Here is a 71,017-nt window from a genome sequence, read left to right as displayed (position 1 = left end):
AAGAAGAAGAAGAAGAAGAAGAAGAAGAAGAAGAAGAAGAAGAAGAAGAAGAAGAAGAAGAAGAAGAAGAAGACAAGAAGAAGACTAGAAGAATACTAGAAGAAGAACACTAGAAGAATACTAGAAGAAGAAGAAGAAGAAGAAGACTATAAGCTTATTATGTAAACTTGATCATTTTGTGCTAAAATAAGTAATTTTGGAGCTAACCTATAGGAAACTAAGCATATAAGCTCTAAGTTAGCATATTAGAGCCAACTTAGGTAAACTGAAGCTAACCTATGTCATTTTGGAAAAGAAGAAGAATAAGAAGAAGATTATAAGCTTATTATGTAAACTTGATCATTTTGTGCTAACATAAGTAATTTTGGAGCTAACCTATAGGAAACTGAGCATATAAGCTCTAAGTTAGCATACTAGAGCCAACTTAGGTAAAATGAAGCTAACATATGTCATTTTGGAAAAGAAGAAGAATAAGAAGAAGACTATAAGCTTATTATGTAAACTTGATCATTTTGTGCTAACATAAGTAATTTTGGAGCTAACCTATAGGAAACTAAGCATATTAGAGATAACATAGGTAACTAAGTATATATATATATCATTTTGGAGATCTGACATACCTGACATAGTTCAGTTCTCATTGTTCTTCTCCTTCTCCTTCCTCAGCCTGATGTGCCAAGAGCGGCGATGCGGTGGAGGCAGCTGTGGGATGTAGTCTTCTACCACAATTGGCGTGGTCATGTCGCCCAGCTGTGGGATCGCCGGCGCCACCACTGGTGCATGGTCATTGTCAGGCACCACCACCATCGCGAGGCCACCTTCAGGCAGGACGGGCACGACCATCGCTAGGTCATCCTCAGCCACCACCATCTCTTGCCCATGGTCAGCCACCACCATCTCTTGCCCATGGTCAGCCACCACCATCTCTTGCCCATGGTCAGCCACCACCATCTCTTTCCCTTGGTCAGCCACCACCAGTGCTAGGTCATCCTTAGCCTGATGCCCATCGTCATCCTGCAGCTCCTCATCCCCACTCTGCTCCTCTTCTCCCCCACTCCGGTCCGGATCATCCTTCTTGTTGTCAGAATCGCTACTGCTTTCACTAAAGCCAGAATCGCTGTTGCTTTTGCTACAGCCATAATCGCTGCTGCTTTGGCTGTAGCCAGTGTCGCTGCTGCTGCTCCCATTGCTTGTCCAAATGCAACAATGGCCGTTAACAATCAATGTGAGACAAAGCCAAATGTAGAGGAATAACAAGAGGTAGAACGCACTGGCATCTTCGTCGTCAGCGTAGCGCATGCGACACATAGTCGCGTTGAAAACCTTCACGATGAGCATTGTGGCGTCATCGTCGTACCTGAAGAGAAGAAAGTACCCGGTCCGCAGGTCGTAGGCACTGTAGAACTTCTCCCAGCCACGGCACAGGTACATGTGGCCCTCCTCGATCACCAACTCCACGTCCCATAGCCTGCGAACCCCACTGTCGGCCTGTCGGAGCTTCACATTATCTGGCGGATCTTCACCCAGCATGTTCATAAAAGTGTCAGGCAGCCTCTGCAATTTGGGACAAGGAGTGATGTAGCAAACAACAGAGTTATCATAATGAGATGGGTGAAGGGGAGATCTCTCGTTTTATATACCTGCCTCGTGGCTGATATTGAAGTCCCAAGTATGATACTGAAGAACTCGAAAGCATCCAACTCGTACTCCGGTGAGGCAGAGCGGCGGTGGCTGCTTCCCCCCATCTCTGATAAGCAGCAGAAGAGACCAATTAGTACCCTTACAACATTATCATACAACATTATAGCAGCATAAATTTTGAGCAGAAGATAATCAACTACACCAATGCACTTGTGGACATATGATGGCTCTAGTTGAATTTATTAGTACCACTAGTTGTCAGAAGATGCAAAGTAGGCAACTAGCTAGCAGTATAAAAACATTCATCTAAAGAAAAGAAAAAACTAGCTAGCAGTATGATGGCTTGGTCAGTATACATGGACTGAGACTTCAGAATGGGACATCAGTGCGACAAATTTTTTTGCTGAATAGTGTATCTAGCTTATGGTCTGGAAGTTTGCATTGTATACCCGAGACAAAGTTGCTCACCTATTATTCTAAACTTAGCAATTATAGATGGTTTTTCTTAGGCAAGGCCATGAGCTCCAGCACTCTTTATAAGTAGAAGAAACTTGTTTGGTTATTTATAAATAAAAGGACAAAACTAGTTTAGATAAACATTGGGGGAAAATACATGCAAGAGGTTGTAGACGGAGTTAGTCTAGGCAGAAAGCAAAATCAAGGGGCATTATCCGTAAGCGCAATTACAATTTTACAAATAGCATCAGTAAAACAAATAAACTCAAATTATGAGGCGAGATAAAGCTGCATAGGTATGAAAAGAAGTAGTCTACACTGTCAAAATTCAGAGACTAATTACCGTTAGACACATCAGCTATTTCGGTGTCACTAGGTTCAGCAACAATGTCATCTTTAATCACATCACTAGATTTAACAATTCTAGAAGACTTGTCTTCCTCTTGATATCTTGGAACTAGAAACTCACAAACATCTTTAAAGCCTGTATTTTTTCTGAATGAACTCTTCCGTTGCAGCCTCCATCATCATCAACCATCCTCCATCACCAATTTCATGATGCTCACCACCGTGCATGAGTAATTCCATCGTAGGCTTGCTGGACGGTGATGGGTTGGATGAGATTTATCATGTAATCGAGTTAGTTTCGTTAGGGTTTGATCCCTAGTATCCACTATGTTCTGAGATTGATGTTGCTATGACTTTGCTATGCTTAATGCTTGCCACTAGGGCCCGAGTGCCATGATTCCAGATCTGAACCTATTATGTTTTCATCAATATATGAGTTTTGTTGATCCTATCTTGCAAGTCTATAGTCACCTATTATGTGTTATGATCCGTTAACCCCGAAGTGACAATAATCGGGATACTTACCGGTGATGACCGTAGGTTGAGGAGTTCATGTATTCACTATGTGCTAATGCTTTGTTCCGGTTCTCTATTAAAAGGAGGCCTTAATATCCCTTAGTTTCCATTAGGACCCCGCTGCCACGGGAGGGTAGGACAAAAGATGTCATGCAAGTTCTTTTCCATAAGCACGTATGACTATATTCGGAATACATGCCTACATTACATTGATGAATTGGAGCCAGTTCTGTGTCACCCTATGTTATGACTGTTACATGATGAACCGCATCCGGCATACTTATCCATTACTGATCCGATGCCTACGAGCCTTCCATATACTGGTTTACGCTTATTTACTTTTCCGTTGCTATTGTTACAATCACTACAAAATACCAAAAACATTACTTTGCTTTCGTTACTCTTTTGTTACCGTTACCATCACTATCATATTACTTTGCTACTAAACACTTTGCTGCAGATACTAAGTTTCCAGGTGTGGTTGAATTGACAACCCAGCTGCTAATACTTGAGAATATTCTTTGGCTCCCCTTGTGTCGAATCAATAAATTTTGGTTGAATACTCTACCCTCAAAAGTTGTTGCGATCCCCTATACTTGTGGGTTATCAAGACTAATTTCTGGCGCCGTTACCGGGGAGCATAGCTCTATTCTTTGAGTCCCTTGGGATTTATATCTGCTGGACACTATGAAGAACTTGAAAGAAGCTAAGACAACAATTTATCCCTCAACTACGAGGGGAGGTAAGGAACTGCCATCTAGCTCTGCACTTGATTCACCTTCTGTTATGAGTAAGCTTGCAACACCTAAACCTGCTTCTGCTATTCGTTCTGATATGTCGCATGTTATTGATGATGCCACTTCTGCTATGCATGATACTTATGGTGAAACTACTTCTATGCTTGATACTACTGTGCCACTTGATGATTTTCTCGAGGAACGACTTGCTAGGGCTAGAGAGATTGAAAATATTGATTCTGATTATGAAGATGAAAGTGATGATGAAGAATCACTTGTTATTCCCGAGGGTTATTTATTTGATCAAGAAGCTTCTTTAGCTATTTTAGCTTGCAAAGATAGATATGAACTCAAAAGGTTATTAGATAAATGGAATAAGCAATCTCTAAATGCTAGGATGAAACCTGACCCTGCTTTTGCTACTTCACCTATATGTGTTACTGATAAGGATTATGAATTCTCTGTTGATCCTGATATAATTACTTTAGTTGAATCTGATCCTTTTCATGGCTATGAATCTGAAACTGTTGTGGCACATCTTACTAAATTAAATGATATAGCCACCTTGTTCACTAACGATGAGAGATCTCGCTACTTTTATATCCTTAAAATATTTCTGTTCTCATTAAAGGGTGATGCTAAGATATGGTTTAATTCTCTTGATCCTGGTTGTGTGCGTAGTCCCCAGGATATGACTTACTACTTCTCTGCTAAATATTTCCTTGCTCATAAGAAACAAGCTGATTTAAAGGAAATATACAACTTTGTGCAAATTAAAGAAGAGAGTCTCCCACAAGCTTGGGGGCTTCTCAAGTTACTTAATGCTTTGCCTAATCATCCTCTTAAGAAAAATGAAATACTTGATATATTTTATAATGTACTAACCGATGCTTCCAGAGATTACCTGGATAGTTGTGCTGGTTCTCTTTTCAGGGAAAGAACACCGGATGAAGCTGAAATCTTATTGAACAATATGTTGACAAATGAAAATAATTGGGCACCTCCTGAGCCAGCTCCTGAGCCAGCTCCTGCTCCAATTAATGAGCCTATTCCTAAACCAACTCCGAAGAAGAGAGGTATTCTATTTCTCAGTCCTGAATATATGCAAGAGGCAAAGAAATCTATGAAAGAAAAAGGTAATAAAGCTGAAGATGTTAAGAATTTACCTCCTATTGAAGAAATGCATGGTCTTAGTTTACCGCCTGTCGAAGAAACATATGATCTTAATCCTTTATTTATTGAAGAACCTCCAGACCTCGATAACCCGACATAGGTAGTAAAGGTAAATTCTCTCTATAGATATGATAAAGCTGAAATCCCTCCTGCTAAAATTGCTAGTCAATGCTTGGATGAGTTTGATAATTTTATGTTTAAGCAAGAAGACTTCAATGCTTATTTTGGTAGACAATTAAAAGAAGATGCTGATATGGTTAAATATTTGGGTGATTATATGGCTAATATTAGAGGTGAACTTAAACTTGTTAGCAAACATGCTTCTATGGTTACCACTCAAGTAGAACAAGTACTTAAAGCTCAAAAGGAATTGCTCAATGAGATGAATAGTAAGGAAAATAATTATGTTGTTAAAGTGGCTACTAGAATTGGTAGAATGACTGAGGAACCTTTGTATCCTGAAGGCCACCCTAAGAGAATTGAGAAAGATTCTCAGAGAAATAATATTGATGCACCTAGTTCTTCTAAAAGAAAGAAAAAGAAAAATGCTAGAACTGTGCAAACTTCTAGTGAACCTATTGCTGAACCACCTGATAATCCAAATGATATTTCTATTTCTGATGCTGAAACACAATCTGGCAATGAACATGAACCTAATGAAAATGTTAATGATAATGTTCATGATGATGCTCAACCTAGTAATGATAATGATATAGAAATTGAACCTGTTGTTGATCTTGATAACCCACAATCAAAGAATCAACGTTATGATAAGAGAGACTTTGTTGCTAGGAAACATGGTAAAGAAAGAGAACCTTGGGTTCAGAAACCCATGCCTTTTCCTCCCAAACCATCCAAGAAAAAGGATGATGAGGATTTTGAGCGCTTTGCTGAAATGATTAGACCTATCTTTTTGCGTATGCGATTGACTGATATGCTCAAAATGATTCCTTATGCTAAGTACATGAAAGATATTGTTACAAATAAAAGAAAGATACCAGAAGCTGAAATTTCCACCATGCTTGCTAATTATACCTTTAAGGGTGGAATACCAAAGAAACTTGGAGATCCCGGAGTACCTACTCTACCATGCTCCATTAAAGGAAACTATGTTAAAACTGCTTTATGTGATCTTGGAGCCGGTGTTAGTGTTATGCCTCTCTCTTTATATCATAGACTTGACTTGAATAAGTTGACACCTACTGAAATATCTTTGCAAATGGCTGATAAATCAACTGCTATACCTGTCGGTATTTGTGAGGATGTGCCCGTTGTGGTTGCAAACGTTACTATTTTAACGGACTTTGTTATTCTTGACATCCCCGAGGACGATAGTATGTCTATTATTCTTGGAAGACCTTTTCTTAATACTGCAGGGGCTGTTATTGATTGCAACAAAGGCAATGTCACTTTTCATGTTAATGGTAATGAGCATACGGTACACTTTCCGAGGAAACAACCTCAAGTTCATAGTATCAATTCTATCGGAAAAGTTCCATCGATTATATTTGGAGGTTTTGAATTTCCTCTTCCTACTGTCAAGAAGAAATATGATATACTTATTATTGGGGATGTGCATATCCCCGTTGAGGTAACCTAGTGTTATTCGAAATTTCCCCGGTTTTATGTTAATCGGAATGAGTTTGTTAACAAGACCTGATCAACCTTGTTAGTGGATTCCTTTTGATGAGCATGAGATGGATGAAACTAGAAGCACAACCTTCTGTACCCTCTCTATACTTTCTGTTATTTAGTTGAAATAAAGTAAAAATAGTATTTTTCTGTCTATTTCCTGATTTATCCGTGCAATATAAAAATGTCCCGAAAATAAAAGTCCTCAGAATGACATGCCAATTTAATATGATTTTTCCGGGAATATTTGAGGATTTATGGTGCAAAAATTACCGCGGGGGGACCTGCCACCTGGTCACGAGGGTGGAGGGCGCGCCCTACCCCCCTGGGCGTGCCCCCTGCCTCGTGGGCCCACGGTGGCCCTCATCCACTTATTCCTGCACCCATCCTCTTCTTCTTCCTTCCACAAACACGAAAAACCAACTCAAGCACGAGTTCCAGCCCTCTTTGCTGCTATTTTCGATCTCCTTGCTCGAAGCACCTCTCACAAAACTGCTTGGGGAGATTGTTCCTTGGTATGTGACTCCTCCATTGGTCCAATTAGTTTTTTTCTAGTGCTTTATTCATTGCAAATTTTTGCTGTTTAGGTGACCCTGTTCTTGAGCTTGCATGTCAAATTTATATGGTCAAAAGTAGTTTTGATGCATGATATAGGCTCTAGGCACTTGTAGGAGTGGTTGCTATCAATATTATTGAGTTTGGTTTACTTTTATTTTGAAGTTACTAAAAAATTCAGAATTTTTCAGAGGAAAAAAATGCTTAGGAAGATGTTCCAAGGTGGTTCTTCAAAGAAGCAAGGACCCAAGCTTGCAATGCGTGATGCTGACGAAGAGCCACCAAGAGACGCTCCAGTGCGTCCTTGTGAGTGGCCTTCTGAAAATTTTATGGATCGAGCGGGAATAAAAGAAGAATTCAACGCATATTTGCGTAATGCTGATCTTGTGAGCTTCGAGGAAGAGAAGTGCAGTCAGTATCATACCCTCACTAGTTCCTTTGTGAGGAGGTTTGAATTTTCCACTTCACATAATTCTCCAACTGTCCTGTTTGATCTTTATGATAAATGTTATACCATGGACTTAGAGGATTTTACCACTGCATGCAAACTTCCACAATGGGGTAGTATAAGGGATCCTCGCAAATCTGAATTTAGAGATTTTCTTACTAATATAACTGTGGGAGAATCTAGAGATATTACACAAGCTACCATAGGGAGCATCCACTTTCCTGCTATACATTATTTTGCTCTCTTCATAGGTAGATGCATAAATGGTAAAGATGAGGCATGCCACGTGTGTGTCCCTGACCTCAGTATTCTTAGGAGTGCTGTGTTAGGAGACAAATCATATAATTTGGGAGCCATTGTTGCACGTAGCTTGCATCTTAATAGACTTAATGGAGATTTCTTTGGTGGAATTTATGCAACTTGCGTAGCTAATTTTCTTGGTATAGATGTACGTGGAGATGATATTAAATTACCTCCTGCCTATTTAGATTTTAATGCTATGGTTCACCACCATTTTGTCGAGAGGAACGAATCACCTCTCCAGTACCGACTAATCTTTGACAGACGTCGTGCTGTCCGTATTACTCTTCCTGCTCCTGCTTTCTTCGATTATCAGGCAAGAGGAGGATATATTATTACCAGAGAGGAGGCAAATGAGTACAAGAGGATGGCGGAGGCCGCTCGTCGCCACACTGCAGCTCAGGAGGCGATAGCCGCTGCATCACAGTACGACCCCAACAACTATTATTATGGATATCAGCCAGGCCAGCCGTGGCCATAGACCAACTTAGGCCAAAAGCTTAAGCTTGGGGGAGTACGTATTTCTCACCGACATTACATTTATATTCACATACACTCATTGTTAGATATCGGTGTTCATACTTTTTCATTGTATCATCCATGCTAGTTTATTTCCTTTTATGCTTCCTTCTTGTGTGTTTGATAAACATTAAGAAAAACCAAAAAAAATAGTAGTAGTTTACTTTTCTTGTTGTAGTAATAATTAAAAAGAAAACCCAAAAATATTTCCCATTCTTCTTTTGCTTGTTGGGAGCTTTTCCGTGTAAATAGTTTTATTTCTTTATTTTTCTTTGGGGTCAGTAGGAGAAGACCATGATTAAATTGTTGAAGTGGCTCTTATATGCTTTATTGTCGATTTAACCAAGAGCCCATATTGCTTTGTCTTCTCCTATTTATTGAATGCTCGCAGATTCCAGCTTAGTCCAATGCACGTGCACTCTTATTATTATTCACATCGTTCGGTCGTGCAAGTGAAAGGCAATTATGATGATATATGATGGACTGACTGAGATGAGAAAAGCTGGTATGAACTCGACCTCTCTTATTTTTGTAAATATGATGAGTTCATCATTCTTGATTTAACTTGTTATGAATAAACATGTTTGCAATGACAATTAGAGATCATAGTTGCTTGTGCCATGCTTGATTAGCTATGAGTTATAATGGTTTACCTTGCGTGCCAACATGCTATTGAGATGGTTATGATGTGGTATGATGGGGTGGTATCCTCATTTGAATGATTTAAGTGACTTGACTTGGCGCATGTTCACGCATGTAGTTGAAACAAATCAACATAGCCTTCATGATATTTATGTTCATGGTGGATTATATCCTACTCATGCTTGCATCCAATGTTTATTAATTTTAATGCATGTACATGGCTGTTGTCGCTCTCTAGTTGGTCGCTTCCCAGTCTTTTGCTAGCCTTCACCTGTACTAAGCAAGAATACTGCTTGTGCATCCAATCCCTTAAACCCCAAAGTTATTCCAGATGAGTCCACTATACCTTCCTATATGCGGTATCTACATGCCGTTCCAAGTAAATTTGTATGTGCCAAACTCTAAACCTTCAAATAAATATCCTGTTTTGTATGCTCGAATAGCTCATGTATCAACTAGGGCTGCCTGTATCTTCCATGCTAGGCGGGTTATTCTCAAGAGGAGTAGACTCCGCTCCTCACTCACAAGAAAATGGTTGGTCACCGGGATGCCCAGTCCCATGCTTTATGCAAACTAAATCAAAATAATTGCAAAACAAAACTCCCCCTGGGACTGTTGATAGTTGGAGGCACTCGTTGTTTCGAGCAAGCCATGGATTGATGTTTGTTGGTGGAGGGGGAGTATAAACTTTACCATTCTGTTTGGAAACCGCCTATAATGTGTGTAGCATGGAAGATATCGCCATCTCTTGGTTGTTATGTTGACAATGAAAGTATACCGCTCAAAATATTAATTATCTCTATTTCAAAACCGAGCTCTGGCACCTCTACAAATCCCTGCTTCCCTCTGCGAATGGCCTATCTATTTACTTTTATGTTGAGTCATCACCCTCTTATTAAAAGCACTAGCTGGAGAGCGTAGCTGTCATTTGCATTCATCACTGTTAATTTATATTGGGTGTGACTATGGTTGGATCTCTTTTACCATGAATTACAATGTCTAGTCAGTCCTTGATCTTTAAAGGTGCTCTGCATTTATGTTTTGTAGTCTCAGAAAGGGCTAGTGAGATACCATCTTATTATATCATATTATGATTGTTTTGAGAAAGTGTTGTCATCCGAGATTTATTATTATGTCTTGCTAGTTGATTATGCTATTGATATGAGTAATCATGAGACCTGAGAATTATTGCAAATGTGGTTAGTTATAATCTTTGCTGAAAACTTGAATGCTAGCTTGACATATTTACAACAATAAGAGCAAACAGAGTTTGTAAAAGTTTTTCTTTATTTCATTTCAGTTTGTCAATTGAATTTCTTGAGGACAAGCAAGGGTTTAAGATTGGGGGAGTTGATACGTCTCCGTCGTATCTACTTTTCCAAACACTTTTGCCCTTGTTTTGGACTCTAACTTGTATGATTTGAATGAAACTAACCCGGACTGACGTTGTTTTCAGCAGAATTGCCATGATGTCGTTTTATGTGCAGAAAACAGAAGTTCTCGGAATGACCTGAAACTCCACGGAATACATTACAATAAATAATAAAAAAATCCTCGCCAAAGATGAAGACCAGGGGGCCCACACCCTGTCCATGAGGGTGGGGGCGCCCCCCCTAGGGCGCGCCCCCTACCTCGTGGGCCCCCTGGAGACCTCCCGACTCAAACTCCAACTCTATATATCTGCTTTCGGGGAGAAAAAACAAGAGAAAAGAATTCATCACGTTTTACGATACGGAGCCGCCGCCAAGCCCTAAAACCTCTCGGGAGGGCTGATCTAGAGTCTGTTTGGGGCTCCGGAGAGGGGGATTCGTCGCCGTCATCATCATCAACCATCCTCCATCACCAATTTCATGATGCTCACCGCCGTGCGTGAGTAATTCCATTGTAGGCTTGCTAGACGGTGATGGGTTGGATGAGATTTATCATGTAATCGAGTTAGTTTTGTTAGGGTTTGATCCCTGGTATCCACTATATTCCGAGATTGATGTTGCTATGACTTTGCTATGCTTAATGCTTGCCACTAGGGCCCGAGTGCCATGATTTCAGATCTGAACCTATTATGTTTTCATCAATATATGAGTGTTCTTGATCCTATCTTGCAAATCTATAGTCACCTATTATGTGTTATGATCCGTTAACCCCGAAGTGACAATAATTGGGATACTTACCGGTGATGACCGTAGGTTGAGGAGTTCATGTATTCACTATGTGCTAATGTTTTGTTCCGGTTCTCTATTAAAAGGAGGCCTTAATATCCCTTAGTTTCCATTAGGACCCCGCTGCCACGGGAGGGTAGGACAAAAGATGTCATGCAAGTTCTTTTCCATAAGCACGTATGACTATATTCGGAATACATGCCTACATTATATTGATGAATTGGAGTTAGTTCTGCGTTACCCTATGTTATGACTGTTACATGATGAATCGCATCCGGCATAATTATCCATTACTGATCCGATGCGTACGAGCTTTCCATATACTAGTTTACGCTTATTTACTTTCCCGTTGCTATTGTTACAATCACTACAAAATACCAAAAACATTACTTTGCTTTCGTTACTCTTTTGTTACCGTTACCATCACTATCATATTACTTTGCTACTAAACACTTTGCTGCAGATACTAAGTTTCCAGGTGTGGTCGAATTGACAACTCAGCTGCTAATACTTGAGAATATTCTTTGGCTCCCCTTGTGTCGAATCAATAAATTTGGGTTGAATACTCTACCCTCGAAAGCTGTTGCGATCCCCTATACTTGTGGGTTATCAGAGCCCTAGATTGGTTCCGCCAAGGTTCCGCCTCGTGGCGGCGGAGTTTCTTCCCGAAAGCTTGCTTCTTATTTTTTTCGGACGAAAGACCTCATATAGCAGAAGATGGGCATCGGAGGGCCACCAGGGGGCCCACGAGGAAGGGGGCGCGCCCAGGGGGTAGGGCGCGCCCCCACCCTCGTGGCCAGGGTGTGGCCCCCCTCTGGAACTTTCTTCGCTCAGTATTTTTATATATTCTGGAAATAACTTCTGTGAAGTTTCATGACTTTTGGAGCTGTGCAGAATATGTCTCTGATATTTGCTCCTTTTCCAGCCCAGAATCCCAGATGCCGGCATTCTCCCTCTTCATGTAAACCTTGTAAAATAAGAGAGAATAGGCATAATATTGTGACATAATGTGTAATAAGAGCCCATAATGCAATAAATATCGATATAAAAGCATGATGCAAAATGGACGTATCAACCACCACCGACCACCATACCGCCATGAAGGGGGCCTCCGGGGACACCGCTGACCTCGCAAAACTCGCCACCGACCCGGCACCGTCGCTACTGGTGGTTCCCGCATGGCGGTGGCAAGGCTGCGCAAGCGACTGCTACTATGGCCGCTCCTTATAGTCCTGGAAGCCCTCCCATGCCGCTAGCGTCACTGCCCATCTCTACCTCATCCTTCTCCTCCCCCATATTTGGATCGAACGGGGTGAATGGCCACAGAAGGCGCGTGCTGCACCTCGCCTCCTTCTTCAACTTCCGTGAGGACATCGTCTGTTGCTTGAGCTTGGCCAAGCAAAGGCAACAAAAGATGGAGCTCGTGCCAGGCAGAGGTCCGGCAAGGCGCGCACCAGCCGAAGTGCTTGTCGAGAGGAGCGTGATGTCACCACGCTTTAGTTTTGAGAGTTAAAAAATCAATTTAGACGGAGTCAACGATAGGTTCAGTATTGGATGTAGTGCCCTATTTTAAGGCAACTGTTGGAGATGACGCTTTCTCATGCCAAAAAAAATACTTTTTGTGCTTTAAAATTTACTCCAGCCGCCTTTTGGTGCCCTAAAATAGGGCAACTGTTGGAGATGCTCTAAGGGGTTATTTGGATAACAAGTATTTCGAAAAACTGATTTCCTTATCCTCAATTACGAGCATAAGAGCATCTTCAATAGTTGTCCTATTTTAGGCATCGTTTTGGGATCGAATTAAAATTTAAGGTACCCAAACATAGTGCATGACCAACACAACAAAAGATACATAGTCTCTCAACCCTCCTTTCTACTCGTGCTTTCTTTCTCCTCGTCATTGGCTTCATGCTCACCATTGGCCTCTTTTACTTCATTGACATGCTCTATGCCATTCATGTCATCACCCATCCTCCCCATGGCATGCATGGCACCATCCATACCTCCAAAGTCACTTACCATGGCATTCATCGTACCTCCAAAGCCGCCTCACATGAAACCCAAGCCACCTCGCATCATGCTCATCAAACACCCCATGTATCCTCCCATGCCGCTCATGCAACAACCCATGCCATGCGACCCATGTATAATAGCCCAGAGTAATGCTAATTATTATATTTGCCTATTATTATTATCATCATCATCATTGTTGTTGTTGTTGTTTATGCAGCATCCGCATTGCATCGACAACACGTTGCCTTTGTACTGGATTATTCGGGTGATCTCCTCCGGCGACAAGGAGGACCAGGCGCCGCCACGGCAGTAGTTGCTCTCTCAATAGCCGCGCCTCCTCTCAGAGGCCGCAGTGACAGATGAGGAGTTTGTCCATCAGATCGAGCTGCTAACGGAACGGTCTGTCCATGAGCAAGGTCTGGCGTCGCCCTCTCCGCCGTGCGCCGTAAAGGAGGAGCCACACTCTATGTGCTTTCGCGTCAAGCAGGAGCCGGCGTCGCCTCTCCATCATGTGAAGTAGGATCCACCCTCGCCTCTCTGTCGTGTACCATGTGCCATGAAGCAGGAGCCGCATTCCCCGCTGCACTTCCGTGTCAAGTACGAGCCGGCATCAACTCTTCGCCACATCAAGCAGGAGTTGGCGTCGCCGCTGTGACGCAACTGGCGCGGCTAGGAGGAGCTGTTGCACACAATCGCGAAGGCACGTGGATGCATCATCCACTACCTCGGTGGTGGCGGCGGCTTCTCCTCTTTGTCGCGGGCCATCGTCTCCACTGAGGACATGGCGATGAGTTAGACGGCGCGGCAGGAGTGGCGCAACGCGGCCCACCACTCCAAGTTCGCCAAGTCAGACGAGTCGTCAGCTTGGGTCCGCAACGACCCCGACCTGGTGGTGGCCTGGGCTCTCGACTAGCCCGTCACTACCGCGGAGACGACCATGCAACGCTTCTACCACCTCGACGAGGAGCTCGCTAAGATTGGCGAGGAGGTTGCTAAGCGACACCTCCGTCAATGCTGGCATGGGCAAGGCAGCGGCTAGGGCACTGCGGACAGGGGCGGCATTGGCTCCGACGACCCTCCGCACGATGCATGAGGAAGCGGACCGACTCCCCAGGTAGCGGCTGGGCAAGGCTGCCTTGGCGGCCACGCGCCCTACCACTGCCGGAGGGACGATGACACGAATGACAATAGAGGTGCCGCCGGGCAGAGCGACCAAGCATACGAGGTCGTTGTCCACTACAAGTTAGCCTCCTAGTTTTTTTATAGTTTCCAGATAAATGTCAAAATATCATTCATTTTATGTAAATTATATCTGAACTATGCTAAAAGCCGTTGTTTGATATAATTCATCTAGTCTATTCTACTTTGATTTGAAATGTATGCATGACGCTTTGGATGGTCGGCTTGATATGGTATGCGACAAATGAATATTTGAAACAAGAAATGAATTCAAATTTTTGGATAACGGATCCTTCTAATCCAATCTATCTAATGTCTTTTTCAGGAGTCAGAGCAAATGCATCTCAAGTACAAAGGATTAACGTCGGACCCTCGGGGACAATGATTGATTTACCTATTCAAACCACATCACGGTCCAAGAACTAGTTCCCACCGATCCGTGAACGAATACAATATTCGATTTGTGAATGACTTTGGAGATGTCGTAAGTCCTATTGTATTTCAAGTTAAAGTTTAGCCACATGCTTGACTAGCAAAATATTAATGCATGTCACAAAAAAAATATTGTTAAATCTAACAATATATTGCTAGTCAAGCATGTGGGCTGGGTGACATGTCACAAAAAATATATTGTTACCTCACATGCATAACAATAATAATAATAATATGTATGTGACATATAAATTCATTTTGCTAGTCAAAATTATGATTTAAATATGACCTAAAATACAAACGAGGCTACTGTAAACCACGAGGAAGGTACTACCACTTATGCAAACAGCCACCAGTGAAGCACGGCTACACAGCGTGCGGGTGCCCTGGGCATTGACACTTGGACCGAGCGACCCCGAGCATTTTGACACCTGGCGTTGGCAACGCGGACGTGTCATTGCCGCAGGTACATCCCCAGGAGTCAGGAGAAAACCTCGTGACCGGATCGATCCCGCCGTGAACTTGTTGGATGGAACGGGAAAAAAAATCCAGAAATGGTGCGTGGGACCCGGGCGAGGACTCACCTAGCCCCACAGGTCAGACACTACGGCCTAGATACGAACCCACAGAAAGCCGACACCGAACAACCGCATCCACTGCGGGCACAAGCGTCGCGCATCGGAGGCCCTCCCCCTGCCAATCCAACGGCCAGGAGAGCGCGCGGCCCCACAGCGTCAGATGAACACTCCCGTGCCATCTCGCCGCTTCCGTTTCCGGCCGCTTCCACTACCTTCTAGACTCCCGGCGAACTCTCCGCTCCCTCCTTCTTATGCCCACCGCCCTCCGGCCCCCAGCACCATCAGAACTCAGAACCAAAGCAATCCCACAAACACTCGCCGATCCCAATCAATCTTCCAACCCAAAGTCTCTGCCCGTTCGATCCATTGTAGAGTGCGAGCGCAAGCAGCAGCAGCGGCCATGAACCCGGACAACTTCACGCACAAGACCAACGAGGCGCTGGTGGCGGCGCACGAGGCGGCGTCGGAGGCCGGCCACGCGCAGATCACGCCGTTGCACCTGGCGGCGGCGCTGGCGGCGGACAAGTCGGGCATCCTGCGGCAGGCCGTCGCGGGGGCGTCCGGCGGGAATGCGTCCGCGGGGGACTCGTTCGAGCGCGTGCTCGCCGGCGCGCTCAGGAAGCTGCCGTCGCAGTCGCCGCCGCCGGACTCCGTGCCGGCCTCCACGGCGCTCATCAAGGCCATCCGCCGCGCGCAGTCGGCGCAGAAGAAGCGCGGGGACTCGCACCTCGCCGTCGACCAGCTGCTCATGGGCCTCCTCGAGGACGCGCAGATCGCCGACTGCCTCAAGGAGGCCGGCGTGTCCGCCTCGCGCGTGCGCGCCGAGCTCGACAAGCTCCGCGGCGGGGACAACTCGCGCAAGGTCGAGTCCGCCTCCGGCGACACCACCTTCCAGGCGCTCAAGACGTACGGCCGCGACCTCGTCGAGGTGGCCGGCAAGCTCGACCCCGTCATCGGCCGCGACGAGGAGATCCGCCGCGTCGTGCGCATCCTCTCGCGCCGCACCAAGAACAACCCCGTCCTCATCGGCGAGCCCGGCGTCGGCAAGACGGCCGTCGTCGAGGGCCTCGCGCAGCGCGTCGTGCGCGGGGACGTGCCCAGCAACCTGCTCGACGTCCGCCTCGTCGCGCTCGACATGGGCGCGCTCGTCGCCGGCGCCAAGTACCGCGGCGAGTTCGAGGAGCGGCTCAAGGCCGTGCTCAAGGAGGTGGAGGAGGCCGACGGCAAGGTCATCCTCTTCATCGACGAGATACACCTCGTCCTCGGCGCCGGGAGGACGGAGGGGTCCATGGACGCGGCCAACCTCTTCAAGCCCATGCTCGCCAGGGGCCAGCTCCGGTGCATCGGCGCCACCACGCTGGAGGAGTACCGCAAGTACGTCGAGAAGGACGCCGCGTTCGAGCGGCGGTTCCAGCAGGTGTACGTGGCCGAGCCGAGCGTCGCCGACACCATCAGCATCCTGCGAGGGCTCAAGGAGAAGTACGAGGGGCACCACGGCGTGCGCATCCAGGACCGCGCCATCGTCGTCGCGGCGCAGCTCTCGGCGAGGTACATCATGGGCCGCCACCTGCCGGACAAGGCCATCGACCTGGTGGACGAGGCGTGCGCCAACGTGAGGGTGCAGCTGGACAGCCAGCCGGAGGAGATCGACAATCTGGAGCGGAAGCGGATTCAGCTGGAGGTGGAGCTGCACGCGCTGGAGAAGGAGAAGGACAAGGCCAGCAAGGCCCGGCTGGTGGAGGTGAGGAAGGAGCTGGACGACCTGAGGGACAAGCTGCAGCCGCTGACCATGAAGTACAGGAAGGAGAAGGAGCGGATCGACGAGATCCGGAAGCTGAAGCAGCGGCGGGAGGAGCTGCAGTTCACGCTGCAGGAGGCCGAGCGGCGCATGGACCTGGCACGCGTCGCCGACCTCAAGTACGGCGCCCTCCAGGAGATCGACGCCGCCATTGCGAAGCTGGAGGGCGAGACCGGCGAGAACCTGATGCTCACCGAGACCGTCGGCCCCGAGCAGATCGCGGAGGTGGTGAGCCGGTGGACCGGCATCCCGGTGACCCGGCTCGGGCAGAACGACAAGGAGCGCCTGGTCGGCATGGCGGACAGGCTGCACACGAGGGTGGTCGGGCAGACGGAGGCCGTGAACGCCGTCGCCGAGGCGGTGCTGAGGTCCAGGGCGGGGCTTGGGCGGCCGCAGCAGCCCACCGGGTCGTTCCTCTTCCTGGGCCCGACCGGCGTGGGCAAGACAGAGCTCGCCAAGGCCCTCGCCGAGCAGCTGTTCGACGACGAGAACCTGCTCGTCCGCATCGACATGTCCGAGTACATGGAGCAGCACTCCGTCGCTCGCCTCATCGGCGCGCCACCAGGGTAAGCACACTGAGCAGCCACTGATGATTTCTACTAAAATTTGTCCATTGCTGCATTCTTTTAGCTGTAAACAGAGACTGAATTTGGGTGCTGGTTAAATTGTTCTTCTGAATGCAGCTATGTCGGACACGAGGAGGGCGGGCAGCTGACGGAGCAGGTGAGGAGGAGGCCGTACAGCGTGATCCTGTTCGACGAGGTGGAGAAGGCGCACGTGGCGGTGTTCAACACGCTCCTCCAGGTGCTGGACGACGGCCGGCTGACCGACGGGCAAGGCCGGACGGTGGACTTCCGGAACACCGTGATCATCATGACCTCCAACCTCGGCGCCGAGCACCTCCTCGCCGGGATGGTGGGCAAGAACTCCATGAAGGTCGCCCGCGACCTCGTCATGCAGGAGGTATGTATGTATGGATCAGTTCAATCTCCATCACAGAAACTCTGATCTGCAATGTGATGCTGAATTCCGTGTGGCTTATGTGTGTGTGCAGGTGAGGAGGCACTTCAGGCCGGAGCTGCTGAACCGGCTGGACGAGATCGTGATCTTCGACCCGCTGTCCCACGAGCAGCTGAGGAAGGTCGCTCGCCTGCAGATGAAGGACGTGGCCGTCCGGCTCGCCGAGCGCGGCGTCGCACTGGCCGTCACCGACGCCGCGCTGGACGTCATCCTGTCGCTGGCCTACGATCCAGTACGTGACCGCATCCTTACGAAGTTTCTGAATTTCTTCACCTTCTTTGGACTCGGACGCTGACTCTGATTCTGTTCGCCCGGCTTGTTGTTGCAGGTGTATGGCGCTCGGCCGATCAGGAGGTGGATCGAGAAGAGGGTGGTGACGCAGCTGTCCAAGATGCTGATCCAGGAGGAGATCGACGAGAACTGCACTGTGTACATCGACGCCGCCGACAAGGACGAGCTGGCCTACCGGGTGGACCGCAGCGGCGGGCTGGTGAACGCCGAGACGGGGCAGAGGTCCGACATCCTCATCCAGGTGCCCAACGGCGCCCTCGGCGGCGGCGGCGGCGGCGAGGCGGCCAAGGCCGTGAAGAAGATGAGGGTCATGGAGGACGGGGACGAGGACGGCATGGACGAGGATGCTTGAACTCTGAAGCTGAAGTGAAGCTTTGCTGAAGTGCCTGTCGGATAAAGTGTGTAGATGAGTTGCGGTGAGGCAGGCGCTTCGTGGTGCTCTGTGAGTGAAGATGGTTGTTCTGTGACGCGTGTGTCGTGTGGCCGGAAGCTGTTGCGGCTTCGGGAATAATCTTCTTCTGTGTTTTTGTGAGTCTGTTGAAAGCGAAGAGAAAAGAGTCTTGTGAATTGCCTTCCGAATTGGTCGTTTCTTGCCCAAAAAAATCGTACCTAAGCAATTTTCTCTCTCTGTTACATCATCATCGCAACAAATGCATCGACCGATAAAACCAACTAACGAACTTATACACAATAGCTAAATGCGAGTCACTGAAATTCGAATTTGGGTCAGTTGAATTCAAGAATGAAAAAGAAAGCATCGGAGACGAAAAAGAAGTCGTCAAGGCCGCCGGCGTAGGGGAAGAACACCCCTACTATCTATCTTACGGTGGGGTGAGGATTCTCTCGACCGCCGGCGTAGGGGAAGAACACCCCTACTATAAGAACACCCTTACTATCTATCTTATGGTGGGGTGGCGATTTACCAGAGAAACACCCCACTATGACACTATCTAACTTAGGCTGCCCGTAATGGGAATATCATAGGTAGTATCATACATGTCAACTAAGCAATTTTGATGAGGTGACGTAGAATTAAATAAAGAAAGAGAGGCTTGAGTATCATATCATAATACCGCATGCATGAAAATAAATATAGTCCTCTATAATACCAACATATGATAATATGCATTAGGGATGTAGTATCATAGACTAGTATCATATGCATGATACTAGTATATGATACTCCCCATTACAACCAGCCTTAGGGCGGTGACGGCTCATCTTATGGTGGGGTGGCGATTTACCAGAGAAGCACCCCGCTATGGCACTATCTAACTATCTAACTTAGACTGCCCGTAATGGGAGTATTATAGGTAGTATCATGCATGTCAACTAAGCAATTTTGATAAGGTGACATAGAATTAAATGAAGAAAGAGAGGCTTGAGTATCATATCATGATAACACATGCATGACAATAAATATAGTCCTTTATGATACCAACATATGATAATATGCATTAGGGATGTAGTATCATAGACTACTAGTCTATGATACTCCCCATTACAACCAGCCTTAGGGCGGTGACGGCTCATCTTATGGTGGGGTGGCGATTTACCAGAGAAGCACCCCGCTATGGCACTATCTAACTTAGGTTGTCCGTAATGGAAGTATCATAGGTAGTATCATGCATGTCAACTAAGCAATTTTGATAAGGTGACATAGAATTAAATGAAGAAAGAGAGGCTTGAGTATCATATCATGATACCACATGCATGACAATAAATATAGTCCTCTATGATACCAACATATGATAATATGCATTAGGGATGTAGTATCATAGACTACTAGTCTATGATACTTTTCATTACAACCAGCCTTAGGGCGGTGACGGCTCATCTTATGATGGGGTGGCGATTTACCAGAGAAGCACCCCACTATGGCACTATCTAACTTAGGGCGGTGACGGCTCAAGGGAGGACGGTGTGTCGAGGCGGTCATGGAAGCGTCGCGAGCGGCAGAAGCAGGCGGTTAGGCAGGCGACGACGCGGTGGGTCGAGGAAGAAGAGAAGGGCGATGGAAGGTTGAAGAAAGGGTTTTCAGCCAGTGATTTTGCATCGGGCGGCTCAAAAAAGCGACCGGCACAATTTCTTTTTCCACGCAATTGACATATAGCCAAGTCCCGAAATATATACTCAATTCCATCTGTATGAGTTCGTTATTCATTCAACACCCAATTCCATCTGTCAAGGAATAGTCACTAACCATTTTAGCCAACAATTAACAGACATGTCAAGAATTCTCAAAGGGAACTTGATGCGAGCTATATATGAGTTTGTTATTCATTCAACATCCAATTCCATCTGTTGAGCAATAGTCACTAGTCATTTTAACCAACAATTAACAGACATGTTAAGAAACTTCGGAAATTCCCAAAGGGAACTTGGCGCGAGTGCACCCTATATGTACCAAATACGAGTAATTTAGTAACAGTAAAAAAGTCAAATTTTCAAAAAAAATCAAATATAATCAAGTACTGTATTAGTATAAAAAGCTTCATCGACTGTTTCACAATGACCTAAGGGCAAAAGATGGATAAATTAGTGATGACAAAAGTAACTTGAATAGTACTACTAGTAGACATGCCCGTGTGTTGCACTGGACGAAAAAAGGCAGAACCTGTTTCATGTGCCATTATGCACCATTTTATATCCAATTGTAATAACGTCAATGAAAATGTTAAACATTAAAATAAAATTAGATACTTTTTTAAGAATAGTTAACATTTTATGAAATTTGGACATTTCTTTGAAAAATATCACTTTTTGAGCAAATGTTTTCCTTGCAAAGAATCTTTTTTAGGGGTAATAATGTTTTGTTTTTTGAGGGGTAATAGCATTTTTCTGTACAACATATTTCTGAAAATATATTTTTTTTGAAAAAAAATGCACAACCTGCTTCATGTGTCATTATGCACCATTTTTTATATCCAATTTTAATATACGTCAAAGATAAGGTTAAACGTTAAAATTTTCTTTTTCAATAGAAGTTAACGTTTGCAAAAAAATTGAAAAACTTTTTAAAGAAGAGTTATTTTTTTATGAATTTTGAACATTTCTATGAAAAAGAATATTTTTTGAACAGATGTTTTTCTTGAACATTTTATAAACTTTTTGGGCTTGACCCAGACGATTTGGATTACACAAACATGCACGCTCTCAGAAAAGAGACAGTCATTGCAATACAAATTGCACGCATTGTCTCTGTTCTTATTCCCTATTTCACTGTCCCTAGCCGCCGGCCGCCGATCCCCCACTCCTCTCGTCTCTCCCCTCGAGCCCTCTCCATCCACCCCCTCCTCCGCCCCTGCGTTGTCTCACAGACACATAACACATAGAGGAGCGAGCGCTCGTTGTCCCGGTCCCTCCAACCTCGCAGCCCTCGACCACCACTCCCATCGGAGAGTGCTGCCACGACGGTGACGAACCCTTCTCCGCCACCTCCTCGTTCCTCCCCGTGCCCCTGTCCTCTCTCTCATGTCTCCTCCGCATCGACGCGCCGGGCAAGCGCAAGGCTACCGTCCATGGCAGCCGTTGCCTCGGGTGCCCCGGCCAGAAATAGTACTCCTTCCGTCCCAAAATATATGTCGTGAGTGGTAAATTTACAAAAAAAAAATCTTGGATGTTTTTGGAACACAACACAACTGGCAGTACAGATAATCATCAATCGTCGTCGTCGCATCGCCCACTCCACTCGCATCCACCATTCCACTGCACCCCTCGAATTTCTTCGCCGCCCCAGCGTCGACGCGATGCCGCATGCCCCCGCACAGCGAGCGCTACTGCCGGCACATATGATCGTTGAGCGCCGCTTCCGCCTATGCATTCGCTTGCCGCTCCCGCCGACGCATCCGCCCTCTTCCTCGTCGTTCCCTTCAAAAGACACCCCCCTCCAAAAAAAATCCTCCTAAACAGTGCACAGACGGATAAATGGAGTAATTTCGCCTTAATATGTGGTGCTTCCTTTCTCGCCTTAATCTGTGGTGGTTCCAAATCCTCATAAGAGTAATTGATGTCCAACATTCTTCGTCTCATTTTCATTGCTGCTTCTCTGGCCACAGCGTTGTGCGTCTCCTTAATGAGTAATCAACCCATGTTCATAATTAAATAGGAGTGCAATGTTTTCTTTTCTTTGTTGAGAAAATCAAGCTATTACACATTTGATCGTGTTCATGTATGGTATCAAATCCAGATGTTTTACTGCAGTAGAAGTTGCCACTCAATATCTTGATGTAGGCTCAAAGATTACACATCCAAATTAATTTCATAAATTCGGGCATCAAAGGGAGAAAGAATGCATAAGGGGCCTATTTATTTCCATCCAATCTCTATAGATCATGGATCAAATACTCACAACAAAGAAGAAAGAAGGATATAAAAACCAAGGTGGAAAAAATACTACATGTCTCACCACTGCATTGCCAGTTCTTCATTGTTACAAATACTCCTGATTGTGACCCAACTTCCAACTTTCAGTCATTCTTTCTGGAACTGTTATGTAATTCGAGTACTATGATGATGTTTATCTTCTTAAGAACAAAGGAACAAGTGTGGGAGGATGATATCTCTGCTACTTGTTGTACTTCAATATTCTAGGCTGTTGTTTAAGTTCTTGGAGTAAATTCAGTGTTTAAACATTATATTCTTGGCCATAGCAATAAATATGTGAGTGTAATCCAAGAGATTGTTCTTCATTCTTCTTGCACGCAAAAGATTGTTATTGTTGCTGTTAAAGATGCGGCTCTCTCGGTGCTGCAGCTTCTTCCAATCGATCTGCCACTCTATTCTGTTCCCTACGAAACAGTTGCCCTTTTATTATTAGAGCAAGATTAGCTTTGTTTTCTTCGCCCGAAATATCATGGACGTATTCTTTGCCTAGTTTTTTTATACAAGTACAATACTTGATTTCACAAAAGATACGTTCTTTTACAATTATTATATTATTTTTTGCTATAGGGCTGGGAGCATCAGTCGTATACTCGAAACTTCCCTATCTAGCTACAAACTTCTCCACCTAAGCAATCTTTTAGAGCAAAAACTCCTTGATGCCCATGCGAAAGATAATATGCATGTGCGGTGAGCAATCTTCAAATCATCCAAAGAAATGAAAAAAGGTACTTACTGTGCATGCTGTAAAAAAGAAGACATTTTGAATATAACTGTTCAATTTTGAATTAGTTCTGAAATAAATGAAGATATTTTCAATGAAATGCAAAATGCATGAGAACTTCGAAATGTGGGAGTAAGCTAATTGAGGGGTCCGTTCTGACCTGCTCGTAATGGAAGCTGAATCATTCTTTTCTTTTAATTAAATTCAAACCATACTCTCCCTCACTACCTGAAAAGAAAAAAAACTCGGTCTGACAGGTCATGTTCAGACTCATCCTTTTTTTTCGAGAAATCATGTTCAGTTTCATCTTGGCCCGCTCCACAGTTGGGCCAGAGACTGTCCATCTCCAAGTGTCCGGCCGAACCATTCGGCCCACCAAAACTTCGAATCCAGGGCAAAACCCTGTCGTCGTCAACTACACCCTCCTCGTCCCCTTCCTCCCCACCCCAAAACCCTAGCCCCCAAGCCAGCCCGGCCGCCCGCCCCCGCCATGAACTACCGCTTCCAGAACCTCCTGGGCGCGCCGTACCGCGGCGGCGACGCCGTCTTCGCGGGGGACTCCTCCGTGCTCCTCTCGGCGGTGGGGAACCGCGTCGCGACCACCGACCTCGCCGCCTCCTCCTCCCTCACCCTCCCCTTCGAGTCCTCCGCCAACATCGCCCGCCTCGCCACCTCCCCCTCGGGCGACTTCCTCCTCGCCTGCGACGAGAAGGGCCGCGCGCTCTACGCCAACCTCCGCCGCCGCGCCGTCCTACACCGCGTCTCCTTCAAGGCCGCCCCCTCCGCAATCCGCTTCAGCCCCGACGGCCAGCTCATCGCCGTCGCCGTCGGGAAGCTCGTCCAGATCTGGCGCTCGCCCTCCTTCCGCAAGGAGTTCTTCCCCTTCCACCTCCTCCGCACCTTCCCCGGCTTCGCCGCCGGGGTCACCTCCTTCGACTGGTCCCCTGACTCCGCCTCCCTCCTCGTCGCCTGCAAGGACCTCACCGCCCGCATCTTGCCCGTCAAGCGGGGCACCGGGAACAAGCCCTTTCTCTTCCTCGGCCACCGCGCGGCTGTCATTGGCGCCTTCTTCGCCACCGATAAGAAGACGGGCAGAGTCCACGGGGTCTACACGGTTTCAAAGGACGGAGCTATCTTTACTTGGAATTTGGTGGAGGGCAATGATGCTGCATCTCCACCTTCACCCGGGACACCGGAGCAGGAATCAGAGCAGAATGGTGAGCCGGAAATTGATGCTGGGAGCAGGAAGAGGAAGAGCTTGGGAGAACTGGAAGAGCCCAGCACCACTCCACTTCATTTGGCAAAGTGGGAGTTGCAGAAGAAGAACTTCTTCATGCAGGCGCCGGCTAAGTTGACAGCCTGTGATTACCACCGGGATCTTGACATGGTGGTGGTTGGGTTCTCTAATGGGGTATTTGGGCTGTACCAGATGCCGGATTTTGTGTGCCACTGCCAGCTGTCAATATCAAGGGAGAAGATCACTACTGCTATTTTCAACAGCTTGGGGAATTGGCTAGTTTTTGGGTGCGCCAAGCTTGGGCAACTGCTGGTGTGGGAGTGGCGGTCAGAGACCTACATTTTGAAGCAGCAGGGTCACTACTTTGATGTGAACTGCATTGCATACTCACCAGATTCTCAGTTAATTGCTACTGGAGCTGATGATAACAAAGTCAAGGTGTGTTTGAAGTAGTAATGTCATTTGCATTCTTTGTTATGTCCTCTTTCTGTTTGGGCCTGGGGGGTGGGGAGTGGGGAGGCTTCTTGCTTGCTGTGGTATTCAAAAGCCTTTTAACTATGTTACAACTTAGAAGTAGTGCTTATACAGTAGGTTGAGATACTTTGATGGAGGGTATTTTTAGATAAAACTTCAGTCGCTATTATGTCCCCTTTCTGCTTGGGGTCTCTGGGAAAACTTCCTTGTTTGATATTTGGTTGAAAGCCTTTTTAATTATAATACGAGTTATGGGCTCATAAAGTAGGTCGAGATACTTGATGAAGTGCTATTGAGAGGAAGTAATTGATTTTCTTAACCTCTTTGAAGAACTACTTACGTCAATCTTATTCATTTGAATTGAAAAATGGCACCTATTCATCTATGTATTGAAAATCAGAAATGATAACTATCACAAGTTTTTCTAGGTTTGAAACCATATTGTTTTAATTGTTAAGTATCATTCTCCTGCACTGCAAGTTTGACACACGTGACTGGCTCTCTGTAGGTCTGGACGGCTGCCACTGGGTTCTGTTTCATAACATTTTCCGAGCATACAAATGCTGTTACTGCAGTTCATTTTATGGCCAATAACCATTCTCTTCTCAGTGCCTCCCTTGATGGGACTATTCGAGCGTGGGATCTGTTCCGTTATCGTAACTTCAAGACATTTACGACCCCTTCACCTAGACAATTCGTTTCTTTAACGGCAGATCAGAGTGGGGAAGTAATTTGTGCTGGAACACTTGATTCATTTGAGGTGGGTGTATGCAGTCAACATTTTTCTGGCAATCCTTTTGTGGACTATGCTCTACTTCTAGTCCCTCGATAACCACAACGTGTTACATGCAGATTTATGTTTGGTCAATGAAGACTGGTCGTTTGTTGGATGTACTCAGTGGCCACCAAGGACCAGTTCATGGTCTAATGTTTTCACCAATCAGTGTAAGTCCATGCTTTGATGTTTTTTGGTTCTCATTCCTTGTTGTTAGAACTTACACTTTGTTTTTGGAACAAATGGACTTTGTTAGTTCGCACAAGGAAATTGTGCTGAAACTGCTCTATTATTGGTTCTATGTATTTTTTAAATTCACAGAAAGAGTAACTAGCTTATGTTTGGTAGGCTATTTTGGCTTCATCATCGTGGGACAAGACCGTTCGTCTTTGGGATGTATTTGAGAGCAAGGGTGCTGTGGAAACGTTTCAACACTCACATGATGTTCTTACCTTGGCTTATCGTCCTGACGGAAGGCAGATTGCATGCAGCACACTAGATGGCCTAATCAATTTCTGGGATCCTTTTGATGGCTTATTGATGTATACAATTGAAGGTCGCAGGGATATTTCTGGTGGGCGCCTCATGACAGATAGAAGATCTGCAGCTAATACAAGTATAGGAAAGTACTTCACGACGCTGTGCTATTCTGCCGATGGAAGCTATATTTTAGCAGGAGGAAACAGCAAATATATCTGCATGTACGATATTGGAGAACAGGTCAGGAAATCTTTCTTGTGATAAAATAACTTTGTAGAATACACACATTTCGAGCATGATTGCTTTGATGCCAAAAATTGGCATGCCAACATTTGGCAAATGCCAAATATTGGCTAGTGCTTGGTTGGCTACCATTTTACTTGCCAACCTCACAAGAAGTTGCCAATTTTTGGCAACTTTTGATATTGCCAATTGTTGCCTTGCCAAGTATTGGCAATGCCAAGTGTTGGCATCAAACCAATTATCCTCGATTCCTCATTTCTTTTATTTTTACTATCTTAGAGGCGCCTCCCATCTTATATATGCTCATTCTTTACAATCTTGTTATCAAGCCATATTGTCATGTACTCGTGTCAATTACTGTAGTTTGGTAAAAACTTTGTCTATTATTAGTTGGTAACCCAATGTTTGCTTGACTTGGTCACCAAAAATATTTTCCTGGTAACCTCACGAACCTAAAAAGATACTAATAGCTAAGATGCATGTGGTTAGGTGTCCATTGACATTATCTTCAGTGATTGACATGATTGTAACTTTGTAAGAAGCCTTTTGTCCACATTAATGACTGAAGTTACTCATTGTCTTCTATATTTGCCAATGCCACATCTGAATGTTGCCCCTCGTGTTGTGGTAACAGCTAAGATGCATGTGGTTAGGTGTCCATTGACATTATCTTCAGTGATTGACATGATTGTAACTTTGTAAGAATGCCTTTTGTTGTTCACATTAATGATTGAAGTTATTCATTGTCTTCTGTATTTGCCAATGTCATCTGTGCAGGTGCTGTTGCGTAGATTCCAGATCACTCGCAATCTTTCATTGGATGGAGTTCTTGATTTTCTGAACTCAAAAAATATGACTGATGCTGGTCCACTAGATCTAATCGACGACGAAGATAGTGATGTTGAGGATGGAATTGATCAACAAACAAGAGGTAGCCTGGGGCATGGTTTACCTGGATCCATGGCAAATCGTGGAAGGCCCATAGCTCGGACAAAATGTGTGAAATTTGCTCCAACAGGAAGATCTTTTGCTGCAGCGACCACTGATGGTGTTCTGTTGTACTCGGTTGATGAATCATTTATTTTTGATCCAACAGATCTTGACATTGATGTTACTCCTGAGGTATTTACTTCATGTCTTTTTTGAGAATTGATTGTCCCAAGATGGTGCTGATCAATCCATAACAAATTCCTGTGCTTCGTGTTTGTACAGAAAGTGGAGGAAGCTCTTGCAGAAAACCAACAACAGAGAGCCCTTGTACTGAGCCTCCGGTTAAACGAAGACTCCTTGATTAAGAAATGCATCTTTGCTGTGGATCCATCCAATGTACGAGCAATCTGCTCATCAGTACCCTTCAAGTATCTTCAGAGATTGATTGATGCATTCGCTGACCTCCTGGAAAGCTGTCCCCATCTGGAGTTCATCCTGCTCTGGGCTCAGGTACCATTCTCCTCTTCCTTTTTTTTTTCTACCAAAGCTGCTGATTTTGGTGAAACACTGGATATCTTATCCTGATATATATTTTCGTTACAGGAGCTTTGCAAGGTTGATGGAAGCTACATCCAGCAGAACTCCAGGACCTTGCTTCCTGCTCTCAAGTCATTGCAGAAGTCTATAACAAAGTTGCACCAGGATCTGGCGGACACTTGTTCCTCCAACGAGTACATGCTCAAATATCTGAGCTCTGCTGGGACAAAGAGTTAGGCCATGGTCGGCACATATTCCGTGAGTACTTCACTCATCTTTATGTTTGCAATTGTCACAAACTTATTTTATGAGAGGTTTCTCAAGTCTGGCAAAATCAAAACTGACACAGATCATCCTCGTGTTCCTGCAGTGGTTGTTGTAGCACCAACATGATCACTGAGCACATGAGCAGCCGAGCCATTTTTTCGGCCAACCAGCATGCGGCCTGCCGAATGTGCACTCTTGCGTTATTTACATGGGCAGTGGCTGTATGCTGGTTAAGCAATTTGTTTGATGCTCAGGGCTGAAAGTTGAGCTGAGGACGTTGGCATTTTTGTCCGGGGAGGAAGGATTGTCTCTTGGACCACGAAGTGGGTAGCTAGTCTCTTCGGGTTGTGTGTTTGTACCCGTCCGTGTGGCCAAATTTTGTTAGGAACAATGTCTTTCAAACGCGTTTTACAAACGAGCGCAGAGATATTATATGGTAAACTCGTGATGTTGTGGATGCCTGCCTGTGATTTAATTCTGAAAATTTATTCCCTAAATTGACCAGTCGGCCAGCTTGACGAGGACCGATCGATGTGCCACGTCAACACTAGAGAGTCGTGGATACATAAACACACAAATCAGTGTCTTCTTTTGACAACACAAACAGATAAATCTTAGTTTTAAGACGGAGTCAGTACATCACTGTTAACAGCTGTTAATTTGAAGAAGCCTCCGATGCTGTTTGGCCTCATCCTCCTTCGCCATAGCCAGCTAGGAGGACCATGACCAATGGAGTGTATCCACCACGGCACGTTTGACAATAATTGTCTTTTTTTGCGTGGCTAATGAAAATAATTGGTAAGGGGGGCGAGAATTTGAAGCAACTACTTGTATCAAAGAATCCAGGCAAACGCACGATGATGATGATTATTATGACACGGACAAACGATGGTGCGAATACACTCCCTTAGCCAGCGAATAAGTGTACTTCTACATTGATGGATGATTGGTGGCTCCCCTCCCCGACCCACCCGAATTCTCTTTTCATTTCATAACAAGGGCCAAAACGCCAGGATGCATGGGAAAAAAAGGAAACCAAGGAGAGATCATATCGAGAGATGGGCGCGAGCTAACATGGGGCGAGTTCCTAAGCCATCCAGCATCCTAAAGATAAGATATACTCTCTTTGTAAAGAAATATAAGAGCGTTTAAATCACTAAGAGCATCTTCAGTAGAAGATGTAAAACAGGAGATGTAAAAAAAATACATCTTCAAAAAGTGTTTTTTAATCTCAAATAAAGATATAAAATGGTGATGTAAGAGTGCAAGTCCAACCGATGATCCAAATGAAGATGTAAAGTAGTTGTGCCGCTGGCGACCATCAAGCATGGCGGAGTGCCTCGGGTTTGCTCTACAGGCGACGGTTTGCAGTGGCATTTGGCTCTACAAATAACTGGGAGCGAGACGCGTCCTTTGGGGCAAACGAGAGGAGTTGCGGTGGGTGAAACTCGACAGGAGCGAGCTGGACGTGGCGGCCGGAGCATGGCGGGGCTGCGGGCGGCGGGGCAGGATGCGGGAGGGGCTGCGGGTAGCGACCGTGGAGCAATCGAGCGGCAGCGGTGCGGGGATGTGGCCGGTGATGTGGACAGGGCGGCGACGGCGGCGGCGGAATCGAGCGACGGTGGAAAAACGCCCGATTTGCGGCGTGCGGTGGCGGCGGCGGTCGAAACCGGCGGCGGGGGTGCCGGAGGGGGCGGATCTGGCACGGGGCGACGACGGCGGGGTGCGGCGGGCTTGCGGGCAGGCGGTGGCGGTGCGGCGGGGTGGTGTGAGGAAGAAACATGGTTGGGGGAAGGAAATGTAACGGCAGTTGGCGGTTGGCGTGTGGCTGGCGTTTTTACATCTCCAGTGAGTGGAGATGTATATTTGCACTGTGAGGTGTTTTAGTTTACATCTCCGGAAGACTGAGATGTATTTTTTCTTTATTTTTTTGCATCTACATCAAGATGCTCTAAAGTAATTATGAAAATAACTCCTTTGCTATTTATACATTTTCTCCTCTACTATAATAAAAGTGAAAGAACATGCGGTGCCCCCATGTTTGGTTTTGGTAATTGATGACAATCTCTATGGACTAATGGTTGTCTTGAGTTATATTTGAAGGTTTTGTCCATAGGCTTATCTTGGAGTACATGTGTTGGTTTCAAGGAGAGTTTGTGTCGACCAAGGTGCTATTCAAGGAATTACCTAAAGATTGGTCTTGTGAGAGGTTGACCAAGACTAAGTTAAAGAGTGAATCAAGTTGATCAACCCACAAAGCATAGAAGATGTACCGAGAGGGATCAAGTGATCCCATGGTATGGTAAGCATTGTCAATTACGCTTTGTGTACTAACCCATGGTCTTCGTGAGGGTTCTTTATGGGGTTAGGTTGCGGTGTGCAAGTTCAAGTGGAGCATCACGAAGAGATCAAATGCTTGAAGCTTGCCGTCCTTTGTGGTGACAATGGACTTGTGAAGATGTGCGGAAGAGTGGCTCACCCATAGTGGAGTATGGGGGAGCAATCAACTAGTCTTCATCGAGTCAACCCAATCAAGAAAGGTGGTCCAACCTGAGAGAGTCAAGATCGTCATCATCTAGCTCAAGTGGACCATGTGCAAGGCAAAGGTTTGCCCTTGATAGGTTTTCTATTTTACCGGTCTCATGATGGTAGTTGGGAGACCGGGTTATAGGATCGATTGCCGTACTATCAAGGGGGGCTCTCGATGAGTAGCTTGATCGTATCGTTCGCTGAGAGCTCAAACCATTGCATCCTTGCATCATCTTTCTTGGTTCTTATTTGGTTCTCTTTGAGAGTCTTAGAGCTTATGGTCATCTTGATGACAAGCTCGAGTTCATCGAAAACGGAGTTCACATGCTTCTTCTATGATGTTTTCGATGTTGGAGGTTTTGCCGGTTCTTCTCGGTTGGAGGTTTCACTCCTCTATTTGTTGGCATACCTCCCCTGCCTCTTCTTACTATAACCAGTCGCTGTTTTGATACTACTCGTCGTCTTGTTTCCAACAAGCTTGAGTTTGCTCAATTCGGAGCTCATATGCAGAAGTTATGGCAGTTCTTGTTTTCTTGAGTGTGGTTTTTGTCAGGGTCCCAGCGGTAGTACCGTGGTACCCAGCGGTAGTACCGCTGAGGAGTCACAAGCGGCAGTACCGCTCCGCGGCGGTAGTACCGGCGGTGACTCCGCAGCAGTTACTACCGTTGGCTTACCAGGTCCCTACCGCGTCGATTCGAGGGGTCTTTTTCTGTGTCGGATTGTGCGGTACCTCGCTGCGGCAGTAGTGCGGCAGTACCGCTCCTTAGCGGCAGTACCGCCCTTCCTCCGTGGTAGTACCGCCCGATTCCCTCTTTCCCTTTACCCTTCGTTCTGCGCGGCAGTACCGCCGAAGGGTGCGGTAGTACCGCTTAACCCAGCGGTAGTACCGCTGTCTCCTGCAGGTACTACCGCCCCAAGGTTCATGTTTTGTTGCTCCTTTTCCCTGTTTCTTCCACCTGAGCGGTAGTACCGCTCGTGGAGCGGTAGTACCGCTCGTGTGCGGGCTGAGCACATAACGGTTGGATTTTCCCCCTCCTATAAAAGGGGGTCTTCTTCCCCAATGAACCTTATCCTTTGAGCTCGTGTTCCCCCATTGTTGACCTTCTTCGAGCTTGCTAAACTCTCAATCCCTCCATGGATTCTTGCTAGTTTTTGAGGGAAAAGAGAGAGGAGATCTAGATCCACATTTCCACCAATCACTTTCTCCTCTATGTGAGGGGAACCCCTTGGATCTAGATCTTGGAGTTCTTGGTGTTCTCTTTCTTGTTCTTCCTCTCATTTTCCTCCCTAGCATTAGTTGCTCTGGTGGGATTTGAGAGAGAAGGACTTGGGCACTCCGTGTGCCCTTGCCATTGCATTTGGTGCATCGGTTTGAGTTCTCCACGGTGATACGTGGAAGTTACAAGTTGAGAAGCTTATTACTCTTGGGTGCTTGGTACCCTTGAGCTTGTTCCTCTTGGGTGCTTGGGCTCCCTAGACGGTTGTTGGTGTTCGGAGCTCAATCATTGTGGTGCAAAGCTCCGGGCAAGCGTCGAGGTCTCCAATTAGGTTGTGGAGATCGCCCCGAACAATTTGACGGGTACCGGTGACCGCCCCCAAGGGTTGCCAGAGTGTACGGGTTCGGTGACCGCCCCCAAGGGTTGCCATTTGTACGGGGTTCGGTGACCGGCCCTCAAGGGTCCCTCTTAGTGGAATCACGGCATCTTGCATTGTGCGAGAGCGTGAGGAGATTACGGTGGCCCTAGTGGCTTCTTGGGGAGCATTGTGCCTCCACACCGCTCCAAACGGAGATTAGCATCCGCAAGGGTGTGAACTTCGGGATACATCGTCGTCTCCTCGTGCCTCGGTTATCTCTTACCCGAGCCCTTTACTTATGCACTTTACTTTGTGATAGCCATATTGTTTCTTGTCATATATCTTGCTATCACATAGTTGCTTATCTTTCTTAGCATAAGTTGTTGGTGCACATAGGTGAGCCTAGTTGTTTTAGGTTTTGTGCTTGGCAAATTAACCGCTAGGTTATTCCGCATTTGTTCAAGCCTAAACTGTAATTATTTTAAAACGCCTATTCACCCCCCTCTAGACGACATCCACGACTTTCAATTGGTATCAGAGCCTCGTCTCTCTTTGTTAGGCTTAACCGCCTAGAGAGTAAAGATGTGACTAGGGGATTAGGATTCTCTGACACTCTTAGTTTCGATGGCAAAATTTTTGATGTTTGGGTAATTCGCATGCTTAATCTCTTTAGGGTCATGGACCCAAATTTAGAGCAAATTGTAGATATGGGTTTTTCTCCTCCAAAGGATCCCCAAAGATTATCTTTAGAGGATGAGAAAAACTCTTATCTCAATGCTCAAGCTTCTAATGTGATTTTCGATGCTTTGAGCAATGTAGTTATATTTCAACTCATGCCGTTCCGGGATGCTCATGAGTTGTGGACGAAGCTTCAAGATAAATATGGTGTGTCCAAGATTTGTGGGGATGATTGTTCTCCCTCCACCTCTGGTCGTATAGTCTTCTCAACTTCTTCTAGTTCACCTACATGTGGTTTGCCACAAGGTAATGATATGGTGAGTAGTGTTGGTCATTGCAATGATGATAGTATGCTTATTGTGGATGATCCTTCATCACTATCTTATTGCAATGATCCTTCTTTGGGCTTTAACACTTCGAGCACTCCAAATGTTTCACATGCTTGTGTTGATAGTCCTTGCATATCATGTAGAAATTGCTTGACTAAATCTCATGATGATATGTGTACTATGTCTTGTTGCCATGATAAAAATACATATATTTCCTCGAATTGTTGTGCTAACAATGTAGAGGAAACCCAACACTACATGGAACAAGATGTGGTGTTTAATGGTGCTTCAAGGGATCCTACATCATCATCTATTGCTTTTTGCCTTATGGCTAAGGCTTCAAAGGTATCTCCTACTTTGAAACCCAATATGTCTCTTTATAATGATGTTGATACTAACGATGATGAGGATAATGATGAAGAGAATGATAATGTTGCCTCCTTAAAAATTAAGGGGGAAATGGTTTTTAAAGCTCTTCATAAAAATAAAATTGCTCGTTCCAACTTCATGGAAATCATGTCCATTGCCATTGAGGGCAAGAAATATATTGATGAGTTGGAATCTCGTCTTGAGGAGCATGAGGTCACTATTGATAAAATGGAAGGTCATGAGCGTGATTACGCTAATGAGATTGCGGACCTCTCCCAAGCTCTCGAACTTGAACAAACCACCAAGGAATCTCTTGAGGAGACTTTTGCTCTAGAATTATCTAGAGTGAGGGAATCTCGTGATAGAGCTCTTAAGGTGGCCAATGATTTTGAAATTAAAAATGAGGAGCTTGAAGTTGCGCATGCTAAACTCCTTGAGGACTTTGAGCACCTCGAAAATGGCTCAAGGGTCATTAAGAGTGAGCTCATCAAAGTCACCGAGTCTCATGCTCAACTTAAAGCTTCATATTCTAAAGAGCTTGCCAAGTTGTCTTCTCCTCTTGTTGCTAATGATGATGCTTGTGCTACTAACTCTATCTCTTGTGAAGCATCCATATTGAAGGAGAATGTTGAGCTAAGGGCTCAACTTGAGTTGCTACCTAGCAATTATGGAATGTTGGAAGAAAATCATGTAAAGCTCATAAGCTCTCATGATGATCTTCTAGTATCCCATAATGTGCTAAAATTAGCTCATGAGGCCATGCTTGCTAAGGTAACATCTAGTGAGCCTCATGTGGATACTAGCACTACTTCTAGTCAAAATGCTATATTGCCATGTGCTAGTCCTTATAATTCATCTACTCACAATGTTGGTACATCTTGTGATGAATTGCTTTTCTTACCTTGTTGCTCTAACGATGAAGCTTATACTTCCTCTAGTACTTGTGTTGAGACTAACCATGTAGAGGAAATCAAAGAGCTCAAGGCCCAAGTCACTTCTTTGAAGAAAGACTTGGAAAAGAGTCATGAAGGGAAATCCACACTCAACAATATCTTGAGTGTGCAAAAATCCCCCAATGACGAAGGTGGACTTGGATTCAACTCCAATAAGAAGAATAAGTCCAAGATGATCAAGAAGAAGGGCCAAGAACAAGTCAAGAATTCGGCCAAGATTATTTGCTTCAAGTGCAAAGTAGAAGGGCATCATGTTAGATCTTGCCCATTGAAGAAGAAGCCCATTAGTGACAAGCAACAAGGGAAGCGGCCACAAATTCACTCTCATTCTCAACCTCAAGTTGAAGAAAGGCCTCTTCCCAAGAAGACTCAAGCTAATGCTTCTCAAGTTGAGAAATCAAGTGAGAAGAAAGTGAAGAGTAGACATTGCTACCTATGTCGTGAGAAAGGTCACCTCGCTTCTTCATGCACTGGTGGTAACTTATCCAACCCAATTATTATTGATGATGTCTATTCTCTTGGGAAGGATAAGGTTGGCAATGTGTTCGCCAAATTTGTTTGTGCTCAAAGTGGTGTCAAGAAAAGAATCATTTGGGTAGCCAAGCCTATTGTGACTAACCTCTTAGGACCCAACTTGGTTGGGGACCAACTATCTCATACTTGATCAATAGGTGTTGTTGGAGGTCACTTGGAGACTTGGCTACATTATGAAGAATTAAGGGGACTTCATCATTCTTATTGTCTCAAGCCAAGTCATTCGGATTATCAAGTTTCTATCTTATATCCAATGTTCCTCCTTGCGGTAACTCGTGCTTAAATTGTGTACATTGATAGTTACTTGCCCCTTTGCATGTTTGGTTTCGTTCCTTGCATGTGTTTGTATATGTTGTGCTTCCAACTTGATTATCTTGAGCAGTCAAGTATGTGTGTGTTGGTTTGCACATCATGTACGTGTGTGTCGTGCGTAGAGCCTTTATGCTTCTTATTCATATCTTAGTTGGCTCTTGTGAGAGATTAATGGAATATCCCATTATGGGGGAGTGATGTGCTTTGTGCACTTCACAATCCTATAAAGGTGGGTACATGGGGAATACCACTTAGTATTGATATTGCAAGCTTATCTAGTCGCTATGTGGTATGTCTTCTCATGAGAAATTCAAATTCTAAATAGTCCATTAATTATCTCTTGTTGGATCCTTTTATTTGCCTCTTGTTCTTCCTTAATTGGTATCACATTATGGGGGAGTAATATGCTATGTGTATATTACTAGCCTAGAAAATGTGTACATTTGAGATATTGTCATCTAGAGTTGATATTGTAAATTATCTTGTTCCTAGGTGGCATGTTAGCTCTACAAGTTGCATTTTGCTTTTTGTTTGGTGTGAAGATGATGTCGGATATCCTTGTTATCTACCACCGGGAATTATTTCCATTTACTTCTTGTCTTTTGACAATTGGTACTCACTTTTGTGGTAGAATCTATTGATCATCTTTACATTGGCTTTTTCTTTTTATTTGCCCTTTCTCTTGCCAAGGTTTGTATCAACTCCCTTTGTCTTCCATATCACTTGTGGATCTTGTGTATTTCTTGATCTTGTCTAGTGTTTTCTAGATATAGTGAAAGTGGTGATCCCACCTTGTGCATTTTGTATTCAAATGCAAATTCTCTATAATGCACTAGTATTGGGGGAGCTATCCTATTTTCTATAAAACACTCATCTTGCGATCCTTATCAAGTGTGTGTTGGTGGAAGGCAAGCCATTTTCGTTTTGGTACTTTGTGCCATCATGAAACTTTGTAGAGAGCTTGGTTTGTTTGGAACCATCCTCTCTTTTGGGAGTTTGATGTCTCTTCTTTGTGTATATCAATGGATATCTCATTCCTTGTTGGATCCATTATGGATACCCTCCAAGTGATGATTTATTCATTTGGTATCTTTTCTTTCCTTGGTTTTTCTTTGTCTTTTGGTATCGGTTCTTGAAAGTCTTGAGCATGCATATTAACTTCGTGTAGTATCTTTGGCATGCTTTCTTTCTTTGACCCAATATATAGGGGAAACTCCTCCATGTCTCAAATTGGATGAGATGTGCATGTAATTCATTTTCATATCTATATGCACATATTTATGTGGAGTTTGTCCTATGTGTTGTTGGTTCTCTAACTCTTTGGTCCCAATGAGTTTGGGTACCAGTTTGTTTGTGTTGTTGTTCTAGGAACAATTTGAGATGCATTGGATGCTCGGCTCACTCACAAGGAAGGTGGTGTCACCATGTGCTTATTGGAGTCAAGCTAGTATGATCAATGAACTACTATCTACCTTTAATTGGTATCTACTACATCCTTCCAATGTTATCTCGGTAACAAGTATCTTCATATACTTCATGCACACATTTCTTACATCAACCTTGTGTAGGTTGTATCATGGCATGTTATCCATTCTTTCTTGTGATACTTGTTTCCTTTCTCAAAGCATCCCAACAATGATCTCATGTTACTAGTTGCGATGTCTTTGATGGTTGTGTAGTAGGAATTCATTTATATACAATAAGACCTTATCTAGCTATGTGCTATGCTTTCAAGCAAATATCTTATCGGTATATTTATGATTTCCTTGTGGATATCTTGTTCCTCGTATTGCAACTATTTCGGGTGTACATCCTTCTTTGTAGATATATATATCATCATGAGTTCGTCTACCTAGAATCTTATACACTTGAGAAAAGTTGCATATCTAGTTGATATCCTTTCTTTCACGGCCACCTTGTCTTTCTTATGTTAATTCTTTGGTGGCTCCGTGAAAGCTTTTGCCTTGAGTGCGTGTCTTATCTCATTGCATCTTGATGCACTCTTGTGTGGTGAAGATTATTTTCCTCATGCTTATCTTTACGAGGCTTTTGCCATCTTAATTGGTATCCCTCGCCTTGATGAGGCTTTCATCTTCTATCTTCACCACGGGTTGTCACAAGCATAGGTTCTTTATATGCTTATTAGTAAGCTTGTGAACCCATTTGCTTGTTGTGTGTGGGAATGATAGGCCTTGCACCGTGTTGCCTCATTCTTTCAAGACTTTATTGATGCTTAATGCTCATCCGTACATTAGTCTTCTCAAGTGCATTGCCTTGACTCTCACACATCTTTTTGGTTGAGCCCATTCTTAAGTTGCCTCTTTTACTTGTTGCTCAACCATGTGTTTGTCGCAAGTACTAGGCTTAGTTTCCTATTTGCTCACTTGCACTTGTTGTAAGTTTATATTGATTTTGGGGGAGCTATGATCCTATGTTGTGCACTTTGTATCCAAATACAAAAATTCTTGATGTGCACAAATCATGGGGAGCTTCTCTAGTTTCTTTAGAACACTCCTCTGCTCATATCATAATATCCTTTATTCATGTGGCTCTTAGGATATCTGGTCTAGTTGGTTCAATTGATATCCGTTGATTGCTTGCTTCAATTGGTATCTTTTGATCACTTGATTGCTTGTGTCTCTGTCGATTATGTCTTTGTGGCATATCTTCCTTTAGCAATCTTTGGGCCTCAATATAGTTTGTCTTCCTTCAAGTATTTACCGTTGGTTATGTGTATTGCTTTCCACTCTCTTGTTGAGAAATACACAACTTCTGGAGGAACTCAATCTATATTGGCCTTCTAAGCTTTTCGCCCATTTTGGCAATCGATGCCAATGGGGGAGAAGTTTCAGAGAGTTTTGTGGAGGTTTCGGAGAGTTTTGTGGAGAAGTCTTTAGAGTTTTCTCCTTGCTTTGGTTTTGTTCCTAAGCATTTGCATCTCATACGCATGCATTATTGGTTGTTGCATTGCATGGTGATGCATAATTCCTTGTATTAAACTCTCTTGAAAGTGATTGTCATCAATTACCAAAATGGGGGAGATTGAAAGAACATGCGGTGCCCCCATGTTTGGTTTTGGTAATTGATGACAATCTCTATGGACTAATGGTTGCCTTGAGTTATATTTGAAGGTTTTGTCCATACGCTTTTCTTGGAGTACATGTGTTGGTTTCAAGGAAAGTTTGTGTCGACCAAGGTGCTATTCAAGGAATTACCTAAAGATTGGTCTTGTGAGAGGTTGACCAAGACTAAGTTAAAGAGTGAATCAAGTTGATCAACCCATAAAGCGTAGAAGATGTACCGAGAGGGATCAAGTGTGAAGGAAATATGCCCTAGAGGCAATAATAAAGTTATTATTTATTTCCTTATAATCATGATAAATGTTTATTATTCATGCTAGAATTGTATTAACCGGAAACATAATACATGTGTGAATACATAGACAAACAAAGTGTCACTAGTATGCCTCTACTTGACTAGCTCGTTAATCAAAGATGGTTATGTTTCCTAACCATGAACAATGAGTTGTTATTTGATTAACGAGGTCACATCATTAGTTGAATGATCTGATTGACATGACCCATTCCATTAGCTTAGCACCCGATCGTTTAGTATGTTGCTATTGCTTTCTTCATGACTTATACATGTTCCTATGACTATGAGATTATGCAACTCCCGTTTGCCGGAGGAACACTTTGGGTGCTACCAAACGTCACAACGTAACTGGGTGATTATAAAGGAGCATTACAGGTGTCTCCAAAGGTACATGTTGGGTTGGCGTATTTCAAGATTAGGATTTGTCACTCCGATTGTCGGAGAGGTATCTCTGGGCCCTCTCGGTAATGCACATCACATAAGCCTTGCAAGCATTGCAACTAATGAGTTAGTTGCGGGATGATGTATTACAGAACGAGTAAAGAGACTTGCCGGTAACGAGATTGAACTATTGGATACCGACGATCGAATCTCAGGCAAGTAACATACTGATGACAAAGGGAACAACATATGTTGTTATGCGGTCTGACCGATAAAGATCTTCGTAGAATATGTAGGAGCCAATATGGGCATCCAGGTCCCGCTATTGGTTATTGACCGGAGACATGTCTCGGTCATGTCTACATTGTTCTCGAACCCGTAGGGTCCGCACGCTTAAGGTTACGATGATAGTTATATTATGAGTTTATGCATTTTGATTTACCGAAGGTTGTTCGGAGTCCCGGATGTGATCACGGACATGACGAGGAGTCTCGAAATGGTCGAGACGTAAAGATTGATATATTGGAAGCCTATGTTTGGATATCGGAAGTGTTCCGGGTGAAATCGGGATTTTACCGGAGTACCGGGAAGGTTACCGGAACCCCCCGGGAGCTAAATGGGCCATGATGGGCCTTAGTGGAAAAGAGAAGAGGCAGCCCTACATGGGCTGCACGCCTCCCCCTTCCCCTAGTCCTATTAGGACTAGGAGAGGTGGCCGGCCCCCTCTCTCTCTTTTCCCCCTCCACGAATCCTATTCCAACTAGGATTGGGGGGGGGAATCCTACTCCCAGAGGGAGTAGGACTCTCCTGGCGCACCCTTTGTGGCCGGCCAGCCTCCCCCCCTTTGGTCCTTTATATACTGAGGTAGAGGCACCCTAGAACACACAAGTTGATCCACGTGATCTATTCCTTAGCCGTGTGCGGTGCCCCCAGCCACCATAGTCCTCGATAATACTGTAGCGGAGTTTAGGCGAAGCCCTGCTGCTGTAGTGCATCAAGATCGTCACCACGCCGTTGTGCTGACAGAACTCTTCCCCGACACTTTGCTGGATCGGAGTCCGGGGATCGTCATCGAGCTGAACGTGTGCTCGAACTCGGAGGTGCCGTAGTTTCGGTGCTTGATCGGTTGGATCGTGAAGACGTACGACTACTTCCTCTACGTTGTGTCAGCGCTTCCGCAGTCGGTCTGCGTTGGGTACGTAGACAACACTCTCCCCTCTCCTTGCTATGCATCACCTGATCTTGCTTGAGCGTAGGAATTTTTTTGAAATTACTACAAAACCCAACAAAGTGATCCCATGGTATGGTAAGCATTGTCAATTACGCTTTGTGTACTAACCCATGGTCTTCGTGAGGGTTCTTTATGGGGTTAGGTTGCGGTGTGCAAGTTCAAGTGGAGCATCACGAAGAGATCAAATGCTTGAAGCTTGCTGTCCTTTGTTGTGACAATGGACTTGTGAAGATGTGCGGAAGAGTGGTTCACCCATAGTGGAGTATGGGGGAGCAATCAACTAGTCTTCATCAAGTCAACACAATCAAGAAAGGTTGCGGTGTGCAAGTTCAAGTGGAGCATCACGAAGAGATCAAATGCTTGAAGCTTGCCGTCCTTTGTGGTGACAATGGACTTGTGAAGATGTGCGGAAGAGTGGCTCACCCATAGTGGAGTATGGGGGAGCAATCAACTGATAAATGTTTATTATTCATGCTAGAATTGTATTAAACCGGAAACATAATACATGGTGTGAATACATACACAAACAGAGTTGTCACTAGTATGCCTCTACTTGACTAGCTCGTTAATCGAAGATGGTTATGTTCCTAACCATAACACAAGAGTTTGTTATTTTGATTAACGCGATCACATCATTAGGATAATGATGTGATGACATGACCCATTCCATTAGCTTAGCACCCGATCGTTTAGTATGTTGCTATTGCTTTCTTCATGACTTATACATGTTCCTATGACTATGAGATTATGCAACTCCCGTTTGCCGGAGGAACACTTTGTGTGCTACCAAACGTCACAACGTAACTGGGTGATTATAAAGGAGCTCTACAGGTGTCTCCAAAGGTACATGTTGGGTTGGCGTATTTCGAGATTAGGATTTGTCACTCCGATTGTCGGAGAGGTATCTCTGGGCCCTCTCGGTAATGCACATCACATAAGCCTTGCAAGCATTGCAACTAATGAGTTAGTTGTGAGATGATGTATTACGGAACGAGTAAAGAGACTTGCCGGTAACGAGATTGAACTAGGTATTGAGATACCGACGATCGAATCTCGGGCAAGTAACATACCGATGACAAAGGGAACAACGTATGTTGTTATGCGGTCTGACCGATAAAGATCTTCGTAGAATATGTAGGAGCCAATATGGGCATCCAGGTCCCGCTATTGGTTATTGACCGGAGACGTGTCTCGGTCATGTCTACATTGTTCTCGAACCCGTAGGGTCCGCACGCTTAAGGTTACGATGACAGTTATATTATGAGTTTATGCATTTTGATGTACCGAAGGTTGTTCGGAGTCCCGGATGTGATCACAGACATGACGAGGAGTCTCGAAATGGTCGTGACATAAAGATTGATATATTGGAACCCTATGTTTGGATATCGAAAGTGTTCCGGGTGAAATCGGGATTTTACCGGAGTACCGGGAGGTTACCGGAACCCCCGGGAGGTATATGGGCCTTAGTAGGCCTTAGTGGAAGAGAGGAGAGGTGGCCAGAGATGGGCCGCGCGCCCCCCCCCCTTGGTCCGAATTGGACAAGGAGAGGGGGACTGGCCCCCCTTCCTCCTCTCTCTCCTCTTCCCCCCCTCCATGAATCCTATTCCAACTAGGAAAGGGGGGGAGTCCTACTCCCAGAAGGAGTAGGACTCCTCCTGGCGCGCCACACCTTGGCCGGCCGGCCCCCTCCCTTGAACCTTTATATAACGGAGGCAGGGGCACCCCTAGAGACACAAGTTGATCCACGTGATCATATTCTTAGCCGTGTGCGGTGCCCCCTTCCACCATAGTCCTCGATAATATTGTAGCGGTGCTTAGGCGAAGCCCTGCGACGGTAGTACATCAAGATCGTCACCACGCCGTCGTGCTGACGGAACTCTTCCCCGACACTTTGCTGGATCGGAGTCCGGGGATCGTCATCGAGCTGAACGTGTGCTAGAACTCGGAGGTGCCGTAGTTTCGGTGCTTGATCGGTCGGGCCGTGGAGACGTACGACTACATCAACCAAACGCTTCCGTTGTCGATCTACAAGGGTACGTAGATCATACTCTCCCCTCTCGTTGCTATGCATCACCATGATCTTGCGTGTGCGTAGGAATTTTTTTGAAATTACTACGTTCCCCAACAGTGGCATCCGTGCCTAGGTTTTATATGTTAATGTTATATGCACGAGTAGAACACAAGTGAGTTGTGGGCGATATAAGTCATACTGCTTACCAGCATGTCATACTTTGGTTCGGAGGTATTGTTGGACAAAGCGGCCCAGACCGACATTACGCGTACGCTTTCGCGAGACCGGTTCTCCCGACGTGCTTTGCACATAGGTGGCATGCGGGTGACAGTTTCTCCAACTTTAGTTGAACCGAGTGTGGCTACGCCCGGTCCTTGCGAAGGTTAAAACAGCACCAACTTGAGAAACTATCGTTGTGGTTTTGATGCGTAGTTAAGATTGGTTCTTGCTTAAGCCCATAGCAGCCACGTAAAACTTGCAACAACAAAGTAGAAGACGTCTAACTTGTTTTTGCAGGGCATGTTGTGATGTGATATGGTCAAGACATGATGCTGAATTTTATTGTATGAGATGATCATGTTTTGTAACCGAGTTATCGCAACTGGCAGGAGCCATATGGTTGTCGCTTTATTGTATGCAATGCAATCGCTGTAATGCTTTACTTTATCACTAAGCGGTAGCGATCGTGGAAGCATAAGATTGGCGAGACGACAACGATGCTACGATGGAGATCAAGGTGTCGCGCCGGTGACGATGGTGATCAGACGGTGCTTCGGAGATGGAGATCACAAGCACAAGATGATGATGGCCATATCATATCACTTATATTGATTGCATGTGATGTTTATCTTTTATGCATCTTATCTTGCTTTGATTGACGGTAGCGTTATAAGATGATCTCTCACTAAATTATCAAGATAAGTGTTCTCCCTGAGTATGCACCGTTGCCAAAGTTCGTCGTGCGAGACACCACGTGATGATCGGGTGTGATAAGCTCTACATCCATACAACGGGTGCAAGCCAGTTTTGCACACGCAGAATACTCAGGTTAAACTTGACGAGCCTAGCATATGCAGATATGGCCTCGAAACACTAACCGAAAGGTCGAGCGTGAATCATATAGTAGATATGATCAACATAGGATGTTCACCATTGAAAACTACTCCATTTCACGTGATGATCGGTTATGGTTTAGTTGATTTGGATCACGTGATCACTTAGAGATTAGAGGGATGTCTATCTAAGTGGGAGTTCTTAAGTAATATGATTAAATTGAACTTAAATTTATCATGAACTTAGTCCTGGTAGTATTTTGCAAATTATGTTGTAGATCAATAGCTCGCGTTGTTGCTTCCCTGTGTTTATTTTGATATGTTCCTAGAGAAAACTAAGTTGAAAGATGTTAGTAGCAATGATGCGATTGGATCCGTGATCTGAGGTTTATCCTCATTGCTGCACAGAAGAATTATGTCCTTGATGCACCGCTAGGTGATAGACCTATTGCAGGAGCAGATGCAGACGTTATGAACGTTTGGCTAGCTCAATATGATGACTACTTGATAGTTTAGTGCACCATGCTTAACGGCTTAGAATCGGGACTTCAAAGACGTTTTGAACGTCATGGACCATATGAGATGTTCCAGGAGTTGAAGTTAATATTTCAAGCAAATACCCGAGTTGAGAGATATGAAGTCTCCAACAAGTTCTATAGCTAAAAGATGGAGGAGAATCGCTCAACTAGTGAGCATGTGCTCAGATTGTCTGGAGTACTACAATCGCTTGAATCAAGTGGGAGTTAATCTTCCAGATAAGATAGTGATTGACAGAATTCTCTAGTCACCATCACCAAGTTAGTAGAACTTCGTGATGAACTATGATATGCAAGGGATAACGGAAACGATTCCCAAGCTCTTCGTAATGCGGAAATTGACGAAGGTAGAAATCGAGAAAAACATCAAGTGTTGATGGTAGACAAGACCACTAGTTTCAAGAAAAGGGCAGAGGGAAGAAGGGGAACTTCAAGAAGAACAGCAAGCAAGTTGCTGCTCAAGTGAAGAAGCCCAAGTCTGGTCCTAAGCCTGAGACTAAGTGTTTCTACTGCAAAGGGACTGTCACTGGAAGCGGAACTACCCCAAGTGATTGGCAGATAAAGAAGGATGGCAAAGTGAACATATATTTGATATACAATGTGTTTATTGATGTGTACTTTACCTAGTGTTTATAGCACCCCTCAGTATTTGAATACTAGTGATCAGTTGCTATGATTAGTAACTCGAAACGGGAGTTTGCAGAATAAACAGAGACTAGTTAGGGTGAAGTGACGATGTGTGTTGGAAGTGGTTCCAAGATTGATATGATCATCATCGCACACTCCCTATAATTTCGAGATTAGTGTTGAACCTAAATAAGTGTTATTTGGTGTTTGCGTTGAGCATGAATATGATTTGATCATGTTTATTGTAATACGGTTATTCATTTGTGTAAGAGAATAAATTGTTGTTCTGTTTATATGAATAAAACCTTATATGGTTCACACCCAATGAAAATAGTTCGTTGGATCTCGATTGTAGTGATACACATATCATAATATTGAAACCAAAAGATGCAAAGTTAATAATGATAGTGCAACTTATTTGTAGCACTGCCGTTTAGGTCATATTGGTGTAAAGCGCATGAAGAAACTCCATGCTGATGGGATTTTGGAATCACTTGATTATGAATCACTTGATGCTTGCGAACCATGCCTCATGGGCAAGATGACTAAGACTCCGTTCTCCGGAGCGAGCAACTGACTTATTGGAAATAATACATACTGATGTATGCGGTCCGATGAGTGTTAAGGCTCACGGCAGTATCGTTATTTTCTGACCTTCACAGATGATTTGAGCAGATATGGGTATATCTACTTGATGAAACACAAGTCTGAAACATTTGAAAAGTTCAAAGAATTTCAGAGTGAAGTGGAGAATCATCGTAAAGACAAAAAAATAAAAGTTTCTACGATGATCGCGGAGAAAATATTTGAGTTACGAGTTTGGTCTTCAAAAATGTGGAATAGTTTCACAAACTCATGCCACCTGGAACACCACAGCATAATGGTGTGTCCGAATGTCATAACCGTACTTTATTTGGATATAGCAATCTATGATGTCTCTTACCGATTTACCACTATCGTTTTGGGGTTATGCATTAGAGACAGCTGCATTCACGTTAAAATAGGGCACCATCTAAATCCGTTGAGACGACACCGTATGAACTATGGTTTGGCAAGAAACCTAAGCTGTCGTTTCTTAAAGTTTGGGGTTGCGATGCTTATATGAAAAAGTTTCATACCTGATAAGCTCAAACCCAAATCAGAGAAGTGCGTCTTCATAGGATACCCAAAAGAAAATGTCGGGTACACCTTCTATCACAGGATCCGAAGGGCAAGATATCATTGCTGGAGAATGGATCCTTTCTAGAGAAGGAGTTTCTCTCGAAAGAAGTGAGTGGGAGGAAAGTAGAACTTGATGAGGTAACTATACCTGCTCCCTTATTGGAAAGTAGTTCATCACAGAAATCTGTTCCTGTGACTACTACACCAATTAGTGAGGAAGCTAATGATGATGATCATGTAACTTCAGATCAAGTTACTACCGAACCTCGTAGGTAAAACCAGAGTGAATCGCACAGAGTGGTACGGTAATCCAGTTCTGGAGGTCATGTTACTTGACCATGACGAGCCTAGAACTATGAGGAAGCGATGATGAGCCCAGATTCCGCGAAATGGTTTGAGGCCATGAAATCTGAGATAATGATCCATGTATGAGAACAAAGTATGGACTTTGATGGATTTGCCCGATGATCGGCAAGCCATAGAAAATAAATGGATCTTCAAGAGGAAGACGGACGCTGGAAGTAGTGTTACTATCTACAAAGCTCGACTTGTCGCAAAAGGTTTTCGGCAAGTTCAAGAGATTGACTACGATGAGATCTTCTCACCCGTAGCGATGCTTAAGTCTATCCGAATCATGTTAGCAATTGCCGCATCTTATGAAATCCAGCAAATGATGTCAAACTGCATTCCTGAATTGGATTTCTAGAAGAAGAGTTGTATATGATGCAGCTCGGGAAAAGGGTTTGTCGTTCCAAAAGGAGCTAACAAAGTGTGCAAGCTCAGCGATCCATTTATGGACTGGTGCAAAGCCTCTCGGAGTTGAAATAAACGGCTTTGATAGTATGATTCAAAGCATATTAGTTTTATACAGACTGCAGTGAAGCCTGTATTTACAAAGAAAGTGAGTGGGAGGCACTACAACATTTCTGATAAGTATATGTGAATGACATATTATTGATCGGAAATAATGTAAAATTATTCTGCAAAGCATAAAGGAGTGTTTTTAAAGAAGTTTTTCAAAGAAAGACCTCGGTGAAGCTGCTTACATATTAAGCATCAAAATCTATAGAGATAGATCAAGACGCCTGATAACTTTTTTCAATGAGTACATACCTTGACAATATTTTGAAGTAGTTCAAAAATGGAACAGTCAAAGAAAGAGTTCTTGCCTGTGTTACAAGGTGTGAAATTGAGTAAGACTCAAAGCCCGACCACGGCAGAAGATAGAAAGAGAATGAATGTCATTCCCTATGCCTTGGTCATAGGTTCTATAAAGTATGCCATGCTGTGTACCAGATCTATTGTATACCCTACCACTGAGTTTGGCAAGGGAGTACAATAGTGATCTAGGAGTAGATCACTGGACAGCGGTCAAAATTATCCTTAGTGGAATAAGGAAATATTTCTCAATTATGGAGGTGACAAAAAGGTTCGTCGTAAAAAGTTACGTCGATGCAAGTTTTGACACAGATCTGGATGACTCTAAGTCTCGATCTAGATACATATTGAAAGTGGGAGCAATAAGCTAGAGTAGCTCCGTGCAGAGCATTGTTGACATAGAAATTCGCAAAATACTTACGGATCTGAATGTGACAGACCCGTTGACTAAAATTATCTCACAAGCAAAACATGATCACACCTTAGTACTCTTTGGGTGTAATCACATAGCGATGTGAACTAGATTATTGACTCTAGTAAACCCTTTGGGTGTTGGTCACATATCGATGTGAACTATGGGTGTTAATCACATGGTGATGTGAACTATTGTGTTAAATCACATGGCGATGTGAACTAGATTATTGACTCTAGTGCAAGTGGGAGAACTGAAGGAAATATGCCCTAGAGGCAATAATAAAGTTATTATTTATTTCCTTATATCATGATAAATGTTTATTATTCATGCTAGAATTGTATTAACCGGAAACATAATACATGTGTGAATACATACACAAACAGAGTGTCACTAGTATGCCTCTACTTGACTAGCTCGTTAATCGAAGATGGTTATGTTTCCTAACCATAAACAAAAGAGTTGTTATTTGATTAACGGGATCACATCATTAGGATAATGATGTGATTGACATGACCCATTCCATTAGCTTAGCACCCGATCGTTTAGTATGTTGCTATTGCTTTCTTCATGACTTATACATGTTCCTATGACTATGAGATTATGCAACTCCCGTTTGCCGGAGGAACACTTTGTGTGCTACCAAACGTCACAACGTAACTGGGTGATTATAAAGGAGCTCTACAGGTATCTCCAAAGGTACATGTTGGGTTGGCGTATTTCGAGATTAGGATTTGTCACTCACATTTGTCAGAGAGGTATCTCTGGGCCCTCTCGGTAATGCACATCACATAAGCCTTGCAAGCATTGCAACTAATGAGTTAGTTGTGAGATGATGTATTACGGAACGAGTAAAGAGACTTGCCGGTAACGAGATTGAACTAGGTATTGAGATACCGACGATCGAATCTCGGGCAAGTACATACCGATGACAAAGGGAACAACGTATGTTGTTATGCGGTCTGACCGATAAAGATCTTCGTAGAATATGTAGGAGCCAATATGGGCATCCAGGTCCCGCTATTGGTTATTGACCGGAGACGTGTCTCGGTCATGTCTACATTGTTCTCGAGCCCGTAGGGTCCGCACGCTTAAGGTTACGATGACAGTTATATTATGAGTTTATGCATTTTGATGTACCGAAGGTTGTTCGGAGTCCCGGATGTGATCACGGACATGACGAGGAGTCTCAAAATGGTCGAGACATAAAGATTGATATATTGGAAGCCTATGTTTGGATATCGAAAGTGTTCCGGGTGAAATCGGGATTTTACCGGAGTACCGGAAGGTTACCGGAACCCCCCGGTAGGTATATGGGCCTTAGTGGGCCTTAGTGGAAGAGAGGAGAGGTGGCCAGAGATGGGCCGCGCGCCCCTCCCCCCTTTGGTCCGAATTGGACAAGGAGAGGGGGCTGGCCCCCCTTCCTCCTCTCTCTCCTCTTTCCCCCCTCCATGAATCCTATTCCAACTAGGAAAGGGGGGGAGTCCTACTCCCAGAGGGAGTAGGACTCCTCCTGGCGCGCCTCTCCTGGCCGGCCGGCCCCCCTCCCTTGAACCTTTATATACGGAGGCAGGGGCACCCCCTAGGGACACAAGTTGATCCACGTGATCATATTCTTAGCCGTGTGTGGTGCCCCCTTCCACCATAGTCCTCGATAATATTGTAGCGGTGCTTAGGCGAAGCCCTGCGACGGTAGTACATCAAGATCGTCACCACGCCATCGTGCTGACGGAACTCTTCCCCGACACTTTGCTGAATCGGAGTCCGGGGATCGTCATCAAGCTGAACGTGTGCCAGAACTCAGAGGTGCCGTAGTTTCGGTGCTTGATCGGTCGGGCCGTGGAGACATACGACTACATCAACCAAACGCTTCCGTTGTCGATCTACAAGGGTACGTAGATCATACTCTCCCCTCTCGTTGCTATGCATCACCATGATCTTGTGTGTGCGTAGGAATTTTTTTGAAATTACTACGTTCCCCTACAAGTACCGTGGTACCCAGCGGTAGTACCGCTGAGGAGTCACAAGCGGCAGTACCGCTCCGCGGCGGTAGTACCGGCGGTGACTCCGCAGCAGTACTACCGTTGGCTTACCAGATCCCTACCGCGCCGATTCGAGGGGTCTTTTTCTGTGTCGGATTGTGCGGTACCTCGCTGCGGCAGTAGTGCGGCAGTACCGCTCCTTAGCGGCAGTACCGCCCTTCCTCCGTGGTAGTATCGCCCGATTCCCTCTTTCCCTTTACCCTTCGTTCTGTGCGGCAGTACCGTCGAAGGGTGCGGTAGTACCGCTTACCCAGCGGTAGTACCACTGTCTCCTGCGGTACTACCGCCCCAAGGTTCATGTTTTGTTGCTCCTTTTCCCTGTTTCTTCCACCTGAGCGGTAGAACCGCTCGTGGAGCGGTAGTACCGCTCGTGTGCGGGCTGAGCACATAACGGTTGGATTTTCCCCTCCTATAAAAGGGGGTCTTCTTCCCCAATGAACTTTATCCTTTGAGTTCGTGTTCTTCCCCCATTGTTGACCTTCTTCGAGCTTGCTAACTCTCAATCCCTCCATGGATTCTTGCTAGTTTTTGAGGGAAAAGAGAGAGGAGATCTAGATCCACATTTCCACCAATCACTTTCTCCTCTATGTGAGGGGAACCCCTTGGATCTAGATCTTGGAGTTCTTGGTGTTCTCTTTCTTGTTCTTCCTCTCATTTTCCTCCCTAGCATTAGTTGCTTCGGTGGGATTTGAGAGAGAAGGACTTGGGCACTCTGTGTGCCCTTGCCATTGCATTTGGTGCATCGGTTTGAGTTCTCCACGTGATACGTGGAAGTTACAAGTTAAGAAGCTTATTACTCTTGGGTGCTTGGTACCCTTGAGCTTGTTCCTCTTGGGTGCTTGGGCGCCCTAGACGGTTGTTGGTGTTCGGAGCTCAATCATTGTGGTGCAAAGCTCCGGGCAAGCGCCGGGGTCTCCAATTAGGTTGTGGAGATCGCCCCGAGCAATTTGACGGGTACCGGTGACCGCCCCCAAGGGTTGCCAAAGTGTACGGGTTCGGTGACCGCCCCCAAGGGTTGCCATTTGTACGGGTTCGGTGACCGCCCTCAAGGGTCCCTTAGTGGAATCACGGCATCTTGCATTGTGCGAGAGCGTGAGGAGATTACGGTGGCCCTAGTGGCTTCTTGGGGAGCATTGTGCCTCCACACCGCTCCAAACGGAGATTAGCATCCGCAAGGGTGTGAACTTCGGGATACATCGTCGTCTCCTCGTGCCTCGGTTATCTCTTACCCGAGCCCTTTACTTATGCACTTTACTTTGTGATAGCCATATTGTTTCTTGTCATATATCTTGCTATCACATAGTTGCTTATCTTTCTTAGCATAAGTTGTTGGTGCACATAGGTGAGCCTAGTTGTTTTAGGTTTTGTGCTTGGCAAATTAACCGCTAGGTTATTCCGCATTTGTTCAAGCCTAAACTGTAATTATTTTAAAATGCCTATTCACCCCCCTCTAGGCGACATCAACTATATTTCAAAAAGGTGATGAGAGAAAAAAAGGTGAGAGTTGGACTCTCAACTCACATGTCCAATCTCTCCTCGATTTCAAATTCCACTTCCAATTCAAAGCAAACACGCTTGGAACACCTTCACGCCGAAGCAAGGTACAAAAAAGGGATGCCAGACAGCCTGGGAAAATAACCACCTCCCTCCTCGCCCTGTTTCCGCCTCCGCAGAGCGTCGCATCGCACGGCTCGCACCATACTCTCCCTCCCACGAAGTCCTCCTCCTCCTCCCCTCCCCTCCCCCGCGCGACCCCTCTCCCCCGCACCCGCGAGATCTCTCTCCCGCCATGGCGGGGAGGGGCTACCAGGGCCGCGGCGCGGGCGGCGGCGCCGGCGCCGGCGCCGGCGTGTCCATGGCGGTGGTGAGCACGCCCAGCCAGGAGCTGGCGCTCACCAACTGCGCCTACGTCTCCCCCGCCGACATCCGCCGCTTCCCCACCGCCCTCGCCCTCGTCGGCGACGTCCTCGTCTTCGCCCTGCGATATCCTTTTGTTCGTCTTCCTCCCTCCCGCGATCTCGCCTGTGCTGCCCATGAGATCTCTCTGAATTTGAGGTGGCCCGGCGCGCTGATCTGATCCGCTGGTCGGCGCAGTTCGAAATCCCGGAGGGTCTAGAGCACCGCGCGCATCTGTCTTGCTCGCTGGAGCGCTTTGGTTTCGTATTCGTGGTGATCTCGCTGGGACGGGCTGCTGGCGACGCTAGCTAGTACTGCATGTGGGATGGCACGATTGCCCGTTTTACTTGCTCTAGCTGCTAGTTCGTACCAATACCATGCGATTATTGTGGGCGCATTGCGAAATTGTGCTTCTCTAATCCATGCGCTGTCTGTTAAGGCAAATAATTTGGATAATGGTACCCACAGTATCACATTCTGAGTTCAGCGTGCTCTGTATGCCATTTATTTGGGATGTGGGAGCCTTGATGAATGATAAATCAGATTGTCAATAGGCATTCGTTTTTTTTATTATAGGCATGCAATTATATAATTCCACTTAACCTAAACATGCATCATTACTAAACATCATCCCAGTGTAGGGGTTTAATTTTGGTTTTCTCTACTGGAATCACCATGCCCGATGTTATTGTTCTGAAGTGTTTACCTCGGTTAAAATCACATTGTCTTGTCTCAACTTTAAGAGAGAGGCTTTCATGTGGAATCTATGGAGCTTTGATGATATTCTGTGCCGATTTTATTTTAGAATAGTATATTCTTTCTTTCATGTTTGATCCTTAATGAGTATCCACTGCCCACGATGCCGTTGCTACTGGAAGCATCGCCTTGAATGCCATTCAGCGTCGACAGGTGAAGGTTTCGGCTGGGGATTCTATTACCGTTAGCAGGTAGGATGATCAACTGTTGATTGAATCATACTTTTAGTTGGATGTGATTCTGTGTTGCCTTACTGTTGCGGTGAATAATATTTCTGCCCAGTTTTGCTCCTCCTGATGATTTCAAGCTGGCATTGCTCACATTGGAGCTAGAGTATACTAAGGCAAGGTCCAACCGAGCTGAGGATGTAAGTTCATTCGTCTGTCTGTGACTACAGTTTTAGTTATGCTTCATTTACTGTGGTTTGACATGCATTAGCCTGGCTCTGCAGCTGGATGCAGTCTTGCTTGCCCAACAACTCCGGAAGAGATTTCTGGATCAGGTATGGGATAATCAGTTAGCATTATGTCTGTGAGTAGAGGTTATCTTTATTTCTTTCATCGGTATAAACATATGTATTTTATGTTGTCCACGAAAAATCTCATATGCATGATTAGATTGAGAATGTCTGCAGTTCATTAAGAATACTGCTTCCACTTGTGTGCGCATAACGGTGACATGTGGGGTTGTTTACAGGTCATGACAAGTGGGCAACGAGTGCCATTTGAATTTTATGGAACAAACTACATATTCAGTGTCAATCAAGCTTTGCTAGAGGGTCAAGAAAGTTCCACGCCGTTGGACAGAGGATTCCTGTCAAGTGATACATACATCATATTTGAGGCGGCTCCTAATTCAGGAATCAAGGTTCCTTTGAATAACTTATATGTTGTTACCAGCAGTTCTGTTAATAGTTTATGTGACAAGAGCATTTTGTATGGCTTCTGAAAGCAACACAATAAGACCCGTTAATCTGCTGTAGGTTATCAACCAAAAGGAAGCAGCTAGCAGCAAGCTTTTCAAAGATAAAGAGTTTAACTTGGAAAAATTGGGGATAGGTGGGTTAAGTTCTGAATTCACAGACATTTTCCGTAGGGCATTTGCTTCAAGGGTGTTTCCTCCTCATGTTGTCAGCAAGTAAGTATCGTTCCTGTTTCTTTATTTTTGTACCACCCGTAACATATGATGTTGTACTCACAACTGAATACTTTAGATTGGGCATTAAACACGTAAAGGGTATGTTGCTATATGGGCCTCCTGGTACTGGCAAGACCCTCATGGCCCGTCAGATTGGAAAACTGTTGAATGGAAAGGACCCGAAGGTATGGATATTCTATTGGGCATGGAGTATAGCTTTGTTACTTGTCTAAACATTTGTGTTGTGCCTATCATCTACAGTAGTTCATTCTTAGATACACTGTAACTTTTTAGGGCCCTTTATCCTGTATGAATTTATGAATATTACATTTAAAACGCGGGCTTGACGAAGTTTTGTTATTATCAGCAGTGATAAATATATGTTTTTTGAATTAAAATTTCCGTTCTCAATTCTCTTGTTTTAAGTTCAGTTCAATAAAGGAACAGTGTATCATAGTCCATTTTATACCGAGAAACTTTCATGTATCATACTTAATTTATTGTAGCACCAGTAGTCAGTGACATGTAGTCTGCTAACACTACAATGTCAGATGCCTGTCAATTATGTTTACTTGAGGTTAATACCTTTTCCTGACCTCAGATTGTGAATGGACCTGAAGTGTTGAGCAAATTTGTTGGAGAAACAGAGAAGAATGTGAGAGATTTGTTTCTTGATGCTGAAAATGACCAGAAGGCACAAGGTATGATTTCTCATGAGCTGAATTCTTCTCATATTTCTGTGTGAGGTGAATCCTTATCAACACTTGATTTTTGTACCTCCTCCTCACAGGTGATCACAGTGACCTCCATGTTATCATTTTTGATGAAATTGATGCTATCTGCAAGGTGGGTTCTGTTGACTATCACTCTCACCATAATATATATTTTCTCTTGCTTAGGCTTTGTCAATATGACAGAACAAAATAATTAGCTTGCGATTATCACTAGTTACTAGTACTAGATAATACAGGTTTATTCTTATCAACTTGGGTTTCAATGGAGTTTAAGAGCGTGCTGTCAACATGAATAGTTCTGAAGTGTGTGCTGTGATAGTGTGTAATTGTGTATTAGCCCCTGCCAAAGGAGTATCTCATAACTTCTGTGTCACAGAGATTTACATGAAACCTATCATATGCTCATATCCTTTTTATTTTTCTTCAGTTAGGCCTAAGATTCCACATTAAATATCTATTCTAGAACTCTTTAACTTGCAACTTTATTTTGTGCATGTGACATCATACTGTATAATACATCATGTACAATGTTGGTTTAGTTTTATTCAAAATTGCCAACCTGCATGTATTGATGAAACTCTGGTTGTGCAGTCTAGAGGATCTAGCAGAGATGGTACAGGCGTACATGATAGCATTGTAAACCAGCTGCTTACAAAGGTATGTTTTACTAGAATTTGAAGTTTAGACTGTAGTTCTTTGCTTATATCTATTACTGAGTTATGTCCGAGCTCTCAACTTTACAGATAGATGGTGTTGAGGCGTTGAATAACGTGTTGCTTATTGGAATGACCAACCGTAAGGATTTACTTGACGAAGCTTTATTGAGGTATATGCTCTGACCCATGTTGCCTGATGACAAACTGGTCTAGCAAACATGTCATTGGTAGCTCCAACTCTGTGGTACTGAAACAAATAAGTTTCCTGACGAGACAAACTAATGTAGCAAGTCTTTCATCATAAATGCATTCATGCTGAATTCTCAATAATATATGAGGCCTTTGGTTATTGGAATTACATTGGTTGCCATGCATCTTGTACCCTTCATCACTCCCAGTGATGTATCATGTATGTTACTGGGCGATTCACAAAGAGAAGGTTGCTAGTCACTCTAGAGGCTGTGCAGATAGATGACTACACCATATTCTCTTTTGTTAGTTCATTTCTGTTCTACTATTCACATATATTCATTGCCCTTTGATACATCTGTTGCAGACCAGGACGACTGGAAGTTCATATCGAGATAAACTTGCCTGACGAGAATGGTCGTTTGCAAATTCTTCAAATTCATACAAGCAAGATGAGGGAGAGCTCTTTCCTTTCTCCAGATGTTAATCTTCAAGAGCTAGGTATGTTCTTTGCAAAGTAATATTGTCTGCAGCATTTGTGTTATTATATCAACTATTTTTTCTTTGTGTTTTTAGCTGGCCATTTCATGCTACTGATATTATCCGTACTTCAAAGATTTTCTTTTTTTTCCTTCTTAAAAAATGAGTGCTGTTAGCAAATAGCTATGCTTCCTTCAATGTTTACTGCCATTTTTTTGCAGTTGGACATTTTAGTATGACTAACTAGGGATTTGTGGGATGTGGGAAATTTATCAGTATATGTTTCTTATTGTATATGATTGGTAATTGTGAAAATCACATCCAAATGACACATTATCTTCTCAATGAAGCTGCACGAACAAAGAACTACAGTGGAGCAGAGTTGGAAGGTGTTGTTAAAAGTGCAGTTTCATTTGCTTTGAACCGGCAGATAAGCATGGATGATCTCACTAAACCTTTGGACGAGGAAAGCATTAAGGTTACTATGGATGATTTTGTGAATGGACTTCATGAAATTACTCCCGCATTTGGTGCTTCAACTGATGACCTCGAAAGATGCAGGTGCGTGTTCTGATTTCTTAAACAATTTTTTAACAGAATGATTTCCATCAGCACAAATTTCAAAGGGCGATCATTAGTTTCTTCTTGGGGTATTCCTGGAGTATATCTTATTATTTGTGCTTTGGAATTTTTCCTTGTAATATGCTCAACATTGGCTATGGCCCGTGGGTGCTGTCACTCTTCTCCCTTAATGCAGCAATTCAGGGGTTGGGCTTTATAATACATTCATTAGCGAGTTTAGAAGGAAACATAAATTTCCTTCAGGCAATATAAGACTTGATATTTGTCTGTAACAAACTACATGCTTATAGCTTGTCAGGCATATAAGAATATCTTTTAATGATGAGCTTAACACGTACTCCCTCCGTCCCAAAATAAGTGTCTCAATATTAGTACAAAGTTGAGACACTTATTTTGAGACGGAGGGAGTATATGATTTTAAAATCCCTTACCCTCATGTATCTCTTATTTTATCTTCAGTTGTCTCAGTTACTACAATTTTAATGTTACCTTTATGTGATTTTTTGTACAGGTTACATGGTATTGTTGACTGTGGCAAGGCACACCAGCACATTTTTCAGAGAGCTATGCTTCTGGTGGAACAAGTTAAAGTTAGCAGAGGTAGCCCACTTGTGACCTGTCTATTGCAAGGTTCTGCTGGAAGGTAAAGTCTCTAGAACACATCATCATTGTCTGAATATATTGCTGGAAGCTTATTTCACATTAATTACTTTTCAGTGGTAAATCAGCTTTGGCCGCTACTGTTGGTATTGACAGTGATTTTGCTTATGTCAAAATTGTAAGTTCCTTTACTTCTGGTTCCCTCCATCCTCAGTTGCAAACTATAGGGCCGCATATCTCTAATTGCGGTTTTCACTATAGATATCTGCGGAGACAATGATTGGTTTCAGTGAAAGCAGCAAGTGTGCACAGATTTGCAAGGTCAGGGATGTTCTTAATATAATGAATTTGGTAGTTAAGTTGATACATGGAAGAATCTATTTGAATCGTGTATCCTGTTTATTGCTCCTGTGTACGCCTTTTCTAGTTATGCCGTTTGCTTCCTGTATGCTTACACATAAGGTGTCTTTTGTTGTGATGGTTACAGGTTTTTGAGGATGCTTACAAATCTCAGTTCAGCATCATAATTCTTGACGACATTGAAAGGTATTTAGAACCTCAATGCCACAAAAGTATGCTGTCATTTGTCCTTTCATTTTGATTGAAGTATTTGGTGCTCCTTTATGACCATTTAGGTTACTGGAGTTTGTTGCCATCGGACCACGTTTTTCAAATCTGATATCGCAAACTCTTATGGTCCTCCTCAAGAGGGTTCCTCCTAAGGTTTGCACAATCACACTTTTTTCTTCAGTAGTATCCTGGAACCCAGTCTTTTCTTGGCTGCAAAGACATCTTTGACTTGACTTTGTCTTTGACTCGCATATCTTGCCTATCTTTTGCAGGGCAAAAACTTGCTTGTTATTGGAACAACAAGTGAGACAACATTTCTAGACTCCATTGGTATGTCTGGTGTGTTCTCGGTGACCTACGAGGTTCCCAAACTGACAAAGGAGGATGCTGCAAAGGTAAGATAATTACTGAAGACATACATTGAGGTCTATGGTTAAAATGCAAGAAACTGTAACCGCTTCACATTGCATATTCTTGAACAGTAGATGATTGCTGTCATATCCTCTGTAATACATATTCTATGGCCTTGGTAATTTGGAATTTTACTCTGTATCAACCTTATATGGCCACCCTGCAGGTGTTGCGACATTTGAATGTGTTCGATGAAGCAGATGTTGAGACAGCAGCAGAAGCGCTGGACGATGTAATCTTCTTTCTAACATTTTTGTATTCCCTCCACTTAAATGGTTGCCTATATTTGCCCAAATTCTTACAATCCTCCAACGATTGCAGATGCCGATCAAGAAGCTGTACACGCTTGTCGAGATGGCTGCGCAGGGGCCACAAGGGGGAAGCGCAGAAGCCATCTATGCCGGAGAGGAAAAGATAGACCTCAACCATTTCTTTAGCATCTTGAGCGACATCATCCGCTACTGATCACACATACATTTGAGGACCCTAGGCTCCACTATAGGAATTTGTTTACTCCAGTTTCCCCAGCTTGCTATCTTCACAGGGTAGAGTGGTTTGATCCCGAGTGGCCTTTTATTGTCACGGTTCGGCGAGAGTTGTGTCTTTGCTATGCTTCCGTCGATATAAATATTCTATTATCTGAAGCCTGAGGGCTTGTTTTGTTTGAGACCTAGGCGCCGTGCCTGAGAAATATTTACCTGGCCATGCTATTTGGTGAATGGTGTTGTTGATGACTAGGGATACCAATCCATAGCTCCAGGATGTGCTTTTAGAGTTTGGTTGATATAGATAAGTTGGCAGTTTCATCTATATATCGGACAGTTAATTTCTTGCCGTACTAACTTTGAAGTTGTTAAGGGTTGCCTGCTTGTTTATTCTGACGAGATACGGAGTACATTGCATGTTTGTTGATACCACAAACAAACAAAAGTGCGTTGTTCAGGATTCAGACCACATCTGCAATATAGCAAAACTAAATCAAGCTTCCATGAGGATTTGAGCCACAAAATGGCATCCGTAATAGCCAATTCCACGGATTTGCTTCCGATCTCCATCCGTAACAGCCATCCACTGGCCACAGCCCACAGGTCCTCAAATTCCACGGATTTGCTTCCGATCTCCATCAGCATGTAATCGGAAAGCGCGTTAAGAGCTTCCACATTTCAACGTTTATGAATTACGTTAAAGACTTGAAGTGGACACGTTCATTTCTTCTGTCCATTCACCTCGGTTGATTCTGTATCCAATATGCGTGCACGTTACTCCTGTTATAATTCTGTCCCCTGTTATAATTGGACCTGTAATTTGTGGATTGATAGGTGTTTAAGTTAAACAATGTGTAAATTCTCAAAAAAAAAGTTAAACATGTGTAATCCGGCATATAGTGAACACATGTCACGAGAGAAACACAAATTCGAACGTCCATGGCAAGGGTGACCGTACTAGCCATGGTGAGCGGTCGAGATGTTGTTGATGGCATCATCAACTTCTTGTCGCCCGTTTAGTACACGAGAGTAGTGCTCGTAGACATGCGTCGAGGAGTAGATGAGTTCATTGTACCTCGTTAATGAATTTTATCTGTCGTGTTGGTGTGTCGTGTGATTGGTTGCACCTCGGATTTTCCAACACACTTTACTTGGTTCATTAGCAAAGTCCTTGGCACTACATGACGTCTGCAATAATAATTTAAAAATATATATTTTTATTTAGATTAGTATCTAAATGCTAAGTTTTGTAGAGATGTTGAGATTTTTTTTAAAAACTTAGTAGTACTCGATCTGTTTTTATTTACTTCACATATTAGCCTTGTCTCAAGTCAAACTTTGTAAATTTTGACCAAGTTTATACAAAAAATATTAGCATCCACAATACCAATCAATACGATTAGAATCATCATTGAATATGTTTTTATATCATGTATATCTGTTATTGTGAAAGTTTAAATTGTTTCATATAAACTTGGTCTAACTTTAAAAAGTTTGACTCCGGTCAAAGCTAATATGCACAGTAAATAGAAACAAAAGGAGTATATAGATATGTTTTAATTGCACCTTATTCAAAAATTTGGTCATGTCGACTTGTAATAGCAATGTTGAGATTTTTAAATAGTATATACAATATGTTTGAATTGCATCTTATAAAAAATCTCGTCACGTCATTTGTGTACTTCTTCTAGTATGCCAAACAAATCATGATTATTGCGTCGACTGCATAAAATTCACTGAAGTTATAGGGCATCTTTGGTTCATGACACAAATTTCTTACTAAATCAGAGGCACTTATTTTGGGACGGAGGAAGTAGGATGCATAAGCACATATTTTCTCTCCTCGAGCCATCTTAAATCACTTTGGAATGTTTAGGAGGGTGCTCCTTAATCTCAACTATGCTAATCTCATATGAACAAATGGCCCTTCACAGCTACGATAATGAACAAAACATACGCCTAAGGGCATGCTCAGACTGAAAACGAATATCAGACGTGCCCACAGACGCATAAATTATGCCACACCACATTGATGTATGCAATCTCGCCTAACCCTCTTGTAACCCATGGTGCACGCTAGACTAACGTAGGTATATGTGAACTGAGCGTAACTCAAGTGGTTAAGTTTTCCGTGACGGAACCAACACACCAGGTTTAAGCTCTAAACTTAATATTGGTGGCTGCATTTTCTTAGATTTATTTCAGGCCATTCAGCGATTTGCATTTAATGAAAAGAGACGCTCCCGTCGACTACGAAGACGTATGTGACGACTCCGTCAATCACAAGATGATATGCCGCTTAAGTCTCTCCGAGGTTCTCATAGGAGTGGAGCGTGTTTATATAGTTGAGTGTATATGCATATGTAGTAGCGTTTTTCGTCTGTGTTTTAAAAGAAAAGGCATGTACTTATATAATGGGAAGCACCCAACTAACCTGACGTCACCGATCTCCTCCTTCCATTTCCGGAGCTGGTCTCCCCGAAATAAATTCAAAAATCTCTCCCACTACGGCCACGCGCACCGATCTCCCTCGCCGAATCCCCAATCCCCCTCGATCCGCCGGCAGATTCCCTCCCGCATTCGCTCCACTCTGTCCCCGTCCTCGCGCTCCCCCCAATCGCCGGCGGATCTCGGGGCTTTTCCCCTCTGCCGAGCCCGTCACGGGATTTCCTGCCGTCCGGAGCTCCTTTTCTCTGCTCCGAGCCGGAGATCTCAGCGCGATCCCGGCCCCCGCGACGAGCTTGGACTGCCCCGGCGGCGGATTCAGACTGCGCCGCGGCTGCGGTTGGTTGGGGTGCTGTTGGCGCGTCGCGGCATTGGATCGGGCCGGACAGGACAGGAGAGGTTGGTGGGCGGTGGTGGTTCGGTGGGTGGGGCGTCCCGACCGTGATCTGCGCCGCTGCGCCGGCCCAGCGTAGCGGGGCGATGAGAACTGGCGCCGTGGCCCCGAAGGCGGCGGAGGCATGAGCGGCGGGGCGTCGCTGGGGCTCAGGACGTCCGGGAGCTATGGGTCCCTGCAGCAGCCCAACGGCCAGTCCCCCTCCCCGTCGCCGCCGGTGGCGGTCCGGAAGCCCGGGAAGATGTCCCTCGGCGGCGGCGGCCCCGGCGGCGGCGGCGGCCGCGGGGGCGAGCGCCTCCTCTTCGCCCGGATCTGCATGTTCGCGGGCCGTCGCCGCCGGATGCTCCTGCTCCTCCTCGTCGCCGTCGCTCTCGTCGTCTGCTTCCTCTTCTCATCACTTGTCAGTAAAGGTGGTGGTTGTGTTGCTTTTGCCTCATGTTTCATTCCTATATAAACCTTGTTGTGACTGCTATCGTGACTTGATGAAATGCTTGCCAGTTACTGTTATCTTGTTTTTCAATCATTTGATCAATGAGTTCATCGCAATGGTACGATGCTACTTGCAAACAGTATTATTGTATGATTCATTCATGTAGGTGTTTCCCATCACTAGGAGTACAAAACACGAGGGTTCCTGACTTCCTGTTACCTGTGCATACTTCACTTTTCTTATTCGCAAGTTATAGGATGTTCATGAGTATATTATCGTTAAGTATTAGTGTTGGGGGCCTTTATGTACACAGGAAGATTTGAGCTCATAGTTGACTTTCAAATTGTAAAAGGTTTAGTGAAGTGGAAATGCCAGCAAGACCTTGAGTAATGGAAAAGAAATAGTATATGGATGGATGCTTGAATATTCCTGTGCTGGCTGGCAAGCATGTATTCCTTTGGATTGCTTATTGTGTGAATATTTAACCATTTTGCATCACCTTTGACTCTGGCTGACTGATGTGATGCAAATGGATTAGCATGGTATTATTTGGTAATTTAAATCAGGCAAGCAGTGTCAATATTTCTGTTATAGTTAAGCTAGACAAGTTTGCATTAGATATTGTTAGATGATCTTTGGTTTGCTAGACAATCACTTCAGTTTCAAGTCACTTCAGTCAGTTCTTTGGAACTGAGCTGCAGACTTTGTTCTGGTATTCCTCGAGTTGATGCTTTACAAATTGAAAAGTGCTAATGTTGACAGTGCTGTCAAAATCTGTGCCTTTCTGGTAACTTGTAGGCAGGCCTTTGGCTTAGTATACCTTAGAATTGTTTATTTCCACCATCATTTAGTCAGCTGCTCCTTTACATTTTTATTCATTCCAATATGCGTATTGTTTGACTTTGACAGGCTAATGTATGCCTTATGAATTTTAATAAGATTCGTTTCATCTAGTAGTCAATTTGTACAAATAGCATGGTTTTGATAACAATAGGTTCTTCTGGATCTAATCATTCCAGTGTATTATTAAGATTTCATTGGCTTGTGCTAATTTTTCATGAGCTGGCGGTCCTTCTTACCAATATGCATATTGTTGGCGATTCTACTGAATATCTGTTTTTCTAACCCTGATAAGTCAACATGGTATTTCTTTTCATATGTTGTTTGCCTGGAAAGTTGTCTGCTAAACGTTATGTTTTGAGTAATAGCTAAACTGATCTAATCTACTTTTTAGTTTGTAACAAAGTAAGGCATAACCTTTAACTGTTGTGTTATCTCTACGTTTTTACTTATGTATCTTTGAGTACTGAACCACAAAATCTTCTTTTGGTTGGCTGTAGATGAAGTTGCAGCACCTGGCACCGAGACCATGCTGGGATTATCTGATCATGTCCGGAGCTTTGTAAATCCTGTATGGACATCTTCTTTGAGTGGAAATGATTTGAATACAACATCACCAACAGTAAAACAGCCGGACATCAGTCATGAAAAGGTTCAGGGTCTTTCACGGAGTTTCCCGCCAGCTATTCACCTGGAGCACCATCCTTGTGAAAATTTCTCATTTTCTCCTCCACCTATTGATAGGAAACGTACTGGACCACGGCGTAAGTTCCTCACCAGTCCAATTCAGAGTTACAAAAAAGTTCTGAATCTGATTATATTATTTTAAACTTGTGTAGCATGTCCTGTTTGTTATGTGCCTGTTGACCAGGCCCTGGCATTGATGCCAGCTGCTCCAACAGCATCACCTATCCTTCAAAGTTTAAATTATTTGTCCGAAGACAATTTGGTACTCAAAGAGTCCAACAGTGGTTCTTTGTTTGGTGGTTATCCATCTCTGGAACAACGAGATATGTCTTTTGACATAAAAGACTCGATGGCAGTACATTGTGGGTATGTCCTTGTATGACTCAAATGCTTTAACTCTTGTACGTTTATGTAATGACTGTGTGCTGTATCACTAACCTTTTCTTTATATTAAGATTTGTGAGGGGGAAGATACCTGGTATCAATACTGGATTTGATGTAGATGAAGCTGATCTGTCTGAGATGCGGCAGTGCCAGGGGACAGTTGTTGCTTCTGCTATTTTCGGTAACTGCGTCCTCTTTCTATGCCAGTTATATTTACATGTCATCATCTTTCCATGTCGGTGCTAATTGCTCATTTTGTGTGAACTTTTCTCAGGGAATTATGATATAATGCAACAACCAGAAAACATCAGTGAATTTTCAAAAGATACTGTTTGCTTCTTCATGTTTCTGGATGAAGAAACAGAAGCTGCAATAAAGAACACCACTGCTGTTGATAATACGGAAAAAATCGGGCTGTGGCGGGTGGTTGTTGTCCACAACCTTCCTTATTCGGATGCAAGGCGGAATGGAAAGGTACCTGTACTGTATATTTGGTTATTTGATTTTCCTAATCGAATCTTTGGAGGGCCAGTTACTTCTGGCATGGAGATTGCGCACAAGTTAAAATTCAGCATGGCAGGCAATGTAAACTAAAAGTGTTACTTGTAAAGATAATTCTACACAATCTGCTAAAACCTACATGCATTCTTGTCTAGATAACTGATCCATCCGAGACGAACATGTTCCCATTCTTTTCTGCATTGGATGAGTATGTGAAAATTTGGATTGCACAACCAGGAGAGGAGGATGCCATGCTTAATGTGAATCAGCATTCGCGATTTGTTGTTCTAATCGTTTATTTCCCTTGTGATAATTTTTTAACTGAATCCCTTGTGATATTTTCCTCAAACAGATTCCAAAACTATTACTTCATCGGCTCTTTCCTAATGCGCGGTATTCACTCTGGATCGATGGGAAACTTAAACTTGTGAAGGATCCTTATCAGCTATTAGAGAGGTAAACATCATGTTCTCTCACTGAGCTCTGTCTGCTACTTGTTGTAACTACTCTGCACATAACTCAGTGCCACTTATGCTCTATATGTTGTACTATTAAGTTCCAAGCTGCACCATATTCTTCTTACTCCAATATTTTTTCTAAGAGTCTACTCTCACCAGGATTTTGACATGTTATTTTCTGATTCTGTATCACTGTTATGTTGCAGATTCTTATGGAGGAAAAATGTGAGCTTCGCTATTTCCAGGCATTATAGACGCTTTGACGTCTTTGAGGAAGCTGAGGCGAACAAGGCTGGTGGGAAGTATGATAATGCTTCAATCGACAACCAAATAGAGTTCTACAAGAGAGAGGGCTTAACCCATTATTCATCAGCTAAGCTTCCTATTACAAGCGGTAATTGGTTCTTCTCACTGAAATTCTGATATAGCAATATTTCTCATGATAACATAAGGATACATTTACCTTGAACAGATGTCCCTGAGGGCTGTGTAATAATAAGAGAGCACATACCCATCACCAATCTCTTCACATGCCTTTGGTTTAATGAAGTTGACCGCTTCACCTCAAGAGATCAGATAAGCTTCAGCACAGTGAGGGATAAAATAAGGTCAAGAGTTAATTGGACTGCAGACATGTTCCTGGATTGTGAGAGGCGCGATTTTGTTGTTCAGGTACTTTTGAGTTAATGCTTTGCGTGGCACATTTACTTTTTCTGCACACCCTGTTGTTACTTTATATATTACTGATAGCCTGAAAAGGTAATGGAGTGTAGAACCCAAAAAATGATTGAACCCAAAAAATGATTGATAATAAGACATTTTGCAGTCTGGCTTCTAGTAATGCACAAATAGGATTAGCTGCAATGCACTTATTCCAGAACGCCATTGTCGTCTGTTATCTGTCCCTTATTTCTTGTGTATGTCATCATTACTTTGCAGGCATACCACAGAGAACTCATGGAGCAAAGGCTGGCTGCCTTACGGAGCCAGCCTCCGCCGCCTCCGCCTCCACCTCCACCGCCCCCTCCCGTGGTGCGTGTGCAGCAACCTCGAAAGATGCTCCCAGACAGCGCATCAAAGGAACCTGGGAGAGCTTCCAAGAAGCCAGCAGGGAGGCGCTCACGGAAATCAGGCTCAAAACGGTCCCATCGAACGAAAGCCTCCAGCGGGAAGGAACCCATTCGACTGTAAATCTCTCCAGGCGAAATTTTGCTCCCATACAACTGAAAGATCGACTCGGTTTGGTTTACTCCTATTTAACTTGTATTCATGTTCCCCTCCCAAAGGCTCGAAAATTTTGTCAGGACTTGTTGATAGAGGATTACAACAATTTTTTGGGGTGTAAATAAACATTTTTAAAATAAAGATGGGTTTACTTTAATTTGCATACGGTTCAGTTCAGTATAGTACTATCATTTTTGTCTGGGACGGGTTTGCAAATGATAGGATAGTTACTGTGCTCCTCGTCTTGGGTATCAAGTTGGCCTTTGGGTTCAGTTCTTTTAGGCCTTTGGGTTCAGAGATTAGAAGGCCGGTAGCTATCAGAGGCTGGTGTGGATCCGTCAGGAGAGACCCTTTTGGGTAATGTAGCTCCCATCAGTTGAGCTGTTCGTTCTGCTCGTCAGAAGACGTCGTTATCTGATCTGGCGCCCGGGGCCGTGAGGGCGTGTTTAGAATGCTGCCAAAAGCTGCCTTCAGGTGTGTTTGAATTGTGGCCAAAAACTACCTTGCCAATATTTTGGTCAAGACCAAAAACTTGACTAAACTCGACTTTTGTTAGACCATGGTCAATTTTTTTTGGCAATACCGATGCTTCTTTGCCCGCTATATTCACTCTTGTTGCGAATGTTGGCCGAATCATTGGCTAGTGAAACCTTGATCAAAGTTTTGACAAGCCAAAAAATTTCAAGGCAAGCCCAGCCTAAAAACAAACACACCGAGCCACAAGCCTTCACAACGCACCCAAGTACACACGTCACCGACACTTTTTTTTCTTTTTGAAACACAATACAAATGCAGATGTTGACAAACAAGTAGACGCAGACACGCAGTCGAAGAGACTAGGTCGACACGTCAGTCAGTACAGACACTTTGATTAACACTGAAAAACAAAGCTGTTAATTAAATCCTAGAATAAATTTAGTAAAATGTAAGCATCCATGTGTCAAGCCTAAAATCTGAATCCGGACGTACACGCATTCTCCGGCCTTCCTTCCCTCGGCGCACCGCTCGTTGTCACACAATCCTTGGTCGGGATCGAACGAGAGGAACGCGACGCGTTTTCCACGTGAATGCTCGTGCCGGGGACGCGCAGACCACGGTGCCGTGCCGTGCCGTGCGTAAGGGCATCTTCAGCCGCGCTCTCAAAAAAACCCTTCAAATGTCTTTTTTATTCGCCGGCGTAAAAAAATCGACCCAGTCGCGCTCTCAAAAGCCCAGTTTTCGCCGCCTTGAATCGAAATTAACGCCGGCGGACCTAATCCGAACCTGGCGCGCTGGGGTCGCTCGGGGGCGCCGGGCGAATCGTTTTTGGCGCGAAGAGCCGCGGGCCCGCCGTGTCAGCGGCTCTACCCTCTTCTCGCCCCTTCGTCGTCCTCATTCCCTCATTTCCCGCGGCGAATCAATGCCAAAGCTGCCGCGCGCTACCGCGCCGGTCAGCTTTCATTGATGCCTCACGGGCGGCGCAGTGAAGGCTGGGCGGCGCGTCCCTCGGCCGTCACGCAATCACGCCACGCGTAACGCGCCGGCCAAGCCTACCACGCGGCGCCTCCGCCTATAAAAGCCGACTGCAAGCGCGCCGGAGAGGCTCACCCCGATCATCCACCGACGACACGCTCATTTCTCCCCCTTTCCTCCTCTCGCCGTCACCAGTTGAGAAAGTATGGCCGAGCGTTTCCCAGGCGACGGCGCGGCGGCGAACGGATTCAGGCGCCGTCATCTGCACGAGGATGAGGCTCGCCTCCTTTTCGAGGCCGAGTACTCGGTCCCGTCGGACATGCGGGTGCCCGGGGTTTGGAGGATCAGCGCCGGTGGCCTGCCGGTGCCACCACCACCCACCGGGGCGACGCGGCGTGCGGAGATCGCACACATCCGTGCGTCCCTGCTGCGGGCGGCGAGGGAGGGGCCACGGTACGTCCCCGACAGCTCGCTCTGGGAGCCCTACTTCCGCCGCCGTCACGCCGAGCAGCTCGAGGCCACCAACGGCGTCGTGCCCTCCGGCAGGCTCAACTCCGATGGCCGGCGCCGGTGGTGGGGCGTGCCCGGCCGCACGTTGGAGACCGTCCTCGAGTACATCGAGGGCGGCAACACGCCGCGCCTCGAGTATCCCGCTCCCCCGTCCTTCTCACGCCGCCGGGGAAGCTTCTGGACGCCGAGGCGCATGGAGACCGGGGCGTCCTCCTCCTTGTCCGGCGGCTCTCCCTGCCTCCGCCTCCGCCCCGTCAAGCCGGAGCCCCAGGACACGCCTGTCAGCGCGCGTACCCGCAGCTCCGGCGGCTCTCCCTGCCTCCACCTCCGCCCCGTCAAGCCGGAGCCCCAGGACACACCTGTCAGCGCGCGTACCCGCAGCTCCGGCGCCCTCGTCGAGCCCAAGGTGGAGTCCAGCCTCCCCGCGGGGTACGAGGAGATAGCCCGGCGCGGCTTCTCCGACGAGGACGCCATGCGGTGGTCGCGCGACGACTACGTGCGCGAGGAGATGGTCCGGCAGCGCCGGGCCCTGGAGGAGATTGCCGCCCGCAAACGTGGGCGCGAGGACGGGGACGGTGTCATCGTCCTCGATAGCGACGAGACGACGCCCCCGGACCGTCCAACCCGCCGCGCCAACCGGGGGAGGGATGCAGCAGGGACGGCGGAGGCGTAGGCGGGGGCGATGATGACGACGACGGCGGTGTAGAACCGCGTGGGCGGGCGGCGAGGGAGACGGCGGGGTAGCCCGCGGTAGTTTTTTTTTTTTATAAAATATGTTTAAGTTTGAACAAACTCGCCCGTGTTTGCGTTGTGTTTGCGCCGAATTTGAACATTTTAAAAACCCGTGGGGGCCGCGACTGAGGAGCATCACACCCCCAATGCGCGGTTTAGCGCCGGTGCGTTCTCAGGAAGCGATTTTTTACCCCTTTTAGAGGGCCAACGGCTGAAGATGCCCCAATAACGCGCCCGATCCAGGAGCGACCGCAGCGTGTCGATCGCGCGAGGAGACGGCGCCAGCCCGCGGGCCCGGTGGCGGCGAGCCGTGCCGCGACGGGCGCAGAGGCCCGTGGAAGCCTCTCGTCTCGTGCGTCGACGCGCCGTGGCGTCGCGATCGCGTGCGGCGGCACCGCGGCGTGCACGCACACGCCGCGGTCGACCGGTCTCCTCTGGGGCTGGACGAGACGGATCATGGATCATGGAGTGCGCCGCTGGAGGAGCCGGCGCTGCACGCAAACGCCGTGGACGGGGGCCCGCCGAGGCAGCATTATTGGACGGACGAGGCCACGAGGGCCAGGACGCGGGGGATCGAGATCGAACGTGGGCGACGGAGATTCACTTTCAGTTCCCACGGCGCCGGGGGATTCTCTCCAGCGCGCTGCGTCGCTGTGGCTTTGCGCAGGATAACGTTTCCTATAACGTGCAAAACGATCAACCTACACACTTATTGAGGTGGTCCGTCTAGGGTTGCAAAAATGATAGGACTTGTTTTGAACGCAGGAGGATGATTGATCCGTTTGGGATTCTTCATAAAACCTGCCATTTTATCTACGCTTGGTCAATTCTGCAGATAATAAGCAAGGAAAATCAAAGGGAGCCGGTGTGGAGGAGATAAAGCTACTAGGGGCCAGTTCTTTTGGGCGATTCTACCAGAATCGCCCCTTTCCCCAGCTTCTCCCAAAATCACCACTTCATATGTTTTTTTACAATCCTAACTAATTAGACCTTAACTAGATAGGATTGTAAAAAAAATATGGAGTGGCGATTCTGAAAGAAGCTGGGGAGGGGGACGATTCTGGGAGAATCGCCGAAAAGAACTGGCCCTAGAGCGGGTAGCAAGCCACGCAAATGCTTCGAGGGGATGGTGTCCCGGAGTGATGCTCTCAAGATAACTTTGCCTTGATGAAGCAAACTCTCTGTCGCGCCATCGTTGCTGCCGGTCTACTGGCTATAGTTCAATGCTTTTACTCCATGTCTGTCTTCTGGTTTTATGTGCTCCCTCCGTCCAGAAATACTTGTCGCTCGAATGGATTGAGCGACAAGTATTTTTGGACAGAGGTAGTATATGCCTGGTGCCCTGGTCTAGACTTTGTGTCGTGGCGCCGGTTATCGAACATGTAGCTCTTTTGGAAATGTTGCTTTACTCCTTCCATTACAAATACATTCACATCCAATTCCTGATCTTTTTTTGTCTTTCCTGCGTTTGTAGAATCATGTGAACAAAAGGAGGGATTCGTGTTTAGAAATGGCATCGTACGAATGCGTTCACTTTTTTTCCCTTTTAAAGGCACCCTCTTATTGATTCTTTACAATAGGTCATACGCACACTCATAAAAAGAGTTCAAACTTCCAACATCTGCATTGAGATGCACACAATGAACAAGAGTACAAAAATGAAATGAAGAACAAGCCATGATTAAAAGTCCATGACATGTGAAGAAAACATAACTCTCGTCTCAAAAGGCACACAACTCGGCTCGGAACTCCAATAAAGGCTAGGTCACCATCTATGTTGGGTAAAAAACTTGGCGACAACCTCCAACTGAATGCACACATTTACCAAGTGATTGCAGCCCTCCTGCCGGCGGACGATATATCAGGCATGAAGCCTTCTATGCCACATTCAAATATGGAATGACAACAACATTAAATGCTCTGAAGCGCGTGAAAGTGCAACTACAACCAACAGAGCCATATTTTCCAGCAAAACATGAATGCAATTGAAGTAGAGCAGAAAACTTAGTTACAAAAGATAACCAACCATTTTGATCAACAAAGCCGCTTCCAAGTTTAGGGCCTCTTTGATTCAAAGGTTTTTTTGAAGGATTATAATCCATAGGGAATTTTTCTATTTTGATTGTTTGATTCATATGATTGATCTTTAAGATTTTTTACTACATTCCATAGAAGATCCATCATCCACACAAACTTCTTGAAAAAACATCATTTGTTTGTCTTGTGATGCAATCAAAAAATCATTTGATGCATTTTTTGCTGTTTGGCGTTTACATAAGAGTAAACGTGTGCTTAATCTGGTTATTGATGCCTCCTTATGGAGCATTTGAAAATTGAGGAATGAATTTTGTTTTCAGGGGTGTACATGGAAAAGTTTGAACTGTGTTCTTGTCAAGCTAAGGGGTGTTCTTCTTTGATGGTTGGTACTTTGTGACGGCACACAGGTGACGCTGCTCAGGCATTGCATTTCGTTACTGGACAAGCACCGCGGGGAACTTCTTCGGATCGCTTGGAGATGATCTCTGCCCTGCTTTGAGATGAAATCCCAGTCCTCGTCCTCTTGCTTCTGGGGTCTGTAATAATGCTTGAAAAAGATGTTGTTCTAGTTTCGTATTATCTGTACTAGTTTGAGGTCGACTTAAGTATTTCCTCCAGAAATCCGTTTGGTTGCCTGGGTAGTTTGCGAGGGTGTGTTGACAGATATGCCAGAACATG

At 45.0% G+C, this 71,017-nt stretch overlaps 4 protein-coding genes across 5 annotated transcripts; all 4 read left to right on the top strand.

Annotated features, from left to right (window-relative positions):
• The first annotated feature begins 15,587 nt into the window (after positions 1-15,587).
• LOC125525232 (chaperone protein ClpB1) lies at positions 15,588-19,009 on the top strand. Its single transcript, XM_048690238.1, has 4 exons — positions 15,588-17,689; positions 17,807-18,086; positions 18,178-18,375; positions 18,472-19,009. Exons 1-4 carry the CDS (start codon positions 15,726-15,728, stop codon positions 18,784-18,786), a joined length of 2,757 nt encoding a protein of 918 aa, XP_048546195.1. The 5' UTR covers positions 15,588-15,725; the 3' UTR covers positions 18,787-19,009.
• Positions 19,010-23,974: 4,965 nt separating this feature from the next.
• Positions 23,975-28,941, top strand: LOC125525220 (periodic tryptophan protein 2). Its single transcript, XM_048690233.1, has 8 exons — positions 23,975-25,216; positions 25,761-26,012; positions 26,105-26,197; positions 26,376-26,747; positions 27,528-27,872; positions 27,963-28,190; positions 28,284-28,475; positions 28,588-28,941. The coding sequence occupies exons 1-7, from the start codon at positions 24,032-24,034 to the stop codon at positions 28,452-28,454; spliced, it is 2,646 nt and encodes an 881-aa protein (XP_048546190.1). The 5' UTR covers positions 23,975-24,031; the 3' UTR covers positions 28,455-28,475; positions 28,588-28,941.
• Positions 28,942-51,390: 22,449 nt separating this feature from the next.
• On the top strand, positions 51,391-58,427 carry LOC125525210 (vesicle-fusing ATPase). The gene is made up of 21 exons (XM_048690223.1): positions 51,391-51,732; positions 52,497-52,592; positions 52,684-52,768; positions 52,853-52,903; positions 53,098-53,268; positions 53,384-53,538; positions 53,615-53,723; positions 54,140-54,239; positions 54,329-54,384; positions 54,864-54,929; positions 55,016-55,098; positions 55,485-55,618; positions 55,948-56,158; positions 56,691-56,822; positions 56,897-56,957; positions 57,041-57,100; positions 57,267-57,325; positions 57,415-57,502; positions 57,622-57,744; positions 57,927-57,992; positions 58,082-58,427. The coding sequence occupies exons 1-21, from the start codon at positions 51,539-51,541 to the stop codon at positions 58,223-58,225; spliced, it is 2,244 nt and encodes a 747-aa protein (XP_048546180.1). The 5' UTR covers positions 51,391-51,538; the 3' UTR covers positions 58,226-58,427.
• Positions 58,428-60,680: 2,253 nt separating this feature from the next.
• On the top strand, positions 60,681-65,771 carry LOC125525197 (probable hexosyltransferase MUCI70). Of its 2 annotated transcripts, none has more exons than XM_048690211.1 (9): positions 60,681-61,494; positions 62,855-63,118; positions 63,194-63,407; positions 63,497-63,606; positions 63,700-63,899; positions 64,279-64,382; positions 64,591-64,778; positions 64,857-65,056; positions 65,324-65,771. In XM_048690211.1, the coding sequence occupies exons 1-9, from the start codon at positions 61,209-61,211 to the stop codon at positions 65,573-65,575; spliced, it is 1,818 nt and encodes a 605-aa protein (XP_048546168.1). In that variant the 5' UTR covers positions 60,681-61,208; the 3' UTR covers positions 65,576-65,771. The 2 variants fall into 2 exon arrangements, with proteins under 2 accessions (XP_048546168.1, XP_048546172.1); XM_048690215.1 differs by having other exon boundaries at positions 61,350-61,484.
• Positions 65,772-71,017: the final 5,246 nt, after the last annotated feature.

This window comes from Triticum urartu, chromosome 1 (genome assembly GCF_003073215.2).
Source record: "Triticum urartu cultivar G1812 chromosome 1, Tu2.1, whole genome shotgun sequence".
Classification (NCBI taxonomy): domain Eukaryota; kingdom Viridiplantae; phylum Streptophyta; class Magnoliopsida; order Poales; family Poaceae; genus Triticum; species Triticum urartu.
This window is presented reverse-complemented; position numbering and strand designations above follow the sequence as displayed.

Bases quoted from the DNA above. Each gene is read 5' to 3' on its own strand.
- LOC125525232 (XM_048690238.1), top strand. From the start codon at position 15,726: ATGAACCCGGACAACTTCACGCACAAGACCAACGAGGCGCTGGTGGCG. The intron at 17,690-17,806 runs GTAAGCACACTG...TTCTGAATGCAG, and splicing joins CTCATCGGCGCGCCACCAGG to CTATGTCGGACACGAGGAGG. The intron at 18,376-18,471 runs GTACGTGACCGC...TTGTTGTTGCAG, and splicing joins TGTCGCTGGCCTACGATCCA to GTGTATGGCGCTCGGCCGAT.
- LOC125525220 (XM_048690233.1), top strand. From the start codon at position 24,032: ATGAACTACCGCTTCCAGAACCTCCTGGGCGCGCCGTACCGCGGCGGC. The intron at 26,013-26,104 runs GTGGGTGTATGC...TGTTACATGCAG, and splicing joins GAACACTTGATTCATTTGAG to ATTTATGTTTGGTCAATGAA. The intron at 27,873-27,962 runs GTATTTACTTCA...GTGTTTGTACAG, and splicing joins ACATTGATGTTACTCCTGAG to AAAGTGGAGGAAGCTCTTGC.
- LOC125525210 (XM_048690223.1), top strand. From the start codon at position 51,539: ATGGCGGGGAGGGGCTACCAGGGCCGCGGCGCGGGCGGCGGCGCCGGC. The intron at 55,099-55,484 runs GTATATGCTCTG...CATCTGTTGCAG, and splicing joins CTTGACGAAGCTTTATTGAG to ACCAGGACGACTGGAAGTTC. The intron at 56,958-57,040 runs GTAAGTTCCTTT...TTTTCACTATAG, and splicing joins ATTTTGCTTATGTCAAAATT to ATATCTGCGGAGACAATGAT.
- LOC125525197 (XM_048690211.1), top strand. From the start codon at position 61,209: ATGAGCGGCGGGGCGTCGCTGGGGCTCAGGACGTCCGGGAGCTATGGG. The intron at 63,900-64,278 runs GTACCTGTACTG...TTCCTCAAACAG, and splicing joins ATGCAAGGCGGAATGGAAAG to ATTCCAAAACTATTACTTCA. The intron at 65,057-65,323 runs GTACTTTTGAGT...ATTACTTTGCAG, and splicing joins GGCGCGATTTTGTTGTTCAG to GCATACCACAGAGAACTCAT.